The sequence below is a fragment of the Panthera leo genome, chromosome F2, assembly GCF_018350215.1.
Source record: "Panthera leo isolate Ple1 chromosome F2, P.leo_Ple1_pat1.1, whole genome shotgun sequence".
Taxonomy (NCBI): Eukaryota; Metazoa; Chordata; class Mammalia; order Carnivora; family Felidae; genus Panthera; species Panthera leo.
In genome coordinates, this window is record NC_056695.1 from 19,394,162 (window position 1) to 19,466,250 (window position 72,089).

Sequence of the window (72,089 nt, forward strand, 5' to 3'; positions counted from 1 at the left end):
TCATGTCAGGAAAAACCAAGACAGACCTGAAATGGGGGAGGGGGATGATCACTGGTATCCCTTAGAGTGTACCTTTCTAGGTTAGCTGTGCTTTGCACTGTCTCTGAACTATTTAAGACTGATCATAATGTAAATGATTCTTTTTAAAATTTTTTTAAGTTTATTTATTTTTAGAGAGAGAGTGTGTGGGAGGGGTAGAAGAGAGAGAGAAAGAGAGAGAGAAAGAATCCCAAACAGGCTCTGCACCATCAGTGTGGAGCCTGATGTGGGGCTCGAACTCACAAACCATGAGATCATGACCTGAGCTGAAATCAAGAGTTGGCCACCTAACCAACTGAGCCACCCAGGCGCCCCTGTAAATGATTCTTTTGGGAAATGCAAAGAAATTGGGTCCTAGTGGAATGCAGTTGACTAGTGTCCTATGGATAAACCAGTTTGCACTGATTTATAGGTTTTAGCATTCTTTGTTGCCTGTATTTGTGTATTTTTGAAAATTCCACTCTGAACTGACTGTAACATCTTACTGATTCCCCCATTAATGAATTTAATAAAATGTGTTCATTTTACATTTTTTGACAGCCATGCATTTTTTATCTCTTAAAATACATTATCCTTTAAGGTGCATATAACGTTAGTATTATAATTACAAACTGTTGCTCTAAATTGCAGTTTCCTGATGAGAGGGGTGTCATGGTAAGTACTCAGTAAATGTTAGATAAATACAAAGAATAAATGCACTGTTTTTGTGCTTTGCAATGTGCCTTGAAACAAGAAAAGTCAGTAACTCGGCTTTTTGCCACATTTTTGAAAGTACAGATTTCTTTTGAGAATCTGTTCTAAGTGTGGAACTTTACCAGAAAAGTACACATATGTATAGACAAATACAATACAGCACATGTGATTTTAGTGGCTTAATGGTATTTTCACACCCATTCTTCTTTTAAAAACTGCTTTAAACATTGTGCTTTGCCAGTTTTGTAAAATGAGCCATATTTTGAACCCCTCATCCTCAGTTTTCTCTCTTCATCTAAGAAAAACAGTTCAACAAAAACAAAACAGTAGCTTCTGTCTAACTTTAAAAACATCGTGCTGCAATAGTCATGACAACAATGTTCTTTAGAGCAGAGAAATTTTTCAGCAGTCCTGTCCTCACTCAGTTCCTCCACAATTGCTTAAGACCAAATGACTAGATAGGATTCAAGTACATGGATAAACATGATATATGCAGAATATGAATGTCATAAAAAGATACAGTGACAGCTTTTGGAAAGGAATCAAATGCCTCAGTGAGAAGGGACATTTGCCTTCTAAAGATGTCTCACTTTTGTAAGAAACATATTAGGGGTCCTATGGTTGTAGAAATTATATTATCTGTCAAAGAAGAAAACAAGAGCCTAGTCTCCCGGGGAACTTAGAATACAGGCTCTGTTCACTATTAGTGCCTCCACATGGTATTCTTGTGTAGAAAGGTGAATGTGCGACATGCCAGGGATAGTCTAAACCAACACAACTCCATAGTAACCACAAGGTTTAGTTCATCGTTCTCCTGATTTTCAAAAAGAATGCTAGGTCTTTTGGTATAGTGGAATCGACAAGATTCATTCCTTTTTGTTGGAAAATAATTCTATACTGTTAACTTTTTAATATGGGGTTACTTTTTATTTCCTTTGATTAAAATAGAACAAACATGTATATACTAAACATCATCCTGAGCGTGGCACTGTGGCATCATTTTCCCTTTCTGAATTAACCTTGATCGTATCTGTGGAGCTGACTAGAAACAGTTCAAGGGTAAGATAGTTTTTTGCAGTAGTTTTGCTTGGAGAAAATGTCCAGGAAACAAACACCATTTTAGAGCATTTGAAGGGATACAGGAGTGCTAATGCATAGGGGCACAGGTACCCTATTGTTTATAACAGTGCTTTCAACAATAGCCAAATTATGGAAACAGCCTAAATGTTCATAAACTGATGGATAAGGAAGATGTGGTTTATATATACAATGGAATACTACTTGGCAATGAGAAAGAATGAAATCATGCCATTTGCAGCAATGTGGGTGGAACTGGAAGGTATTATGCTGAGTGAAATAAGTCAGCCAGAGAAGGACAGATATCATATGTTTTCACTCATATGTGAATCTTGAGAAACTTAACAAAAGACCGTGGGGGAAGGGAAAGGGGAAAAAATAGTTACAAAGATGGAGGGAGGGAGGCAAACCACAAGAGACTCTTAAAATCAGAGAACAAACTGAGGGTGGACGAGGGGTGGTGGGGGAGAGGGGAAAATGGGTGATGGACATTGAGGAGGGCACTTGTTGGGATGAACACTGGGTGTTATATGTAAGCCAATTTGACAATAAATTATATTAAAAATATATAAAGCATACTATATTCTTTTAGCAAGATCTATAGCTTTAGAGCTCATTAAATCATGCATTTTTCTTAACTGAGTTTGAATCTGTCAAATCACTTACTGAGTTCTGATTTGAATTGCTATGCTTATGTCAGGGAATACATTCAATGATAGAATACAGAATTAGATAGAGACTATTCACTCCTCAGTGCCCTTTAATACCTAAGGAGCCAATGAAAAGATCTTTCCTTTCTAGATTATTTACTAAACTTTTATAACTGAAATATAAGAGTTAGTAGTACTTTTATTTATATGCATAAATCATCAGCCAATTGGAAATTTTATTTCTATTTCCCCTTCTCTCCCAAATGCTGATGAGTTCAAGCAAAATCAATGAGAGATTTTTTTTCCCCCTCTTTGGAGGTAGGTGAGGAAGGTGTTTGTTTGTTTGTTTGTTTGTTTGTTTGTTTGTTTCAGATGCATAGGATACCAGAGATATTCGGGCAATTAGCTCACACTCCAAGTTTGGATCAGAGGCCATTTTTAATAAAAGGCCTCATGAAACATATATTCTTATGATCCTTCATTCTTTGTTCTTCTGTATACATTATTCCTTATATCCATTCTTAACTACTTTTTGGGAGGCCGTCTACTAGGTTAGCATCTCTCCTCAATACTTAATTGTTGTGGTAGGCACAGTAATATGTTCTTATTAGTTTAGTAACCAACCAACCACGCAATTTGTGGCATTCTAATAGTACAGCATTTTATCATCATTCTTGCCCCTTTGATCTTCAAGTATTCTTAGATTTCTAATTTCTGGGTTTGTGTAATTTATTACATGGGATTCCCAAGTATTAGCCTTTACCTATGTTCTTTTATACTTATTCTCTTAGCAATTTCTTCCAATTTTATGTTTTCAACTGATACCTTATATTTAGGTGATTCCTAAAACCTCAGTGTTATGGACTGAATTGTGTCTCATTTTCCCCTCACTCCAACGTTGAAGTCCTGACTCCCAGAACCTGAGAGTATAATCATATTTAGAGATAAGATCTTTAAAAGGGTGGTTAAGTAAATGACCCTGTTAGGTTAGGTCTCTAATCCAATCGGACTAGTTTTTGTAAATCTAGGAAAAAACACCAGGATGCATGGTACAGAAAAAAAGTCATGTAAAGACGCAATAAGGAGGTGGCCATGTGCAAGACAAGGAAAAACACCCCTCAGAAGAAGCCAATGCTTTGCTCTGAATGTGCCCCCAACCCAGCTTCCAAATGCATGAATTAAAATCGCAACCCCAAGGCAATGATATTAGGAGGTAGGGCTTTGGGGAGGAAATTTGGTCATGAAAACAAAGTCCTCATGAATTTGATTAGTGCCCTTAAAACAGACTCCAAGGGCACCTGAGTGGCTCAGTAGGTTGGGCATCCAACTTTGGCTCAGGTCACGATCTCATGATTTGTGAGTTTGAGCCCCGCATTGGGCTCTGCACTGACAGTGTGGAAGCCTGCCTGGGATTCTCTCTCTCTCTCCCCCTCCCCAACTTGTGTGCTCTCTCGCTCTCAAAATAAATAAATAAACTTAGAGAGAGAGAGATCCCAGAGAACTTTTTTGCTCCTTCCACCATGTGAGGACAAAGCAAAAAGTCAACATTCTGCAACCCAGAATAGAATGTTTCTCAGAACCCAACTATGCTGACACCAAGATCTTGGACTTTCATTCACCAGAACTGTGAGAAACAAATTTCTATCATTTATAAGTCACCTAGTCTGTGGTATTTAGTTATAGCAGCCTGAACAGACTAAGAGAGCGCTGATACCCTGATCTTAACACTTCTTGTCTCCAGGACTATGAGAAAATAAATTCCTGTTGTTTAAGCCGCCCAGTCTATGTTATTTTTTTTTGAAGCAACTCCTAGAAAACCAATACTAATAATAAATTGTAGCTTTCTGTTTCTAGAAATCTTTTAAATATCTTCAATATCTTGGAGTGTAATTCCAGATGATTTCCATATTTTCGGTATTGTCTTTATCATTGTCTTCTTCCCGATTAGACTTAAGATTTCTGAGCAACACTCTGTCACCAACTGGTATACTGAAGTACAATTCCAATACTACCTACGTGATATAACCTGTGTCAGACTCTACAGGCTAAATGGTATGATATCCAATAAGAGTATCCTCACTTCAAACACCAGCTACATTTTAAAGGTCCCCAGGTTTCATACACTTCTTTCCAACTGCAACCCCCCCCCCCCAGGTTCAATAATTTGCTAGAAAGATTCAGAAAACTCAGGAAAGCACTATGTTTACACTTTTATTATAAATTATATAAATCAGGACCAGCCAAATGAAGACTCAAAGGGCAAGGTCTAGGAGGGTTCTGAATGCGGTCTCTGTGCTGTCTTGTGGAATCAGTTCGTGTCACTTTCCTGCAATGTGTTCACCAGCCAGGAAGCTCCACTGATCTTCAGCATCCAGAGTTTTTATTGGGATTTCATTATGTAGGCATGATTGATTGAATCATTGGCTGTGACTGAACTCACTCTCCAGTCTCAACTCTGTTTATGTGGTTGATCTTTCTGGTGACTAGCCCAAATGCTGAATCATCTCATCTCTTGGCATAAATTCAAGTGTGATCCCAGAAGCTCACAAATCACAAAGATACTCCCATTACTTGGAAAATTCCAAGGATTTAGAGTTTCCTTTCCAGGAAACAGGAATAAATGCCAATCAAATTCTTTATTATACAACAGCAACCTTTGACGTTATCCTCATTTTGTGAAACAATACTCAATTAGTTTCCGAATTACCTGATAGTTTTTAAAAAATAATCCAGTAATTCTTAGATAATGTGTATTATTTTCAAGTTACTTCCTCTATTATTCCTTGCTTAGACTACTGTAATAGCTTCCAAAATAATTATCTTTAAGTATATCACTGTCCCTAATCCAAACACCACAGATTAATATTCAAGGCAAATTTGCAACTGTTTTACTATATTTCTAAGGGTTCTCTTCATTTTAAAGATAAATCCTAGTTTTTTCAATCAAAGCTTTCTTCTCCCTGACTTTACCACACAGTTCCAGCCTTAACTTGAAAATGAACTACTACCTCATTTCTACAGCACCGTACCTACTTGCAGTCTACCTAGTGCGGTGTTACTAGAGTGACTTTAAAATCAGACAGACCATGATTCAACAAGAAAGACTAAATTTATTTACTAGTTGTCTGACTTTAAGTAACTTACCTTCTCTAGGCCTTGGTTCTCTATTTTATTAAACGGATATAGTGTTTACTCCACAGGAACACTTTAAGGATTAAATGATTAAAAATATTTATTAGAATGTCTGGCACATAGTATAATGTCAACATTTTATTTTTATTTAAATAGAATAAAATGCTCATAGAATTCTTTTTTCTTTATCCCTGAATGGAGGTTTGCTACCCATCTTGCTAGATCCAATTCAAAAACCTCCTCCTTTCTGATGTTCTTAATTTTTTCCTCCAACCAGATATGGATTAAATTGCAAAGCACTATTGGGGTGCCTGGGTGGCTCAGTTGGTTAAGTATCTGACTGTGGCTCAGGTCATGACCTTGCAGTCTGTGTGTTCAAACCTCACATGGGGCTCTGTGTTGACAGCTCAGAGCCTGGAGCCTGCTCCAGATTCTGTGTGTCTCTCTTTCTCTCAAAAATAAATAAAAACATTTAAATTTTAAAAAAAAAATAAAAACTGTAAAGCACTCTCAATCCCTCTCAGGTAGTTTTCATGATGTTGTGTTTATAATGTCTTCATTGTATAATGTCCTTATGCTGTCCTCTCACAACATTGGAACATATGGTCGTTGAGGGCAGGGTCCTTCCAGTACATCTTGAATTTCTCATGACACTCAGTGCAGTCTTCACACTTGAAGGTCATGGTTGGGTTGAGTCATCTGTAATCCAAAATTTGTGAAAATTTTTTCATATGAAATATATTAACTTAAATGTTACGACTAAAAATTCCAGGAATATCTTATTCCCTTCTCATAATCACTATTTTTCCTTTCCTTTTTTTTTTTCCCTTAATAGTACAGACAACAAGTCACAACTATTTTTTGGTGACTCTTTTGCTTTAAATGCATGTATACTCATAAACAAAAGAGCTATTTATTTTTTTTTAAAAAACCTACCAGATGGATGGCTTTATTTCTAATTTTCAAAATAATTATTTAATTTGGAGTATGGTATGTACACTTACAGATGTAAAAATAAGATTTTGAGGAGTTAAGTAAACTTTCCTAGGTTGTTCAATAAGTGAGTGGTAGAGCCAGATCCCAAATACAGCATGTCCATCTGACCCTAAAACCCTTCCCATTTTCAACATTCATTATAATGCCTCTTGGCAAAATTCCTACATGCTTTTGTATAACACATGTAAAGGAAACAGCCTTTAGGCTAAAGGCCCAGTTAAACCTCTAAAAACAAACCAGTCAGGGGAGTGAGTGACAAAATAAAAACAGAAATGCGGTAATGCTTCCCAGGGCTCACAGTGGTATTGTGTGGACAGGAAGTGATGAAATACCTGCATCCCATAAGAAAGGCTGAATTCACTGAGGGGACATAAGACTAATGTCTCGGGCTTAGCCTTGGCTGAGAGCCAGACTGCAGGAACTCTAACACAATGGATATATTGATTGAAAACCATCTCTGCATTGAAAGCACCAAGTCCAGCGACAGCATGCTGGAAGGAGACTGGTTTTCTTCGGATGGTGATTTGTTGAATGTTATTGGTATTTATAACATTTCAAGCAAGGTAGTTGAAGCTCATGACTTGCTGGGCAGATTATCACAACTATGTCTATCTCTCTGGTTATGAGCATGTTGAGCTACACAATGAAACATCTAGGATTCTTTTGGGACAGTGTTAGAGAGCCAGTGGGATATGGCATGTCTACTACCTGATAAAGTCAGTTGGAAATATTATTTATGGTTATACATGTATGAATGAATAATAGACCAATGAAGTTAAGATACCCTTGTGATGAGAACACTTAGAGAGTGGACGATAACCCTTGCCTATGAACCTTAGGTAATCCGGGGGGCTCCAAGAAGTAGGCTGAACTGATTAAGTGCATTTAAAGCCCTTCTGGGGACTGCCCATATGGGACCTCATAAGCAACTGACTCTGAACTCCTTCTGTGACAGCCACAGTCACCTAGTAGACATTTCGTTTTCCCTGACACAGCAAATACAACTCACATCCAATTCTGGTGGTCCTAATTCCAATCCAAGTAACCCCAGTGGTATTTTCTCCTGGGGTTATATGAGACATAAAGAGGTTCTCATGCAAAAGACAAACCCATTAGAAACTGCCTCTTCTACTTAACTCAAATTGAAAAGTTTGCATAGTTAGACAAGTAGTACAGACTGTACCTCTTGACTGTATGTCAAACTGTCCAGAGAATGTGTATTCAACTAATTCTTTCTAGTGAGCAAACAGAAATGTGTTTATATAAGGCACTACGCAGGTGAAGCTAAAACAAACCATTCTTATTCCACTTCACAAATATTATCTTTGGCTTGCAATATTTTCATGCAACATTATTATATGCCTGATAACTACTTTCGTGACACAATTTAAATTTACGCACTGAAAATATTCTGTAAGAATTGAATTATCTTATACTACTCTTATACCATTCAACTTAATTCTCTTATGTGTTGTACAGGCATCATTCGTCTAAATTCCTTCTTAAAATCCTTGGTTAACTCTTAAATGACTATGGGAATATATCCTCACCTTCTAAAATGTATTTGCTTTTAGAGAGATATAAAATTCTTTTTGGATTTCTACTTTTGAGGATGTGATATATACACAGTTCTACCATTTGAATATCTTAAAGACTACTCCTAAAACCAAGAGAATGGAAACACACATACACACAACATAGACAAAATTAAAGAAGTTTGTGGAGGGTTGGGGGGTGGTATAAATAAAGTTGATTCCTCACTTTATATCCAGGAATCAATCCATTAATTTAAAAGCTGGCAAATCAGGTAACTAAAGTGTCTTCTTAATGTTGTAAAGCTAAATACTACAAGAACCAAGAAAATAGCATCAACTATTGTATTGGTAGCAGTGAGAAAAAAGAAAAAAAAGAACTGAGAGGAAGTAGGTAGGATATGTTAATTTCTTGTGACCTCTTAGTGGAGAGTCAGTTGATACTATCCAAATAAATACAATATTAAATATATTATATTCAGTTACAGTTACAGAAGAAAGTGCTAAGTGTTCTAAAAACAGAAAACAACCCTCCCAAATTATAGGGTCATCATACAAACTCACAAAAGCATAAATAAAGGACACATCTAAAACAAAGCAACATAAAAGAGTGGAAAGTAAAAAAGATGAAAAAAACATTTTAGGAAATGAAGAAAAAAAACAGCAGTGGCCACAATTTCAATACTAGGCTAGTAGAATTCAGAGTGAAAATATCAGACAGGACAAATAAAAGCACATCTTATGATACTAATGGACATAATCTATCAAGATTTAGACTGACCACATTAAGATATTAAGGGCAGAAGACTTTTGCTTCTTGTTTTATAAGCCAAATGAAGATAATAGAGAAGACCTAAGTAACGCAATAAATTTTATATGCATACATATAATTCTATAATCTAAAATAGAGAATGTACCTTCTTTTCATCAACTATTAATACACATTGACCAAATATTAGTCACAAGAGATCTGAGGAAATTGGAACAACTTATGACATAGATAACATTCTCTGATTATACTTCAATTGGCTGATGGTCTCATATTAATTAAAATGTAGAAAAACAAAACCCTGTCAATTAAATAGCTCATATCAAAGATATAAACAAAATTGAAATTTCAAATATATAGAAAAAAAGCCATTATGAAAGCAAGTCGAACTATGTGTGCTCTGTAGGGAAAAGTCTTAAATAATCACATTAATAAATTAAAAAAAATTAAAAACTAATAGATCAAGCATTTAATTAAAGTGGTTTGAAACATGAAAAATAACAACCAGTGAGTATAAAGAAGACCTTAAAGAATAAGAAAACAGAAAAATGGTAGGACTGATACAATGAAGGGTCAATTCTTTGCAAAATAAGTATCCATATAATGGCAAGGTTATTAGCCAGTTTAATCAAGAAGAAGGGAACAAGTATAAAAATAAATGTAAGAATAGAAAACAGCCATAGATGCAGAAGAATTTAAAGAATTATGGATGAAATCTTTGCCTAACTCTAGGAAAATAAACTTGAAAACCATGATAAAACATATTTTTCTAAGAAAATGTAACAAATTAAAACTGACACAAGACGAGTTTTCCAGAGGAAATAATGTTTGCAAAAAAGTCTTACTCATCTCTAAGGCATCAGCATCATAGTTTGCTAAGAGGATTATGTAAAACCTTTAAATGATAAAAGAGAAACAGCTATTTAAACTGAGGCAGAAGATGGACAAGGACAGCTGTCAGTCCTTTTTATGAAACCAGTATAATGTTGACCATAAAACTCAAAAAGGTACTACATGGAAAACATTTATGGATATTAACTTAATAATCTGAAATATTAACAAGAATAATAGCGCCTGTCCAAGAGAGGTTTATATAAACATTTTACCATAGCTCAATATTAGGAAATTAATATGATCATCTCCAAAGATGTTGAAACGGCATTTTTTCCATTTTTGTATTTATACTTTATTTGGAAAAAACATCTTGGGGAGCTTGGTTGGCTTAGTCGGCTAAGCGTCCAACTCTTGGTTTCAGCTCAGGTCATGATCTCACAGTTGCAGGATGGAGCCCTGAGTCAGGCTCTGTGCTGATGCATGGAAGCTGCTTGAGACCCTCTCCCTCTCCCTCTCCCTCTCCCTCTCCCTCTCCCTCCCCCTCCCCCCTCCCCCCTCCCCCCTCCCCCCTCCCCCCTCCCTCCTCCCTCCTCCCTCCTCCTCTCCCTCTCCCTCCTCCTCTCCTCCTCTCCTCCTCTCCTCCTCTCCTCCTCTCCTCCTCCTCTGTTCACTCTCTTTCTCTCACAATAAATAAATAAACATTAAAAAAATCTCAAAGAAAAACAGGAATAGAGACAAAGTACTTTAATAAAATGTACACTTTGTCTCAACCCAAAGATACTGGAAGTCTTTCCATGATAATGAAGAATAGACAAGAATTTCACTATCACCACTACGGTGTAACATTATTTTGGAAATAGTATCTGATACAGTTCATGAGAAAGAAAAGAGAGGAAAAACTGGAAAGGAGGAGACAAGAACTACCATTGTTTGCAAATAATGCAGCATGATATCTTCAAAACTACATATCTGAAACATTATTCAAATCAGAGAATTCAATAAAGTTTGAGTATGAAATTAACATATAAATCAGTAGCTTTCTTATTTATAAATAATGTATAGTAGAAAAGATAATGCAAGAAAAATCTTATCCTTAATAGCAAGTCAATGTATAAAGTGCCTGGGAGTAAGCTTAAAAACAAATAAGGAATATTGAAATAAATTTAAACTTCCCCAAACCTTTTAAATGCATTCAATTTATACAAAGAAGATTAAATATATGAAGGGATATACAGTGCCCTGTTTTCAAACAAGAAGAACCGAAATTACTAGGAAGCAAAGTTTTTTTCTAAATTGATCTGTAAAAGTAATGCCATATCAATGAAATGAAAGGCATCGTGTATGTATATTTGTATTTTAAATCCTACAAAGTGACTTTGCAGTTCTGTGTATATATTTGAGTTTGTATAAATATATATGTATATATGTGTATATATATTTATATATTTTATACAGAGTGGGAAGACCTCTTCCCTTATGACTCAAAAAACAGAGGCATAAAATCAATAAATTTTGTCCTAACATGAAAAATCAGAACACAAATGACCAAGTCAGGAAAAATATCTGCTACACATAAAACTAAAATGACTGCTTTAAAAAAAAATGTTTATTTATTTTGAGAGAGAAGAGAAGAGTAAGAGAGCATGCACATGAGCAGGGGAAGGGCAGAGGAGAGAGAACACCAAGCAGGCTTCACGCTGTCAGCACAAAGCCCAACGTGGGGCTCAGTCTCCCCGACGGTGAGACCATGACCCTAGCCCAAATCTAGTCAGACGCTTAACTGACCGAGCCACCCAAGTGTCCCCAAAATGACCTCTTTTTGTTTATAAAAATGTTCCTTTAAAAACTAACAACTGAGTGGAGAAAAATGACAAAGAGCAAGAGAAGGTAATGAGATGAGGATGCAAACTTTGCTGCATAGTAAGTAACAAATTATATACACTTACTAAATGGCAGGATATTGTGAATATTATATAATTTACCGTACAATGAATAAAAGGAAAAACAAAACAAAACAAAAAAGCTGGGTAGGGAGTGGGGATTGCGAGGCATTAATGCCGGAGGGAAAACTTCAGTATTACAGGTTATTTAGGGTGACTTTCATTGAAGAAGTAAAATTTGAGTCAACATGTGCAGCGGGTGAGAATTAGCCAGGGAGATAGCTGGGAGAAGCAGGACAGCCAAAACAAACTTTCTAAAGCTCTCCTGGCAAGCATCGAAGACAAGGCTAGAGCGTGTGGGGGGACTGGGGGGGGAAGGCAAGGGAAGGAGCAGCCAGCGCTGAGGCCGGAAGCGGAAGTGCGCACGCGCAGAATGGAGGAGGGCTCTGGGAGTCACCTCAGGGAGGCGGCTTTCCGCTCAGTGAACCAGATACTCAGTGGGAGGTTTGCTGAAGGCCAATGTCACGTGGACTTAGGTTTACCTCGGTTGGCTCTGGCAGTGAGGTTTCAAATTGACTGTAGGGAGGGAAATGCAGGAGCAGAAAACACAAATGACTCTAAAACGCAAATTTGGAGAAATATAAACTTAATAAACCATTGTCATTCATTAGATTGGCAAACAGGTTTTTTTTTTTTTTTTTTAATGGTAAATGACCATGGTTTGTGTAAAGAAACAGACATTTTTTTTTTCTAGTGCAAGGTAAATTGATTTGACAGAAATTATACAAAAAAATACAACATAATTCTGCGTCTATGAATCTAGCCTATAGGTTTAGAAGAAAATGCCTGAAATTATACATAATTACACATAAATATATGTAGGTAATTATACACACACACACACACACCCCCCTATACAAAGATATTACCTGTGTTTAAAAACGTTAGAGTCGGGGCGCCTGGGTGGCTCAGTCGGTTGAGCGTCCGACTTCAGCTCAGGTCACGATCTCGCAGTCTGTGAGTTCAAGCCCCGCATCGGGCTCTGGGCTGATGGCTCAGAGCCTGGAGCCTGTTTCAGATTCTGTGTCTCCCTCTCTCTCTGCCCCTCCCCTGTTCATGCTCTGTCTCTCTCTGTCCCAAAAATAAATAAACGTTAAAGAAAATTTAAAAAAAAAAAAACAAAAAAAAAACAAAACAAAACAAAAAAAAAACGTTAGAGTCATTCAAGAAGTCCATGAGTATAAGACTAGTTAAATAAATTACAAAAATATATCCAATAGAATATTTTACAGTAAAAGAAATTATGACTATTGGTATATTTGCACTTATTGCCACAAATTTTGTTTGTGTGTGTGTGCATCTTCTTTTCACATTTTATTTCCTTTGCTGCTGCTTTTTCTTTTTTGTTTTTCCTCTTTTCCCTTTCTCTATTAGGTTAAGCTGATTTTCTTTATTACTTCACCCACCCCTATGAGTTTGTAGAATATCCATTCTACTTCTGTCCTTTCAGTGGTTTCCCTTAAAATTTCAATCAGATCCTAAAACTCTAGCCTCAAAGGCCTTGATAAATATCATAGATCCAATAAGTATTTGTTTTGAGATACAACGCCAGCCATAACTGAGCTACACTTTTTCCATTTTAATATTCGGTATTAATATTCAAGCTTGGGAGTCCGCAGGTGTATTCTGAAAATCCAAGAACATATAAGTTGCAAATACTGACTATGATAATTCACAATTAAAAGCCATTTTCATGGAATCCATTCTTCCTTAAGTCAGTGTTTCTGTAGCTGGAGTCTGAGAAACCTTGAGAGTAGAAGAACTGTCCTTAGATACACTCAGGGACAGGACAGAAATATTGACAAGCTTTTATGGGCTTCTTATTTTATGTTCCCTGAGAAGTTTTTTTTTTTTTTTTTTTTAATTCCAATCTTGTTGGTGCTGCAGTAGGTTGAAATGGATTTTCTCACCATCTTTTTTTGGGGTAGGAAGGGAGATCAGTGTCCCCAGGGACTGGCTGGCCTATTTACAGAAACTCTCAAGAAGGTCCTGTGCTGGGTCCAATCCAGGCCTGTGGGAATGGGGTTGGGGGGGGAGGGGGCAGCCTAGAGGCTGTCCTGCCTCAGCTTGCCTCCTCATGGCTGATGTTCTGGCAAAAAGTGCAATCCTTGTGCCCTCTTCCCTCTCCCACTAAGATCCAGCATATAAATTTTTGAGGCTCAGAGACAAGGCCAACTTTGTCAGTACTTAAGTATTTAATCTAATCTTTTATCGAAACTCTATTTTTCTTTTGCAGTCTTTCTTTCTGTCTGGTTTCCTTTTCATGTGTTGAATTATTGTGATAACTTGCCTCCGCACCCTCTTTTTTTTTAACCATAAAAATATTGATAAGAATGGGGGTGTTTGAAAGGAAATAACTAAGATAACTGAGGGTGTGGACTTATTTGTGTGGGAAAACTAAGCCAGGAAGGAGTCTTGTCACTTAATACTCTCAAAGCCCCTCAGCTCTGGAGGAGCGGGGGGGAGAGATATTTTAAAAAGCAATTTTATTTTTGTAGTTGTTTTTGAGGATTTGTAGATTTTTATACAGAGATCAAATATCTGTGATTTTCAAAATGCTATAACTTACATTTGCAATCCTTTTGTTTCTTTGTTAGTTCTTTTTCTAAGACATGAGCTTTTCTGATACATGGAAGAAATGGACACTTATGCCTACCAGTGAGTTTATGATAATGAGCATCTGTGTGGACTGTGGCCAGGAATGACGGACACACACAGGTTTGAAGACCTCCTAGCCCACAGTTTTAGTCTGTGGGCCAACTGGACTGCAGCCCCTTGCTTCTGGAGTGAATAGGGAAAACATGGCACTAGACCCAGATCCCACTGGCCTATTCAAGAGATAATCAAAATGACTTTGCCACATAAGACTCACAGCTGACAGAATGTCTAAATACAATTTCATTTAATTACCACAAAGATTATGTCATGCAGACTCTCATATGTCACATTGACTTTCATCTGAAAATAGAAGACTGAAACCTCAGGAGATATGTGCCTTAGCAGACTGTATAAGTATGTAGCAAAACTGAAACTAAACTCAAGTCTTCTAAATCCATATTCAGCTTTTAACTCCAAAGGAAAAAGAAAATGTGAATTTACTCTTATTAGAAATTCAGGCTGCTGAAGCTGATTGTAGAGTATGTGCACTGCAGAAAGGTTCTCAATTGAGGAGCCAAGTCCAGCTGAAATTGTACTACATCCTCTCCTGTCTACACCTCGCACCTTATATTGGCACAGAGGACTGCATCTATCAGAGAAAAAGGTAACTATTTCTTCTCCAAATGTGTCCTCTGATCTCCCAGCCATGTGCTCAGAATCATCGTTTTCCCAAAAGAGTTGTATTTATTTCTCATCAAAGGGGCTCCACATAGACTAGAATAAGCCCTGGTTAGAATTCTATTAAAACGTCTCTCCTGAGTGGAAATTTTGAGGGCAGGTATGGCAGCTGCCAATTTCAGTCAATGATGTGGTCATTCTACAGATTGTACTTAATGGAAGAAATTCAATACATTTGTGTGTGTGTGTGTGTGTGTGTGTGTGTGTGTGTGTGTTTAAGTGAAAGAAAATCTCTTAAGGCTGATGCTGTATCTAGATAAGGGTTCCCAGATAATGGCTATCCCACCACCCCATTTTGTGCTTCTCTTTTCTTGAGTCTACGGGGTTCCTTGGATCTTTGAATTTTCCCGCTGGTTAATACTTAACTTTCTATTCCCTTCTTGGTAATCCAAGATCTATATTGCCCTATGTACCAGGATCTACTTCCCAAATTACTAATTACATAACAAATCCATGTAAGATGTTATCATTCCCACAGTTGAATCATTTTGGATAATGCCAATTTTGAAGTACCAATTTTTGAAAGTTAGGACTTACCTAAGAAAATGAATCTCTGATGTGGGAAATATAGGTATTGTTATATGTAGGTATAGTAGGCAGACTTCTAAAATAGCACCCAGTGATCCCTGCCTCTGGTATTCTCACCATCGTGTAATCTGCCCTTGAGTATGGATTGGGCCTACTGAGTTAATTTATAAAAGATTGTGGCTTTTTCCCTCTGACTAAGCTTGGGTGCTTACCCTGATGGAAAGGACCACTTAGCAACAGTCAGTGAAGAACTGAAACCCTCAGTTAAACATCCTACAAAGAACTGAATCCAACCAACACCTCATGAGTGAACTTGGAAGCTGATCTTTCCCCCATCCACCCTTGAGATCAACTACAGACCTGTCTAACGCCCAGGCTGCAGCCTTGTGAGGGACCTTAGAGCAAAGGACTCGGCTAAGCCATGCCTGGATTCCTGACCTAACACATTGTGAGATAATAGATACATGTTACTGCTAAATTTCAGAGTAATTTGTTATGCAACAATAGATAACTGATCCAGTTGAGTGCTTAGGGAATATTTTGATAAATGGAGTTTTTCTGACATCCTATCATTTAGAAAGAAACTACCTGGATGGGGGCAGGTAGCCAAATTCTTCATTCATATAGGAAATTTCAGATAGCTCTCCTGAGGTATATTTGAAATTGGAATTTAAACTATGGCAGATTCCCAGTGATTTTTATCAAGATTAGTTGAAACAAGACTGTTACTTTAGAATTCCAAGAGTTCAGATTATGCCTCAGAGAAGGAAGATAAAATGTGTAGAGAGAACAAAGAATTAATCATGTGTTAGTGGAAAAATTACTTAACATTTTAGAAGCTTCAGTTCTCCTATGTTACAAAAGGGAGCAATTGGACTAGAAGATCTCTAAGGCTCTTCTGAGTTTAAATTCTGTGGATGAATCTTAACTGCTTCTAGAGTTACTGCCCCCAACCTCCTCAAAAAAAGAAGACAGGAAGGAAGGAAGGAAGGAAGGAAGGAAGGAAGGAAGGAAGGAAGAAAAAAGGAAGAAAGGAAGGAAGAAAGAGGGAGGCAGGGAGGAAGGAAAGAAGGAAGCTTTATACCAAAGATCTAATTTTTCTGTGTAGTATTCCCCTATGGATCATTTATTACCCTTGGAAATTGAGGCTTCCCTGGAATAACCAAATACAAAAATCCATGAATTGGATAAATGAGATATTAGATGTCCAGAACAAGATCACTCTAGAGAAGGGGTTACTTCTAACAAGACCTGGAAAAAATTACATACACGTAGGAGAAAATCCTTGTGCCCTTTGAGAGAGCCAAAAATGCTGAGACAGTATGAATGCTTAAAGAAGGAGTATGTAAGAAGCATGAATCATAAAACCAACACAAAATTGATAAATTATACCATTAAAATAAAAAAAATTGATCTTTGAAATACATTACTCATAAGTGAAAAAGCAAGCTACAGAATGGGAGATAATATTCACAGTATACATTCTGAAAAAGGACTGATAGCAGAATATAGAAAGAACTCTTACAACTCAGTCATAATGAGACTAACAACCCAATAAAAAGATCAGCAAAAGATCTTAATACTTCTCAAAAATAGATACATTAATATAAGCACATGAAAAATGCTCAATATGTAGTCATTGGGGAAACACATATAATACCCACATGAAATGTCACTTCACACTCAATGGAATGTCCAAAATGAAAAAGACTAAGAATATACCAAGTGATAATGAAGATTGGGAGCAGATGAAATCACACATTGATAGTGGGAATATAACATTATATGGCCACTTTGGGAATCTTTGGCAGATTTTCAAAAAGAAAAACATCTATTCACCCCATGAACCAGCAATCTCACTTACAGGTAGTTAACCAAGAAAAATAAACATGTCAACACAAATCTTTATTTCCAAAAGTCAAAAGCTAGACATGACTCATAAGTCCATCAGCAAGTGAATGAATAAACAAAAGCACTATATCCACACAATAGAATACTACTCAGCCATAAAAAAAAGAAAAGAAAAAAAGTATGGACATATACAAAATTAGGCGAACCTAAAACTTTAAGTTGAATGAAAGAAGATAGGCACAGAAATGTACACATTGCACGGTTCCATTAACATGAAAAACTGAAAATATAAACCAAAGTGACAAAAAAACAAATCAGTGGTTGCCCACATCCAGAGGCTGCAAAAGGGATGGCTGGTCAAGGGACATGAGAAAACTTTTTGGATAATGGATATAAATATTTTGTATTTTGATAGTAGTATATGTATGTGCCAAAGCTCTTTGAATTATACATTTTATTAAAAAGTTTTAAAGTTGGCTTTTATTTATTATTTTTAAATTTTATTTTAGAGAGAGAGAGAGAGAGAGAGAGCATGAGCTGGGGAGAGCCAGAGGGAGGAGAAAGAGAATCTTTTTTCTTTAATGTTTTTTTAAGTTTATTCATTTTTGAGAGAGAGAGACAGAGCATGAGCAGGGGAGGGGTAGAGAGAGAGAGAGGGAGACACAGAATCTGAAGCAGGCTCCAGGCTCTGAGCTGCCAGCACAGAGCCTGATGGGGGGCTCAAACTTACGAACCGCAAGATCATGACGTGAACCAAGGTCGGACGCTTAACCAAGTGAGCCACCCAGGCGCCCCAAGGAAAAAAGAGAATCTTAAGCAGGCTCCACATTCAGCATGGAGCTTACATTGGAACCCCGATGTGGGGCTGAATCCTATGACCCTAGGATCATGACTTGAGCTGCAATCAAGAGTTGGATGGTTAACCAACTGAGCCAGTCAGGCGCCCCCCGAATTATACATTTTAATTGGATGTCATTTATTGCATGTGATTATACTTCAATGAAGTTTATTTAAAAATGACCTAGGGGGTGCCTGCATGGCTCAGTTGGTTAAGCATGCAACTTCAGCTCAGGTCATGACCTCATGGCTCATGGGTTTGAGCCCTGAGCCAGGCTCTGTGCTGACAGCTCAGAGCCTGGAGCTTGTTTCATATTCCACGTCTCCTTCTCTCTCTGCCCCTCTCCTGCTCACACACACGCACACTCTCTCTCTCTAAAATATAAATAAACATTACATTTTTTTTAATGATCTAAAAGTAGGACAAGAGGGGAAAACAATCATAAGATGCAAGGTCGGTGATTGAGTGGGATTTCAGATGAAAAAGGCCTTGTTCAACAGGCAGTAAGATTGAAATGGATTTGTTTTTGAGTTTTCAAAAGTGCTACTCAACTTCCAGATTTAAGACAGGTTTTTCCTTACTTCTCAAATGTCTTTATGTGAAGCTAAATTCTATAGGTCAGGGTTACTTATTCTACCCTTTTTTTTTTTTTTAACTGATTTACTTTCTACATGAGAGCCTACTCCTGAGGGGCTTCAGACTGTTCTAGATCTGTAAATGGTTGTAGTCTCGGGTTTACTATATCTGACATTAACAGTGAGAGACATAATAAAGCCACCAGGAAAGACAGGTAATTTTCCAAGTACTTACGTTTTTCTGTTTGAGACAAGAAGACAAATTGCCAATATATCATAAAGGGGAGAGTAAGAGAAAAAAGATATTAATATCATCTCAGAGAAGAAGTCTTTTGAAACTTATCTGGAGGATTGGATCAATAAGTATATAACATTCACCAGGCAGGGTGTTTGGCACTGAATCTGGAGATGATCCAGATATAGATCGTGAGCTAACAGAAGCCTTGTTGGCATCGTCGTCACATGAGGAAACATCAATTTCCCTTTCAAGAATTCAATTCAGGGTGCTTGGGTGGCTCAGTCGGTTAAGTGCTAGACTTCAGCTCAGGTCATGATCTTGCGGTTTGTGGGTTCGAGCCCCACGTCAGGCTCTGTGCTAGCAGCTCAGAGCCTGGTGCCTGCTTCAGATTCTGTGTCTCCCTCTCTCTCTACCCCTCCCCTGCTTGTGCTCTGTCTCTGTCTCTCTCTCTCTCAAAAAATAGATAAACATTAAAAAAAAAAAGAATTCAATTCATACCAAGCATCACAACAATTGAACATTTTGAAAAGAATCAACCCTTAACCCTTAGTGTGGGGTGGGACAGGGGGAAGGAGTCTGTGCGTATTTTAGTACCAGTTTCTGTCTCATCATTTCACTGCCCTTCTCCCATCTAACATGTCTGGCCTCTTGGACAAATCTGCCTGATTTAAGACCTGATTCTATGTGAATGGTATTTAGACAGGAACCGCCCATTTCAAAGTAACGGCTTTTGTATAAATAGAGCAATAAGGACAGGTAATATTTTATCACTGCTTCTAGTTCACACTCAGTTCATAAAACTACTTGCTGAGAGAGCCAGCTTCTTAAGTCATTCAGATTCAATAGGGCTACTCACTGGGCGATCTTGAAAGAGTAGGCTTGAATTAATTAGGCAATGGAAAACCTTGCTGGGAATAATGGGGTGCCTATGTGCATTTGGATAGCTTTGATAGGCAGCCCCTTACCAGAGAACAGGAGCTCCAATGTAAGCCAAGAGGTGCAGGTCCTGGCCATACAAAGCAAGCATGAGCCTTGCTTTTCTACCCTGCAACTTTGTAACTTTTAATCAGTCCGCGGTTTAATGAGCTCTATGTTTTTAGCACTCAGTAAGAGGTTGATGCAGATTACAAAAAAATTATTATAAGATATGGTTCTATTAATGATCTTATGATTGCAATGATATGCAAGAAATACAAGCATTTTAAACTATAAACATAAATATAAGGGCATTCGTGGGTGCCCAGTGAGTATTAAGACTGTTAAAATGTTTCTGAGAGCTGAGTGAAAGTTGCCAACATTTAGCTCTTCTTCCTAGGCTAGGAAGACAGGGACCAAACTCTACTAGAGGCTTGGGGGCCACTAGAAGGTATTTTGTTCACCCTCTTTCCTTTAGGCAAAACAGGTCTCCCAGACCTATAACATATTTGTTTCCAAGTTGTAAGTGTTCCCTGGTTGGTTATAAAAAGTGCTGCCAAAACTGATTGCACCTCCAACTAAAGAAAGTAAATTATAGAATACTTTGCACAAATAGACATAGTGTGAAGCTGATCTCTTATGAAAGAAAATACTTAATGGGAAATTTGTGGATTTGTTAGAACTGTTCATGACATTTGTAAATAATTTTGACTCATGACACATGACATTTGAAAGTTTCAGGACATTTATGATAATATTGTCTTCAATATTCTTGCCATTCTGTTATCCCCTGTTGTATCTCAGAAAAATCTAGATTTTGAAAATGTGAGCCGTATTTTTTTCTTCAGAAACCACAGGATTGCTCGTGGCCTTTTATGTAAGGATTCTCTGGAAGGTGGGGCTCACACTGTTTTCTCTCTCTTCCTCCCTTTCTGAGCCCAGGTAGCCATACTTAAAAGAAAGGATCCCCTCAGCTGACCTTTCCAGGGCCTTTAAAAGCCACCCACTATGCTTCTCCATGCCTCTTTGATCCTTCCCGATGTGCAGTGAATTTTCATATCAGAATGTTTCCTGGAAAATAAAATTTTTATTACCCTATTGTCTTTTAAAAACTATCCCTTTGAAGTCCGTGCCATTGGGCTATACTCCCTCTCCCCTTTTCCCATGTCTGAGGACATTTACCTCCACTCCAACACTTTGGTCACCTTGTGTGACTCATTCTCCACATGGATGACTCATGCAGGACCCTAGATCTTTGTCCCCTTCATTTCACCACTTTAGCCGAACACTCCCAGTCACATCTGGATCTGTAACTCCTCCACAGCAAAACCTTCCGTAGAGCTTCTTGGCTTACCTGCCCTGTGACTATTTCTATGAGGATATTGACATCTTCATCTGATGGGGTGCTTGGGTGGTTCAGTCGGCCAAGCATCTGGCTTTGGCTCAGATCATCATCTCACTTGGGCTCAGGTCATGATCTCATGGTTTGTGAGTTTGAGCCCCCCGTTGGGCTCTGTGCCATCAGTACAGAGCCTGCTTGGGATCCTCTGTGCCCCCCTCTCTCTCTGCCCCTTCCCCACTCATGCACACATGCTCTTTCTCTCTCTCTCAAATAAATAAACATTTAAAAAAGTATTTATTTGTTTGAGAGAGAGAAAGAGAGGGAGGGGCAGAGAGAGAGGGAGACACAGAATCTGAAACAAGTTCCAGGCTCTGAACTGTCAGCACAGAGCCCCACACAGAGCTTGAACTCACGAACCGTGAGAGCATAACCTGAGCAGAAGTCGGATGCTCAACCAACTGAGCCTCCCAGGCACCACCCAAAATAAACATTTTTTCAACAATAAATACAAAGTCCTCATTTCTTCCAAATCCTTTAGCCTTCTCGTTTCTCCACTTCTGTCTTTCTCCAGAAAAGAACTCATAGTTCATCATTTCAGCAAACTTTCTTCAATACAGCATTCCCCCCTTACCTGTGGTTTCTGGTACCTGTGGTCAACCATGGTCTGAAAGCAGATGAGCCTCTTTCCAACACTTTGTCATGTCAGTAGCAGCCTAACGCTGCATCATAATGCCTAGGTTATTCACCTCACTTCACCTCTTCACGTAGGCATGTTGTCACCTCACATCATCACAGGAACAGTGAAGATAGTACAGTAAGATATTTTGGGAGAGACAGAGACCAAATTCATGTCACTTTTATTATAGTGTATTGTTATAATTGTTCTATTTTATTATTAGCTATTGTTTTAATCTCTTCTTACTGTGCATTATTTATGTTAAATTTTATCAGAGGTATGTATGTATAGCAAAAACATAGTGTATATGTATATATATACACACACTATATACACTATGTATATACTATATATAGTACTATATACACTATATACATATAATATATATATATATATATATATATATATATACTACACTATAGTATATATATAGTGTATATAGTGTGTGTGTGTATATATATATGTATATAGTGTATATATATAGTGTATATAGTGTGTGTGTGTGTGTATATATATAGGGTTTAGTACTACCTGTGGTTTCAGATATCCACTAGGGGTCTTAGAATGGATCCCCCACAGATAAAGGGAGGTACTATACTCCAGTCTCCTTGGTTTTCAGGCTTTTAGTCACTTACGTTTCGTTTAAGTTTGGAATTTTGTGGGTATAACTTTGTAATTTCAGTCTTCTGTACATGAAGAAAATATCGGGCTGGTAGGCTTTTGATGTACATTTGTCAACACTATTTTTCTTGACAGCAAAGAGAAATTCTAATGAGTCTGTCTCCAATATTTTCTGTTAAATGACCTTCTAACTCAGGTGGTTTTACCCTTCTATGCCGGGGAACGCTTTGGCCAGCTGGTGAAACCTACAAGTGTCTTCTCAGAAAAAGTTGCTAAATTCCCCATATAAAATACCTAGGACTACAGAATAAAACAAATTACACTGAAATGAAATTATCAGAACCATAAAAAGCACATTTGCGATATGGTAATCTATGGGCTTTTGATTAACATATTAAGTAACAAGAGGTAATGTGAGGTCAAATAATTCTTAAGTGTATTTCAAAAGATCTGCAACAGTGTATTAATAACAACAATGATGGCAATAATAATAATAACAGCAACAACAACAACAGACCATTGCTAACAGTATGATGGTTTGTTGCCTCCATGAATTTGAGTTCATAAAACTTCCTGATCCTCTACATGGACTTCCAGTGTCCCCAAGTTACAAATGCTGAGCACCTGGGTTAAGTGCCACTGTAGTAACTGAGGCTAAATTTGACCCTTCGAATCTGTAGCAGATCGAAATGACCAAAATGTAGAAATTGACAGAGAAGCAGCACAGGTCCGCAAAATCAGCCAGCCAACAATCATATGGTGCTGTGTCCAATGGATCAATTTGAGAACTTAATCTACATTTTCCCCCCAGACAGAAAACATATGGTAAGGGAACAGTGAAAGGGGCTAGCTAGCTGCTGCTGACACGTTCCATAAGGAATTCAGAGATCAGAACTGGAAGACAAAAACGTTAGTAGCCCAGATACATCTTATGCTCAGAAAATACTCATTTGGAGCTAATACGCTCTGTGTTCTGGATGCTGACCACACTACTGGGAGCTTAATTACAGCTTGACAAATGTTCATTGAATGTCAGAAACCTAATAATAAACTTATCAATAAGGCAAATTAAGATGAAAAGTAGTGAACAAATAGCCTTATGAGAAAAAGAATAAAATCTGACATCATTTGATGCAATCTAGCCATCTCATTATTCAAGAGCTTGAGAAGAATAGGAGTGGGAAGAAGTGAGATGTCCGGTAGACTACAAAACTTCCTACCATCATAATCACAGGAATTTTTAAAGATCTCTAACGATAGTTGTGTTTTCAACATCCAAGAATCAAGCTGGAAAAGCATGTGCTTGCGTATAGAATTTGTCTTAAAAGGACTATTTCAAAGTTGTGTTAAAAACTGGTTATGCTATTTCAAATAGCTGGAGACTATCCAGAGAACCTTTTAGCTAATCTCTTAGCTCATGAAAAGATTTTTGAAGTAAACCCACCTTAAGATACTTTCAGCTGATTGGCAACAGGTAAAGTACTTCTATATTTACTTCTATCTCAAGGAAAAAAGAAGACTATTTCAAAGTCAGATATTTATTTCCATTGAAATCTGAAGGTGACTTACAATTGCCTGGTTCCAAAATGATCTGCTACATGAAAGTGCTTCTGATATTTTATCTTCTGAAAGGAGATACCCATGCTGCCGTCATTCGTAAGTGCCTCAAAGACAGAGAGCATAAACACATTTAATTTCTCCATTAAAGATACTGCTTGAATGGGAATAAAATGGGATCACTTATAAACAGCCATTTCCCTTTTGGTAACAAGGTATCCAAAACCATTCCCCAGTCTTCAAATCCAAAATATTTCCTGTGTAATACTTGTCTTTGGTCAAAAATAAAATCAATCAGTCAATAAAAGAAAGTTGTCCATTACTTATCATATCATACCTGCCTCTATTCACTTATTAAATAACTTTTTTCAGTTGGGATGAGCACTGGGTGTTATATGTAAGTGATGAATAATTAATTCTATTCCTGAAATCATTATTATACTGTATGTCGACTAACTTGGATTTAAATAAAAAAAATAAAATTAAATGCGTAAAATAAAATAAAAAAGAACTTTTTTCTTATAAACCCTAATAGAAAAAATAGCCGGAGTTATAGCCATTTCTCTTGCCTATTTTCTTAACAAATCAAGAAAATTAGAGAAACTTTACTTTTACTAGCATAAACCATATCAAGAAAAAATCAGTGCAAATAAGAGAGAAAGCAGTGGAGTAATATTTCTTTTATAAAACGTTACCTACATTAGTTACCAGTCAAATGACATGTTCAACAATAGGAAAAAAAATTAACAAATTTGTAGATGTAGTGTAAGTTGTCATTCTTTTCTCAAAGTAATAGTTTTAGAATTTAATAAGAGTTCTATGCTTACTAATAGCCTCTGTGAAGGAAGGCATCATTTAGCCTAGCTAGGCTGATGTGAATTCACAACTTAAAAATTCAAACAGCTTACTTTACTGATTGTCTTTAGGGTTAATGTGTTTTCATTAGAAAGCCTCCAAGATAGAGAGCAAGGTGACTTATACACAACACATAAATATCTTCTGCTGTAGTGTTAGAGGCATTTGTTGTGGAACATTCTGAAGGATTCAGAGCAGCATTGCACATGACCCCTCAGTTCTAGTCTCTAGGATTTTCTCATGTTCCGCAATAAATTTCTTAAAAATATAGTTTATTGTCAAATTGGCTAACACACAGTGTATACAGTGTGCTCTTGGTGTTGGGGGTAGATTCCTGTGGTTCATCGCTTACCTACAACACCCAGTGCTCATCCCAAAAAGTGCCCTCCTCAATGCCCATCACCCATTTTCCCCTCCCCCGTCATCAACCCTCAGTTTATTCTCTGTATTTAAGAGTCTTTTATGGTTTGCCCCCCTCCCTCTCTGTTTGTAACTATTTTTCCCCTTCCCTTCCCCCATGGTCTTCTGTTAAGTTTCTCAAGATCCACATATGAGTGAAAACATATATTTGTCCTTCTCTGCCTGACTTATTTCACTCAGCATAATACCTTCCAGTTCCATCCACATTGCTGCAAATAGCATGATTTCATTCTTTCTCATTGCCGAGTAGTATTCCATTGTATATATGAACCACGTCTTCTTTATCCATTCATCAGTTGATGGACATTTAGGCTCTTTCCATAATTTGGCTTGCAATACGATTTTGAGCATTAGAATAGATTTAGCGATATTGAATGGCTTGCCTTGCTTTCTGAAAGTGTGTGAAGCATTACAAAGAAAAAGATACGTATGGACTATGAGTACAAATGAAGATCTATGTGCAGCATTTCCAATTATTGTAATTTCTGTAAATAGTGTTAAAAAATGTTTCCTAGAATACAAAGAGGGGAAATATCGTAAGATTTCAGTTTGTGATCTGTCTACAAATACTATAAATTTTAACTGTTAGTGGCAGCAGTGTATGTCTGTTTTACTTACACTATTTGTTTTTCTTTGAAAACATAGTGTGTGTAAAAGTATTTGGGTTGGGTTTGGCAGAGTGGAAAAACATAAATAAAACTAGAAAAAGAGCTTCCAGTGATGAATGTTACAGTGTATAAATTAAATTCCTAATGACATAACTTGGAGAGTTTTTTTGTCTTTCAACAAGCTTGCGTGATGTAAGCTTTATTCCTGTGGAAACTTAGCACATTCGGTAGTTTGCTCATTTGATTTTACCTTCCAATAACTGAGAAAAGATGAGCACTTGGATGTGGGTTTCTATTATATAAATGTCTAGGTAAAGTTAGCTAATGGCAGCTGCTGATGAAACCTGGCTGTATACAAGGAGATGTTGTTCTTTCATAGAAATATACCCTCATTTGGAGTTCTTGATAGCAATTTCTCCCACTTTTATTGTGCACATAACTATGCCTCTTAGTTTTTTCCACAAAGATATTCAGCTCTTCTAATTTTCTCTTTTTGGATCCTGTTCTGAATAGTAGTTCTCTGGGCATCAAGGATAAATGCAGTAATTCAGGCTCCAGTTTTTCTTGAAGGACAATGGCATTCTCCATAATATATTTAATAGACAATCATGTTCTCATGTCTAAAATAAATCTAAATCATCAAAGGATAAAATGGCCTACTGAATGATTTTACTCATAATTCTTCTTTCATATGATTTCTTAAGGACTTAGAAGTATCAGGTTTTAACTGCTCTGTAACTTAAAAAAAAAATCTGTGAAAATTCTTCTAGTTCTTCAAACTCCAGGCTGAGACATTTTATAAGAACTTTGTAAATGTCTATGAACTATGTTATCCAGGCCAGTTTTGTTTTATTTGGAGAAAATGATTTATCCAAATCCTATATTCACTAGCACAAAATACAAACACTCTCCTTATTGTTGTCAAACACTTCACAGAGCCCCATTCCATTGATTTGTTGAGCTCAGTCAATAGCAGATTCTATGTTCAAAGTTTGATCACTCATAGACCTTATGATTCCTACTTTTTGTGGTGTGGTCTCAAATTGTCCTATAACTCAGGCAAATTATTTGGCAACTATGTCAGGAAAGAGGGCTAAACATTTTAGATGTTCCAGCTGGATAGTATCACCACTACTAGAAGAAATAAATGCAGTATGTATCCACTGATAGGTCAGTGAATAACTTTTGCTTCACTTACATAGCCTGATATAGCATGCACATATTTATTGATACACACACTTTGCTATTCAAAAATTACTTGAAGCACTTTATATTAAACTTGGAAATATAATAAGCTTTAATTCATATATAAAGAACAATGCTTAATTAATTTTATCTTCTTTCCACTAATAGAAAAAATTACCTAAAGAAAACTATCGCACTACGTATAAAATTTAATTGTAAACTTTTTGCAAGCTAAAACAAAACAGAAAATTCACAATGTTGCATGAAGTTCATTGCATCAAAAAAGTAAGAATGAGTTTAATTAATGTCTCTGTCAATGCCACTATGGACTCACTGTTTAAGTACACTGTAGGTAGAAAAGCTTAATATATATGAAAATATGTCCATAAATTAAATAGGCTTCCTTACCTTATTTTTTTTTCAAAATAATTTTAAAAGTTCATTCTATGAAACAATTTCAAAGGATATTATTCCAAGAAGCACACACCTTGTTGGGATGGAGTTTCCACTTTCAGATACTACATGTATCTACTCAGAATGATCTTACAATTTACCACTGAAAACTTTCAAAAGTATCAGAGATCATAGATAATTTAAATGACTGGTTGTTTTTGCAAATAACATGCTTGGAATAGTTTTTTTTTTCATGGTGTCACTAGAATGCTTCACTTATTCTGATGTCATTTCAAAAATAGCATATATTTCTATAATAAAGTATTATTCATATTTGCATATATATAATGTATAAAAATATATGTATATATGTGTATTTTTCATAATACTATCTGACATTTTATCATTTAAAATAGGGCATACTTCAAAAATATGTAAGGCTGACTATAAACTTGGAAAAATGATAATTTCAACAAAAATTAAAGTAAATATAATAATAGTTGCACTTTAAAAATAAGGGCTTATGATATTCCACTTACACATACTTATTGATTCAACCTTCACAAAAATGCTATGAAATCTTACTATATTTTAATTTTTATTTTGTATTCTGATTTTTTTTCTAAATAAAAAAAAACTGGAAGCTCAGAATGACCAGGTAACTTATTCAAGGTCATGTAACCAGTGGATCTAGAATTTGAATCCAAGTCTGTCTGATCCTAAGTCTCATGTCCTTCCCACTATGCTTTACTGTCTCACCATACTTTCAATGAAGTGCCTGGAAAATAATGCAACACTTTCACACTGACTACTTGACCTGCATTGCAAATTTGCCTGACATTAATACAGTTTTCCTACTTGTTAATGCATTTGGTTTGAATTTATAAGCTGACTACCTGACTCTTAACTTCCTCAACTTTTCTGCTTTTGTTATGGGAAAACAACAATGACAACAACAAAAACTAATGGTGGTTCATGTGCGCTATACCTGCTGGATGAGAAGAGATGCTGTAACCAGGGAAGTAGTGCCTTAGAATGTTGCCCCCAAGCCAATGGAGCAGATAGGCAAGTAAGGAAGAACATAGGCAACCTCATACACAATAGAGTCTCTCTAGACACTCCATTCTACTGAGCAGGCTAAAAACACACCCTCTTTGAAGCTAGGGCAGGTATTTTTGTGATGTCATAGACGAGGTGTATGGAACACCTCTTCTCAGAAAGCCTTCTTCTATAACTACTTTTGGGCTAGATGGAATACCAACATCCAACGTGGTCTTGCCTAATTCTTATTCTTTGATATCTACTCTCTGATCAAGCAATATATTCTGCTACATTTCTTTCTTGATATTTAAATATCTTAATCTTATGTGAGCTTCCTAAATTTCAGCCTACATCACCTATGGGGGGCTTAAGTGGGCAGGACAGCATTAGTGCCTAAATTATTCTGCATCTGTTGCTTCATTTGGAATCCCAGTAGGTGATTTATAGACCCCTTAGTTGTTCATGTACTCCAAACCCCATAGTCACGAGTGATCAAAATGGCACCCAAAGTCAACTCAGCAATGAAATTAAACCCCATAGTCTTTACTGAGTTGTAATAAAATATCACATAATAATCTGTATCCCGTTTTATTATAGTGATTTGTCAAACTACAAACAATACCTGAATTAATATATTAGAAATAAAAAGTGTGATATTTATTTAACACAGAACTTTGTTAATAGTTATTAATACTTCCTTCTATTAGGCTTTGCACATTATAATAAAATAATTGATTATGTAGTCATCCTTTTAGTCTTGGCATTTCTAAATATTTTCCATTTTCACCAGATATCATGTCCAAGTCTACTTTTATCAGCCATGGATTCTAGGCAAGATCCCAATTATCTCTTAACGATCTTTCTTATATAAAATATAAAAAGTTAATTTGACAGCTAACTTGAAGAGGATTATCTGCAGTCCCAAGTAGATTTGGAATATAAAAATCTCATTAAATGTTTCTGTTTCTAGTTACTCTATATTATATATCAATGCAGTTTAATAGAACAGTCACTTTTTCTTTGTGGAATACAGACTTTGTTCTTTGTGAGTATTAGCTCTGAAGTGTTGGAAACATAAACCAGCATTCTCACTGCGCTGCTTTTGCTCAATTGTGACATTATTCTAAGATTTGCCAAAGAAAAATGTGTAGTAATCATAGGAAAATTGAGGATGCTTGTCTGGTTCCCAGCTATCTAGGGTAAATCTCAGGATGTCTGTGAGACTGCATCTGTATCAAAACTTTTTTTTTTTTTTTGGCTGGACAGTCCTTAACTTCCACTCAGACTGTTCCTAATAAGAAGGAGGGACCCAATTATCTTGTATGTCCATACAGCTATATTTAGGATTTGTCCCTGCTTCAGAGGGATCTGTCGAACCTGTAAGATTGTTTTGAAGGATTCTAAGTTCATTTTGAGAATTTGGATATCACTTGAACGGTAACATAGCTCAAACTTCCACCCACCTTGGTAACCCTGTAATGACAGGAATGCCACCCTCTTCTCGTTATCACCAACACATCACAAAGTTTTCCATTTTTATGCACTCAGTATACTATGTGTTGCACAAAGGAGGAAGGTTGCTTTGAATGGAGAAGGAATCTAGTCAGTCTGCTCAATCTTTTGTTCAAAAACATCTCTTACATACATTCTATAGGATAGGCTCTAGGCTAGACACAGGACATACAATGCTGGATAAAACAAATATGATAATGTCCTTCATGTTGCTTTTCCAAAGGACCCTGAAGAGTTCTACTTAAAATCGAGAGTCTCCCTTTGATTTCCCAGGCTAGCCAGAAACAGTTATCCTTACTCTCAATGGGGTCTGGGTTCCCCTCTGCCCATTGCTCAGACTGAAATATAACCCAGATGTTGTTTGGTGTTGTAAATTTTGAAGGGGAAATAAAGCTTCGCAGAGAATCCGGGAACATTTGTGCTGTACTATAGAATGTTCTGGAAGCTATTGTGGCAAAATAAGACCTCTGTAAGATTCTGTTTGTAAGTTGCATCATCCTAGCTCCAGTACCAAGGGCAGGGCATGACCAGTTTAGCATGCTTTCAAGTAAGGGTTCATAGAACCAATTTTTCAGACACTCTAGCTCTGGCCAATGTCTCCTTTGTGCTTCTTATTTGGCTCTAACCTATTGACTTCAGAATATCCTGATATCAAGCTTCATGCATCTTCATTCTCTGGAACATTATTTATGACCCTCAATTCAACTGCTCCATCTGGTTTGTGGACTAAAAATAAGAAAAAAAGGACATCAGGAATTCATTAAGATCTTTTTTTTTTTTTTTTTTTTTGCAACTGGAAATACTGTAAATGCTGTGGGCATTTTATCTGTTTGAAAAGTGTCAAGATTTGGTTAAGTGAGTTCATTTGTATTCTCCAGCCTTCCTTTGCTCTCTGTAACTGCTGCTTTACTATGAGCACCCATAATTTGACCAAACACTGCCAATTTCCTGACACTACTTTAATATAAGTAAATGTTCAGCTTAGCCTACATAAAAAATACAAAATCACAGGAGTAAATAAGTTCCAAAGATACATTTTTAAATCTTCCAAAATGAGGTTGTAAATATAAAAACATAAGCAACAACAACACAGACTAAGGTAAGTATTTTTATGTAGTAATTTTAAATTACCAGAAGCAAAAACTTAAACTTGATCTTAAAATTAAGAATTAAATAATAAAGATGGATAGGTACTAAAATTCTTAAGGAAAATTGTTTTTAAAATGTGAATAAAGAAAAAAAGAAAGAAAATAGGTGTAACAAGGAGCAGCATTGATGAAATCCAACTAACATCCATAGTGATTTGATAAGCCATATATGATCACAATTAGCCATTGTTAACAGCCTGAGAAAAATGAAAAGAGCCTGAATAAAGACATTGGTTTTCTTCCTGAAGTGATCACCTGCTGATTACATCATTGTAAAAAAAATGAGTAAAAAAAAAATCAGTTTTGAGTGAATATGTTGAGGGTAGGGGGGAGAACAAGTCATAAAGGCTAATTGAGAGTATGAATCAATGCTTAGGGAAGAAAATCTCCCCAAATTCCCTGAAATTTTATTAATATCCAAGCCCAGATCAAGGCCTTTTTTTAATGCAATAAGAAGTACATTTCAAATAGATTAGTTTATCTATTTCTCTACCTCAATTTAATTTACAATTGGAAATTATAAGCATTTCATTAATCAGTTAACAAGGCATATTTAAGGCATATTAGTTCATAAGTTACAAGAGCAAACTGACTTATTTTAAAGGCAACCCTGGTGTTTTAGCAAGGAAAGACTAATGCTGTTTATTCCAGGGGTCAATCTTGTTTTTGTTTTTGGTTTTGGGTTTTTTTTTTATGTTTTATTTATTTTTGAGAGCAAGAGAGACAGAACATGAGCAGGGAGGGGCAGAGAGAGAGAGAGAGAGAGAGAGAACTCGATGCAGGCTCCAGGGTCCGAACTGTCAGTGCAGAGCCTGATGCTGGGCTTGAACTCACAAACTGCAAGATCATGACCTGAGCTGAAGTCAGACGCTTAACTGACTGACCCACCCAGGCGCCCCTATTTTTTTATTTTAAAAAAAATAAATCTTCTTGGGATTTTATGGGATACTGTGTTTTGCGATGGCCACAGGTGAAACACAATGAAGGTAATACCTCTTTGAAACAATACTGTAAGGAAACAATGAAGAATATGGGTATAAAAGTAATAAATTGAGAACCAAAATCTTATTTGTGTTCCTGTTGATAGAAAAGCCACAGGTCCCATGTTGATATTATTTGTCATTTAAGAATATGCAAATGGATCATATGAAAATGATCCTTGCTATGAGAACTTGCTAATAAGGGCAAGGACTCTGTGGCAATGACCTCTGTCATGGGGGGCAGACTACCTGGGCTCTTGATGTCTAAAGTTTCTTGACTTTTCTGGCTTGTACCTTTCCCTTTTCCAAAACTTATTTTCCGGTTCACTACTTCTTAATACATTGTCATGTTTTCCAATGATGGAGAAATGGGATTAAATAAAGTTGGTAGATAAGAAAGAAAAAAGTGGCATCCTAAGAGAAAAAAAATGGTATGAACAGTGATAAAATGGTAATTTGAGAACTGTCTATAAGTAGGCACTGAATATCAATTCACTATGTTTCTGTGTCTGTTCTATTACAAATGCTTTGGAAAAATTCTAATTAAAAGTATGTAGAAATAGAGAAGCCAGAAATAAGCCCTTAGATTTATTGATTTTTTTTTTGGCAAGGGTGCAAAGACAATCCAATGGCAAAAGAATAGTTTTTTTCAAGAAATGGTGCTAAGACAATTGAATACTCATATGCAAAAAAAAAAAAAAAGAAAAGGAAAAATCATTTAGATGCATACCTCACACCATATACAAATATTAATTCCAAATGTATTATAAATCTAAATATAAGAGCTAAAATATAAAACTAAAAATGAGAAAATATGGTAACCTTAGATTTGCCAAAGATGTCTCAGTTATGTCCTCCAAAGCAAATTTCATAAAACAAAAAAATGGATAAATTAGATTTCATCTAAATGAAAAACTTCATCTTTCAAAAGACATGATTAGGAAAATGAAAAGATAAGACATACACTTGGCTAAGATATTTATAAGTCATATGTCTGATAAAGGACTATACACAGAGGAACTTTTACAATTCAATAAGAAGATAATTAAAAATTGATCAAAATATGTTAATGTCTATTGGTATATTCTTAGTCCAAAGAATAAATAGGAAAGACTAATAATAACCATCTGAGAAAATGCTTAATATCATTAGTCACTAGGGAAATGCAAATTAAAACTAAGATGCCACTTTTTACACTCAGCAGAGTGGCTATAATCCTTAACATTGAAAATACCAACTGTTGGTGATAATGTAAAGAATCTAGGAACATCTAGGAACATAGAATCTAGAATACATTCCTTCTAGTGGGAATACAAAATGGTATAACTACTTTGGAAAACACTTTGGCAATTTCTGAAAAGTTAAACATGTACGTACCATATGACTCAGCAATTCCTGTTCTAGTTATCTACCTGAGTTATGTATATGGATTTTCCTAGCATCATTATTTGCAGTAACCCCAATCTGAAACCAATCTTGATGTTTATCAACTAGTGAATGAATATATAAAGTGTGATATATTCATACAATGGAATTTTATTTACTAGTAAAGAGGAATGGACTCCTTTTACACACAGCAACATGGATGAACCTCAAAAACATGCTAAGTGAAAGAAGCCAGACACAAAGTAAAACACAGTGTATGTTTTTGTTTATATGAAATTTCTAGAAAAGGTAGATTCATGGAGACATAAAGGAGGTCAGCAGTTGCCTGAAGCTGGTAATAGGAGCAAGACTGATAGCAAATGGGAGTAAAAGAAACTTTTGGGTGGTGGAAATGTTCTAAAATTGTATTATGGGGGTGGCTGCACATTTATATAAGTTTAATAAGAATCTTCAACTTTTATACTTACAATTGGTGAATTTTATGTTGCATAAATTATACCTTAATAAAGATACTACAATTTTTAAAGGTATGTGAAAGGCAAATCTCCACTAACATACCTATTTTTTCATACTGTTAAGAATAAGCAAACCATTGAGCCTACAAGGAATATAATGTTATAAAGAAAAAGTGAGTGATTTACTTCTACCTGTAAAAGTTATTTCAAAGTTTAAGGTTGTCATTGTTTCCTCAGTAGACTATTTTCACAGAAACTAAGTCCAAGGAACATTGTCCTTACCTTGGGTTTTCTGTAAATACACACCGTAAATCCAGGGACTTAATAAGATGAATGAGGTTTTTCCCCTCTTATTGGGTACCAAGGACTACTTGGCATCTGTCAATGTTACTGAAGTGCTACATGCAAATTACCTGCACATCAATTGCTGAAGAATCTTGAATAAAGACTAGAGAAGACCAAGGATTATAAATAAAGTCTTAATAAAGCTTAAGCAGAGAAAGAATTTTTTTTTCCTCCTCAGATTTACATTCTTTTTGACTCATTACGGCAGAGGAGCTATCAAGGAAGATGTGAAGAAGGGAAGGAAATGAGAGATGGGGGCTATACTTTGGATAATGTTCAACAATAAAGAATGCAACTTATTTTAATATCCATTACTGATTCCTCGACATGTTGCTTTACTTAGTTGTCTTAATTCAGTAAAACAAACTATATCCATTTTCAAATATCAGGCTATTTGTCATACCCATCATCAAATGATCCTTTCACTATCTTTTATTTGGTTTTAACTAGCCAAGGTCCATTGAAATTCAGTTCAACTCTGTGTTAGTGGAGATTGCAAGACAGTGTTTATGGCAGAGAAGACAGGGTGTGTTATTCTATGTTTAATGTAGATCCTGCTCCAGTTAAGAAAAAAACTGTATTAGTACGAAGAAATTTGCCAGCCTGGAATCCACTAAAAAAGGAAGAAGAAAGAAAGAAAGAAAGAAAGAAAGAAAGAAAGAAAGAAAGAAAGAAAGAAAAGAAAAGAAAAGAGAAAGAGAACTTTTTATGATAGTGTTTCAGTTTTGACATATAACCTGATGGGAGTTATAGGAATAATAGAAAAAGTAAGGGAGAATCATTTATAGAGTCTATGGCTAAAGTTTCAGAGTAGGGAATGTTCACATTTGAAGGCTATGTCCTAAATTAGCAGCGGTATTTGGAGGCTTTGGAAAATATGGACTTTGTCACAGGTTCAATCCCTAGACTGGAAGAAACTAGGATATTGCCTCCATAGGAATGTACATAACTGGGGGATGAAAGCTTAGAAGTACAATCCTGTGGGTTTTTTTTAATATGACCAGCCTTAGTATTTCTATAATTGTGTTTAAAATTGACACAAGATTTTGTTTGTAAAGTTATTCTTTATTTCTCTAGAGACTATTGGGGAAGTGATGATTGCCTTGATCTAAGTCATTTTCCTTTTGATTATATTTTCAATGAAAATTTATGGTGGAATATGAACTTACTGTTGAAGCGGTCATCACAATTACATTATTATCATGTGGTTAGAAATGTATGTCTGATATAAACTTATTAAGTAATTAAATCTATTAACTGTTAATAATGACTTCACTATTTAAATTCCATATTGCTTTTTAGATTCCTAAAATGAGTTTCCTACATCCTAGTATCTCATGTAGTTAAAGAGCAGAGTATGGACAAAAGAGTTTCCAAGTTGTCAAAGACATCTCTATACCTCTCCTCATTTTTTTACTAAATCAAATTAATTGGCTTTTACTCTCCTAACATATGAGGAATTATATTTTTTTATTCTTTTTTTACATTTATTTATTTTTGAGAGACAGAGACAGAGCACAAGTGGGGGAGGGGCAGAGAGAGAAGGAGACACAGAATCTGAGGCAGGCTCCAGGCTCTGAGCTGTCAGCACAGAGCCCGCCGAGGGGCTCCAACAAGCGAACTTCAAGATCATGACCTGAGCCAAAGTCGGACACTTAACTGACTGAGCCACCCAGGCGCCCCCATATGAGGAATTATATTAAACATAAAACTTGAGAGAAGCTTTGTCTGGTATTCATAATTTAAACTCTTTAATCTGTTTTAGATTTTTCTATTGCATTCTTCTACCTGGTTCTTATAAATCAGCCTGCAAAAGAACATATTCCTTATTAACTTGCACATTAACAAATCCAAAGTTACAAACTACAGGTAGGCTAGCCCACGTTGTACAGGAGCAATTTTAAATAGAGTTAAGAAAACATTTTCATTCCATGCCAGAACTGTTCCCAAACATTCATTAGTAGATCGAAATGTGCCTTCTAGACCCTATGTGACTGATCAGGGTTCATGATGTCTGAAGAAAAACAAGAAAACTCACGGAAGCATAAACACCATTTTGAGAAAATACTGTTCCTTTTATTTTCAAAAGCATCTGCTGTGCATTGTAGAGGATTTTGTGACTCATTAAGTGAAGATGCAATAATTAGGATCAAAGTATATATTTTGTATTGAGATTAATTACATTTTGAAAACTGGCTTATGGACAATAAACATTTTCTTACATGAAACACAGAAAGGATCTGAAAGGTCCAAAACTGAATTTTACTCCACAGCAGTTGGGAAATCATTCAGTAAAAGGGAAATGGTAAGGTAATGCAGGATATCATAAAGGTTTTCTGGCTCCATATAAACTTTCTCCTTGGTCTCAAAAACATTAACCAACGCAGAGCTGACTGCGGCTGAGCTGGGTGTTCTTCCTCAATGCTTTATTACCTTCTTGAAGCTGACAGCAAAATGCTTCGGCAGTTGATTCAACATTAGACTCTAACGGTCTTAAGTCTAAGGGAAGCTGGTAACTGCTTTGCAAATATTAAAGATGGAAATGGCATTTTCAAAATCTAGATTTTGTTCTTTCTGGTTTTTATGTGTTTTGCCCAGAGGTAGATTTTTTAAGAAATATGAAAGTTGTATTTTGTAATTTTGCCAGGAATGTATTCATGAACGTAAATAGAAAGAGACGGGATGATAGGTCTGTGTTTGTATTTTAGGAGAGTATAAAATGAAAGTATGTGGTGTCTGTTTTCTTCGGGATACAATATGTCATCTAGTGAACAATTTTTATATATGTTTTGCCATCTATCATCCTCATCCTACTTAAGAATAAAATTAGAGTTGGCTGTATCCCAGTGTTGTTTTAAACACACAGATTCACAAAGGATACTGTCTTCTTGGACGTGACCTAGGCAGATGTTGTTCATGAAAAGAAATTAGAAATAGAGAGATGGGTGTTAGAATTGAAAGGAAGGTGTTTTATTTGGTCCATCCAGTCAGGACAGACTAGATTATGCTTTGGTGATTAAAAACACCACCTCAAATTTTATCATGTCAGAAGTTTCTTTCTCATGCACATTACCCATCTAATATGGACCAGCAGGGAGGTGGACCCATTGTGGTTACTTAGACATAGGATGACAAAAGCTTCATCCTGAAGCAATTCCACTTGACAATAAAAAAGGTTTGAGGCAAATCTCAGCCTGGCCTTTAAAACATCTGCTTAGATTTCATTGGCCAAAGCAAGTTACTTGGCCAAGTATAACTTCAAAGAAGATCGAGAAGCACAGTTTTATCGCATGCCCCAAAAGAGAGAGCCAGAAATATATAGTGAACAGCACAGAGGACTTAAACAGTATTATAAATAATATTCAGGGAATGATTTGTTGGAGACTGAATTGATCACAACTTAGACAATCAGTTTTACCCACAGTGACTTACTTCAGTTTCTTCAACTAACCTATTTATTGGTAAAACAAACACTGTTAAATTTGAGAAGTCCCCTCTGGTATATACCATTTCCGTGTGGTCTTCTTGTCATCAAGAACTATTTTGATTTCTATTTGAAGAAAAGAAAGTGATTTTCAAAGATATTGGTCTTGCCCTAAATAATATTTTCATAAAATTTTCTGAAATAAGTCCAAGGCACATATTTCAGTAGGCATGAGAAGGCTCTAGAACATTTTGCTCTGCACAGATAACGCTTATAGAATATAAATTATTCTCATTATGTTAGGAGTGGTGACCTGCGGCCAGGTCTTGATACTTGAAACTAAACAAAATTATAATTAACATAACAATTATACTCTTATCAGTTGTATCTGTTTATTAAATATCACATATCATATCCCTATTATGGATCATTGAACACAACCTATAGGAAATTATTGCTTCACAGCCACATACTTGCACCATGCTCTAAAACATGGTTACTAGAGGTCAAGGTTTTGAGGTATGGATATTTTGACACTAACTAAAGCTACCATATTTTTCACCCCAATTGTTAGAATACTTTTTTTGGTGCCACTTTTATGCATAGAAAGTAGTCTATAAAACAGAATTTGGATGTTAAGAACACAGTAGTTCCTCAATAGAGATATGAAAATAAATATAAGAAGGCTTAATTTTCTGAAACATTTTCTTTACTGGAGAAAGCTGTACTTGAAAGTATGTGATTATCTCCAAAGTACATGACAAATACATGTTGCAACATCCACCTGTCAGCATTGCTAGCAAAGTAAAATGTAAAGAACATATTTTATTTTGTTAATGGGTCAGTATTAAAAAGAAATCTGAAGTCATTTCTTCCATACCTTTTCACAATAGTTCCCTAGCATCAAGATAGGATGCACTAATTTACCTCAGTTGCTTTAATGTAGGAAGTACTTTAAAAAAAAAACAAAAAACGAAAACGCTTCAGACATTGAAGAGAAAGAACATACCCTCAAATAATTAAAAGAAAAAAACCAGACATCTAGGGGCACCTATATGGCTCAGTCGGTTGAGTGGCTGCCTCTTGATTTTGACTCAGGTCATGATCCCAGGGTCATGGGATGGAGCCCTGCATGGGACTCCACATTAAGCATGGAGACTGCTTAAGATTTCTCTCTCTCTTTATCTCTCCCTTGGCCCCTCCCTTTTGCTCTGCTCACACACTCCTCCTCACATTCTCTCTCCTTTTTCCTTTCAAATAAATCAATACATCAATACATCAATAAACAAACAGAAAAAGAAAAACCAGAGCTCTAGTCAGGAATAAACAGGACATCATTTAGTGATATAGGATGGCAGGGTAATTCACTGTTTTTATAGTAGAGTTTTTAAAATCACAAGGCCCCCTATATTGGACTAGAAACTGAATAGGAAACACAAATTTCTTTTGATTTGGGAGTCAAAGGAGTCCTAAGGCTGAGATTTTAAACTCCCCAACAGATTTTTGGTTTTACAGTAGTTGGCAAAGTTATTTGCATATGCCCCCTGAATTAATAGTAGTATGCTTCATTTGAAAAATAGAGAAAAATAAACATAATAGAAAGTATGAATCACTCATAGACTTAAAAATTTGTGTAGACTCTGAGGTGCCTGGGTGGCTCAGTCAGTTGAGCATTTGACTTCAGCTCAAGTCATGATCTCCCAGCTTGTGGGTTCGAGCCCTGCATCGGGCTCTATGCTGACAGCTCAGAGCCTGGAGCTTGCTTTGGATTCTGTGTCTTCCTCTCTCTCTGCCTCTAACCCACTTGCATTCTGTCTCTGTCTCTCTCAAAAATAAATAAACATTACAAAAAATTTTTTTAAATTTATGTAGACTCTGAAGTAAAAGTCCCTTTGTCTTCTTCAACCTAGTATTTTTTTCTCTGTGTTTATGCATACACGTGACTCATAGCTGTGTAACTTTTAAAAAGAGGAAAGGGCTATTAAACACATTGATTTTTAAGTTTTTTTAATAGAGCATATCATGTACACTTTTAGTCCATACATCTCAAGTTACCTAGTGAGATAACTATTTAGTATATCATTGTACTATTTTTCCCTGATTTACTCAGTCATTCTCCTACTGATGGACATTTTTGTGGTTTCTAATTTCATATTATTCCAAATAAAGCTGGAGTAAGTGTTTTAAATATTGTGAATACTTTTTAAATGTCTTAAGTATAAGAATCAAAATATCTTAGCTAAAAGAAAATGTATTAATTACAAGAGTCATGGGATCAATAGGAAGAAAACAGAAACACAAAAGATGGTTAACAAAGAATCTCTGTTGATTAACAATCAGCTGGAGAACTCAGAACATATTGCTTCTCTATGGACTCATTTTCAGAAAGTCTGTATGTGATATTTTTGATGCATTGCGATATTACTGAGGTAATGCATCTAACATCATGCCACTGATTCTCTGGGATCCTAATAAGTGTCCTAATTCAAATTTCAATGAGCACTTTCAAGTACCACATGACCTGGGAATGAATGTAACAGTGGGAGTTGTTGATTAGGTGAGTTACCCTAATGACAGAGAGTCAAGGCTATTTACTGTCACACTCTAAGATTTGTTTGGTTGTAAACCCAATGAAGAAAACTGACTCATGTCCAGATGCTACTGGAGAGAACATAAACTTTATATTTTAGTGTCTGACGTGTAAACCCAGATGATATGTACTTCACTGTTAATCACCTAAGGTTTATATTGGAGAGACTTAGTTAATTTACATGGTATAATTATTTTCTATATTTTCCATGAAGTTTTCTTTTCCAGTAATTTGCAAAAACAAAATGAAAAATCAAAACTCAAACTGAAACTTTGTTGCAGAATAGAGATAACTCTTTATACATTCAAATGGATTTCATGATCAAACTTGGAAAAGATTGAAAGTTATTTTTAAAAATTACCTATGGGGCGCCTGGGTGGCTCAGTCAGTTAAGCGGCCAACTTCGGCTCAGGTCATGATCTCACAGTCCGTGAGTTCGAGCCCCGCGTCAGGCTCTGTGCTGACAGCTCAGAGCCTGGAGCCTGTTTCAGATTCTGTGTCTCCCTCTCTCTGACCCTCCCCCGTTCATGCTCTGTCTCTCTCTGTCTCAAAAATAAATAAACGTTAAAAAAAATTAAAAAAAAAATTACCTATAGAGTTAGGCTTTGCCAAAATCCATATTTTATTGTAAACGGATTCTGGAACATTTTAAATTATCTCAAGTTCACCTAATCTTAATCACGGTGACTGTGATGTGTATGATACCTCTTACTTTTACACGTATCTTCTACCATTAATTTTATTGTTTAGATCAGATTTCAGGTGGTTGTGATTTTTCCCCAAATACTTAACCACTTTACATTCAGAAATTGAGAGATTAGTTTATTTCAAGGTCATTGGCTCTGTGCTATCAGTGCAGAACCCCACATGGGGCCTGATCTCATGAACCATGAGCTAATGACCTGAGCCGAAATCAAGAATTGAACATGTAAACAAATGAGCTACCCAGGCACCTCCTGCTTTATTATTTTAATGATAGATCTTGCAATGTATTGAACTCATTGAATCTGCTGATTAAAAATGTGCCTTCTTTGTCATCTTATTCAACAACATTTAATAATTCTAATAACTTTATAACTTCTAGTACCTTTCTGAGACTTAGTCCCAATTTGACATTACTAACTATGCATATCCTACTCTTACCTCTGAAACTAAATGCTTAGTTTAAGAGCTTATAAAAAGCAATTTCTTTTTTATGACCTGATTTCTAAAATGCTTCTTAAAATGTAATTCATCTTTGTATAGTGAAACATAAATGCCAATATGTTCTTATTCAAAAAGGTTGTTTTGAATTTATTAAATAATGCAGTAAAAATTAGGTGACAATTTTAATTTAATAAGAATAATATTTCTATAAATATATTGGAAGCATGATGTGTAAATGAGCATTGAAAACCAGGAGGACATTGTATATAAATTTGAGACACAGATTGCTATGTAATTTTAACAGAATCAATTCTGAAACATGAATTGGAATTTCTATTACAACTTTATAATGCTTAATCAAATTATATGATTGTTGTAGCTTAAGACTTAAAATATTTATCAATATGTCTGCCCTACATACTGTTGAGAGGACCTGATTATTGGCCAATACATGTATAGTGATTTATTATCTGTATTAGTGTTCTCTTATGTTTGGTAACTTAAATCACTTAGCAAGAGTGGGAATAGGTGCTTCAGAAAATAATCCTAAAAGATTTTGTATTGCTCTAATGAGGTTCTTTGCTTTAAATAGGGCAGAATTTGTTCTAATTTAAAAAGAAGATAAATAAGGATGATGTAGGAAATTCTCTTCTGATGCCCTTTTATATACATCAGTATCCTTGTCAACCTACATTAAATAGCAACATTTAAATAAATAACAACCATATCAACAAGAGAAGTTATTTACTATTATTAGGAGACAATTCTCCATGAGTCTTTCACATTTCTATACTTCTTACAACCACTCTGATGAACAGTACACAACTGCCTTTGTTCTCAGCTATATTTTCAAGGAAGTTTATACAGCAAAGAGCCTTGGAAGACTGAGCAAAGGGCAAGTTTGTCTACTGTTTGATAAATAAAAGTCTTCCTTAAGGGCAAAGTTCCGACAAGTTTACTGTCCATTATAAAAGATTTGGTTTCCCTAAGCTCAGGGCTCCCTTCCTGTAATATGACCCTTTACATGCACAGGCATCACCTGGTCCTTTTAGCATCATTCTGTGGAATTGGGACTCAAGGAAACAATACAAATTGTTGATACTCTGGATACTGCAATTACTGTGAGCCATAAACTGTCTTTTGTATTTGTCTCAGGACTCTCATGCCTTTTTCCAGCATCCTGGAAACTGGCAGGACTATCTTGTTAGCTTGCAAGTAGAGTAAAAACTCTTTGAAACAACAAAACTAAGATGCTTGATTTTTTAACTTATGATCGATGCTTTATTAAAAAAATCCCTTAGTTCTTCATTGAAAGCATATTATGTGGAATGTTCTGTGCTAGATGCTATAAATGGAAAGAAAATTGTTTCTACCCTCAGATAAATGAATGTCTAGTGAAGAGATAGATGTAATATAAATTTTTAAGTATAAAAGGAGCTTTGGACCATTGAATACCTAATTCTGCTTGGGTTGAAAAAGTTTCACAAGGAAGGCTTCTTAAGGAAGGGAAGGCAAAGAAAAGACATGGAATATGGAAATACATCTTTTAGAAAGTTACAAGCAGGAAAAGTTCCCAGGCACTGAAACCAGAATAATGACAGAATTTATTTGTAAGGCTGAAGCTATCCACCCAGAGAAAAAGCCAACTAGGTCTGCTAGCATTGTGTGCCAAGGAAAAGAATTTTGATTTTATTTGGAAGGCAATGGAGAGTCATTGAAGGATTTTGATAAGCAGAAGAAATGCTTAAGTATCCCTCTTTATTTTTTCACATCATTTATCACAACTTGACATATTATGTATTTCTTTTATTGTCTTATCTTTTAAAAAAATTTAAATGTTTATTCGTTTTTGAGGGACAGAGAGAGAGCATGAGTGGGGGAGGGGCAGAGAAAAGGAGACACAGAATCCAAAGCAGGCTCCAGGCTCCAAGCTGTGAGCACAGAGCCTGACATGGGGCTCAAACTCATGAACTGTGAGATCAGGACCTGAACCTAAGTTGGACTCCTAACTGACTAAGCCACCCACTCACCCCTTATTGTCTTATCTTAAAATATACATTCCATTAGAGCAGGAGCATTTTGTTGTCACTGTTTATTGAGGTCCTCAATGCCTAAAATGATACCCAACAGATAGTTCATAATCTCTTAGTACTTCTTGAATGAATAAATAGGAGCCACGTGGAATATGGATTACAGATAAAGAAGCATGAGAGCAGAGGCATGGTATGCAATAGTGACTATTATAGTACCCGGATGTGAGATTATAATGGCTTGAAAAAACACATTCTTTGAGATAGGTATATAGAAACAGGTCTGGAGGAGATAGTAAATTTATCTTAGCACATATCAATTTTGAGATACAGCAAGACATCTATGTGGAGATAGCCAGTAGGCAGTTGGATATATGGCTCTTACACTGTGGTTAGAAATCTTGGCTCGATGTAAACATTAGAAAGTCATAAGTAAGTAGGTGTTATTTAAAGCTATGTGCAAGGCTAAGATCACCTACAGAGAGGCCAACTGAGAAGCAAAGAATACATTCCTTTAAAACAACAACATCTAAAGGGCAGGCAGAAAAATAACCTGAGGATAAGGAACTAGGGAGGCAGAGAAGTAGGAGGAGAAATTGCCAGGAAAATAAGTAATTTTTCAGGTATGTATATTTTATACAAAGCAGAGAATATCTAAATAAGTAATCTTTCATTTATGAGGGAAAACCTTCTGGAAAAAAATTTATGATGTGTTTCACCCTTTGAAAATGAAAAAGAAGAAATCGTTCTATTTGGGATCTTGGGAGAACATGTGATCTGGTTATGTTAGATTAGCTATAAAAGAAGCACATTTAGAAGATTCAGCTAGAATCCAAAGAACCAAATCTCACTTGAGAAAACTTGAGTTCCTGAGTGAAACTGACAGTGAAGCAATCACTTCATGAGTCTTAATTAAAACATGAATTATTCTCCTTCATTGTTGTTAGTAAAATTCTATCCTATTATTTACTGTGTACTTAAATACCAGAGAGTAACAACCATTCTCTTAGCTTGATATTCAGAACAGGCTAATCATGAGAGGCTCACTCAAGTTAGAAGCACTAAGCAAATGAAAATAGAGGGTAGAGGAATCAGAGATGTTTCAGGTCAGTTGGTCAAGCTCAATTACTAGATCAAAGAATCTAAGGAGTTTCATGAAGATGACTTACCAAGGTCTGCCTATATCAGGAGCTCTAGGCAAGACTCCACTTGAAGGGAGGGAAAGTCATTCTTGTTGAGACTGATATCTGGATACTGTCATTTTAGAAATCCCATGAAGGTTTTCTGTATCTGTATTTTATTTTATAATAAACAGTTGAAAAAATCCCATGAAATCTTTCTGGTGAACCCGTGAAATGCCTTATTTGCAAATCCTTTCTTATCAAAGTTGACCCGTCTATTTTCCTGCTGGCTTTGTCTTGTACTTTCATATTTGATTAATATACCATTTACTGGTTTGGGACCTAACATTTTGTTAAAGTGCAATTACTTTTGTTTTCCTGTTTTTCTTGGTCTCTCCACCTCCCTTACATTTTGTCTAAGTATCTGTTCACTGGCAGTCATTTAAGATTAGACCTCCATCGAGGTAATTTTGGCAAGTGTATTTCAAAGACAGTTCTACATAAAAAGTGGTAGACATGTAAAATTATTCTTGGCTCTTTGCCATGAGAAAAATATACAGAGTTGTCCACAAATACCAACTCAGACCTCATAATATTTCTGTCAAATGAGGTGTGAAGCAGTCACAGATATACATCAACTAACAGAGAGTGACTTTGAGTATTTTGTTTTACCAGAAACATAAGAATACTTATGGCTTAAATCATGAAATGTTTGAGTCCTTGTATTAATGATGTCCTTTTTACAAATTGCAAAAGAAGTTTCAAGGTTAATAGTGGATTTGCGTTACTAATAAAGAATTAACAACACATTAACATTTTTACAACTGGAATATAATACTCATAATTTTAGTGCCTTAGAAGATGGGAATTGAAAATTGTCCCAATTGTCTGAAACAGACTAAGCTATTTTTGATTATACATCATAAGTCATCTTTCATAAAAACTACACATGGCAGTGTTTTTCTTTTTTTTTTCTTTTTTTTCTCCCCAGCTTTATGAAGTATAAATGACAAATAAAATTGCGTATATTTAAAGCATACAACATGATGGTTTGAAACACTGAAATGATTACCACAATCAGGTTAATTAACACATCTATCACCTCACATAATTACCTTTTATTTTTTTTCTTTTCTTTTCTTTTCTTTTCTTTTCTTTTCTTTTCTTTTCTTTTTTTGTGTGGTGAGAATGCTTAAGTTCTAATCTCTCAGCAAATTTCAATTATACAATACAGTATTATTAACTATAGTCACCATGCTCTTCGTTAGATCTGTAGAACTTACTCATCTTATAATTGAAGGTTTGCCCCTTTTGACCAACATCTCTCCATTTCCCCCACCTCCCAGCCCCTAGTCACCACCATTCTATCCTGTTTCTATGAGTGTGACTTTTGAAAACACTTTAAGATTCCACATACACGTGAGATCATACAGTATTTATCTTTTTCTGTCTCACTTATTCTGCCTTACTTAATGCCCTCCAGGTTCACTCATGTTGCCTCAGTGGAAGATTTCTCTCTTTCTTGTGGCTGATTAGTAATATTCTATTTGTCCACTCATATCTTCTTTGTCCTCTCATCTGTCAATGGAGAGATAGGTTGTTTCCATATATTTGCTATTGTAAAATAGGCTATTTTGAATTGAAAAATATTTAATAATTTCAGAAGTATGTCATTGGCGTTGGATTTTTTGTGTTGCTGAAGTACTCTCATTTTTCTCCCTAATGTTTATGTACTTGTCTATAAAAGGTTCTATTATTATTATTATTATTATTATTATTATTATTATTATTCATGGGTATTTGTATTTAAATGTTTGTCTTCTTTTCTTCTCTTTTATTTTATTTTATTTTAATTTTTTAAAATTTCAATCCAAATCAGTTAGCATATAGTGCAACAATGATTTCAGGAGTAGATTCCTTAGTGCCCCTTACCCATTTAGCCCATCCCCCCTCCCACAACCCCTCCAGTAACCCTCAGTTTGTTCTCCATGAGTCTCTTCTGTTTTGTCCCCCTCCCTGTTTTTATATTATTTTTGTTTCCATTCCCTTATGTTCATCTGTTTGGTCTCTTAAAGTCCTTATATGAATGAAGTCATATGATTTTTGTCTTTCTCTGACTAATTTCACTTAGCATAATACCCTTCAGTTCCATCCACGTAGTTGCAAGTGGCAAGATTTCATTCTGTTTGATTGCCGAGTAATACTCCATTGTGTGTGTGTGTGTGTGTGTGTGTGTGTGTGTGTGTGTATATATATATATATATATATACACATATATATACACACCACATTTTGTTTATCCACTCATCCATCGATGGACATTTGGGCTCTTCCCGTACTTTGGCTATTGTTGATAGTGCTGCTATAAACATGGGGGTGCATGTGTCCCTTCGAAAGAACACACCTGTATCCCATGGATAAATGCCTAGTAGTGCAATTGCTGGGTCATAGGGTAGTTCTATTTTTAGTTTTTTGAGGAACCTCCATACTGTTTTCCAGAGTGGCTGCACCAGCTTGAATTCCCACCAACAATGCAAAAGAGATCCTCTTTCTCCACATCCTCGCCAACATCTGTTGTTGCCTGAGTCGTTAATGTTAGCCATTCTGACAGGTGTAAGGTGGTATCTCATTGTGGTTTTGATTTGTATTTCCCAGATGATGAGTGATGTTGAGCATTTCTTCATGTGTCAGTTAGCCATCTGGATGTCTTCTTTGGAGAAGTGTCTATTCATGTCTTTTGCCCATTTCTTCACTGGGTTATTTGTTTTTTGGGTGTTGAGTTTGATCAGTTCTTTATAGATTTTGGATACTAACCCTTTATCTGATATGTCATTTGCAAGTATCTTCTCTCATTCTGTAGGTTGCCTTTTAGTTTTGCTGATTATTTCCTTTGCTGTGCAGAAGCTTTTTATTTTGATGAGGTCCAAGTAGTTCATTTTTGCTTTTGTTTCCCTTGCCTCTGGAGATGTGTTGAGTAAGAAGTTGTTGCGGGCAAGATCAAAGAGGTTTTTGTCTGCTTTATTCTCGAGGATTTTGGTGGCTTCCTGTCTTACATTGAGGTCTTCCATCCATTTTGAGTTTATTTTTGTGTATGGTGTAAGAAAGTGGTCCAGGTTCATTCTTCTGCATGTCGCTGTCCAGTTTTCCCAGCACCACTTGCTGAAGAGACTGTCTTTATTCCACTGGGTATTCTTTCCTGCTATGTCAAAGATTAGTTGGCCATAAGTTTCTGGGTCCATTTCTGGGTTCGCTATTCTGTTCCATTGATCTGAGTGTCTGTTCTTGTGCCAGTACCATACTGTCTTGATGATTACAGCTTTGTAGTATAGCTTGAAGTCTGGGATTGTGATGCCTCCTGCTTTGGTTTTCTTCTTCAAGATTGCTTTGGCTATTTGTGGTCTTTTATGTTTCCATACAAATTTTAGGATTATTTGTTCTAGCTATTCTGTGAAGAATGCTGGTGTTATTTTGATAGTGATTGCATTGAATATGTAGATTGCTTTGGGTAGTTTAGACATTTTAACAATATTTGTTCTTCCTATCCAGGAGCATGGAATGTTTTTCCATTTTTTTGTGTCTTCTTCAATTTCTTTCATAAGGTTTCTATAGTTTTCAGTGTATAGATTAGAGATTTTTCAACAAAAATTTTAGTTTATCCTGGCCCTATGAAATAGATATAATTCATTTGTAATTACCATATCAATATCTGGCATTTACAAGATATGCGCTTGACATATAATACTTTAAAACTGCTTATTCATATGATTTGATGATACTAATTTTTAATTACACTCTGGGATATCTACTCTGGATGCCCAGGATTTTTTCTCTTGTGTTAGTTTAAGAAGGAACTGAGCATGAAGATTCTTAGAAGATTCTCACAGACCAGGCCAGCTCTGGAAGTGATTGATTGTGGGTAGTGGAAGATTTTTTAATGAGTTCTACCATTAGAGGTTGATAAGGTTCAGGTAGGTGGGTAAAGCTCATGATCTTTAAGGAGCCAGTATGATTCTCTGAGTTCCTGAAGAGGCCCTGTAACAAAGCCAGTAGAGTCGAGACTTTCAGGCCCCTATAGAGTGACCTGAGGGGCCATGGTGACTGCTGGATAGTCAAAATCTCCAACTCAATAGTTGTCTCTAGACATTACATAGCACTATGTTTCCTTATTTTGAATCTCTCAACTGCCTCCCTCTTCCTTAGATTTCTACCTTTAGACCATTTTAAGTCCATTTCAAATGTCATTTTCCTAAGAAACATGAAGAAAATTATTTATCAACATTGTCAAGATTTTAACTTATACTTCAAGTTCACCAAAGTTTCAGAATACCATTTGTGTAGTTTTCTAAATTTTTTTTTAACTTTTATTTATTTTTGAGACAGAGAGAGACAGAGCATGAACGGGGGAGGGTCAGAGAGAGGGAGACACAGAATCTGAAACAGGCTCCAGGCTCTGAGCTGTCAGCACAGAGCCTGACGCGGGGCTCGAACTCACAGACCGCAAGATCATGACCTGAGCCGAAGTCGGACGCTTAACCGACTGAGCCACCCAGGCGCCCCTGTGCAGTTTTCTAATGACACCATATAGATTAGAGAGATCTCTTTGAAATATTTAAATAGGTGCAATGAATATATATTTTATGTGTCGCTTCTGATTCTACTTGATATATTTCCCAACATCTGTCACATGTTGGCCCTGGTTATATTTGTTGAATGAATGTAATGTTGGTTATTTATCTGAATAATGCAATGAACACATTGCTGAAATGTGAAAGGAGGCAAAAGTTAGAGCTTTTAATTTTTAAATGCAATGAATTCTATGCTATGTGTAGGCAGGTGAAGTTGTAAAGAATGTAATTAAGGCTTCCTCATTTCTGACAAATCACTGAATCAGTTGTGAGAATGACAATGTCTTCTTCAATGCCAATGAAAATGACAAAAATTTTAAAATATCGTATTTTTATCTAAGTGTTGTTTTTTTCCAAAGGCAATAAAAACTGAGAAATTGAGGAATGACTGCATCTAATATGACATGCTGTCTTTTTTTTTCAATTCAGAATCCTCAATAACAATAGTTTTAATTTTTTTTACTATCTATGACTTAATAGTAAATGATATCAAGGTTTATCTGGTCAAAATGGATCTGAATGCCAAGGAGTAATGCCAGGTAAATGCGAACAATATGATCAACTCTGTAAATGTTGACTGGATGATGAACAGCTTCAGATTCTTATAAGTGCTGCAAAGTAACAGCTATTTTAGGGCCCACATCCAACTAAAGTGTTACTCCTATACTTCTGCTATGTTCCGAAAACAGAAACGAATGGAATGCAAACACCTAAACACAGAACCTATAGGGCCTTTGATACTGAGCCCAGGGACTGCTACAGTTAAGAGTTCAGGCTACTGGCATTTGGGTAAGATACATCCAAATTTAGCCAAGAGATTTGGAGCCTTTGTGGATCTGAAACAAATGACCCTAAACATTCACACATGGGCTAATTTAAGCAAAGGTTTGTTTGTGTTGTGTTGAGAGACAGGAATCCGAGAAGAGAGGAAGTTTCAGGTCAAATGGTAGAAGCACTTGGGAGTTTCAAAGCTCCAGGATATTGACAAATATATAATGCTTCTCTGAGGGGTCTTGTTGGGGCTCAGGAAGTAAATGTGAGGGTTGACAGGGTGGTGATAACAAATGCACAAGTGTACACGGCAATCTGCTTGGCTTTTTGAAGTTGAGACTTGGTTGGGAAGAGATGCAATCTAAAGTTGAATCTACACCTTTGCCTATTAGATCTGATTGTAGAATTACATCTAAAAGTGTTTGAAGAATTATCACATTTTTCCAGAATGATATAATTTTTTGCAATGACCTTCAGTTTTGAGAGACTGATACCATTCCTTACCCAGTGTAAATATAGGACACAAAATGCATTAAGCTAATTGCAAATGAAGATGAACACAACTTGCAGTGTTGTGTATGTGAGTGTGCAGATGGAATGAAAATATACTTCAACAGATGGATGATGAAACAAAGGGGCACTTGGTCTGCAATGCTCAGGTTTTGAGAATTCCTGAAAGTTATAGCTCTGACTTTTCCACCTCCCTATAGTGATGAAATGAACCCTTTAGGGGTATGAGACAAGGTGGACCGAGTGTCCTGACTGCCTACACATGACCCATTTCAAGTTCTCAAAAACTCAAATGCAGACTCTCCTGTTGGGACTTGGAATAGAAGGAAAGGGTCCGCTTCCATTCTTGCAAATGGAATCCATGGCTTTCTTCTTGTTCCTCCAACTAACTCATTTCAAGCTAAGAAAAATATTCTTAAATATGTATTATGTGATGAAGGATAAGGGATGGTACCCCTTACAAACTCAGATGGAAAAGGAATAAATGCTGAATGGAAAAGAAATCACTGTGATCATTGAACTTGGATAAAAATAGTCTTATTGCAGCTTCAAGAGCTGACATGATACTCTAGAACCTAACAAATAGGAAATAGGAGTTTTTTTTTAAAGAAGGGATACAATTTTTAAAGTTTATTTATTTTAAGATAGAAAGAGAGAGAGGAAATGAGCAGGAGAGGGGCACAGAGAGAGAGAGAGAGAGAGAGAGAGAGAGAGAGAGAGAGAATCAGAGAGAGAGAGAATCTCAAGCAGGCTCCACATGCAGTGCAGAGCCTGATGTGGAGCTGGACTCCACAACCGTGAGATCGTGACCTGAGCTGATGCTTAACTGACTGAGTCACCCAGGCACCCAGAAGATGTTTGAAAATAATTAGAAAGTGATGAATTTTGTATGTCTAATACCTTTGTTTTTGGTATAGAATATATTTACTTATAAGGATTTTTTGATATGCAAAAAGATGTACATAATTAGTGGACAACAAGTTGATGCATTTGGAGATAAATATACATCCACGAAACTATCACCAAAATCTATACCATAAACCCATCCATCTCCTCCCAAAATTTCCTCCCTCCTTCTTACTTTTTTACTGTTTCTTATTGTTATTTTATTCTGTGGTAAGAACACTGAACTATCCTCAGCAAATTTTCAATAGTTATAACCTTTTATATTTCATCTTTGTCATGGCTGTGCTTAAGAACTAGCTTGCAAAATTCCTGAGGGCTGAGGCACCAGCTCTCTGAAGCCAGTAAGCCCCTGCTTCAGTATGTCCCTACTTTTACCTCCCCCTGGTGTAGATGAGACAGGTTCAAACTCTGAGACTGCATGGAAAGAACCAAGATCCGTCTGGAGAAAGGAAAATCGCCGAAGTGGGAACTTGTTTGTTCAGTCACATAAGCCTCACTTTCAAGGGAGACCAAAATACCTTCGTCGCTTCTGATTGCCATGACTTCTCCACCAACCGTAAGCAAGACGCCGATCATATGAACCACATTCAAGGAAAAACGCTTTACAAAATTATGTGAATTGTGGAAATAAGACATATAGTGCTCTAAGTTGGTTTGAACTCACTTGAACAAATTATGGAAATGAGTAAAAAGTACTTTTATTTGTGGTGGAAATTATGTTTTAAAATGACAAATCCCTGACTGCTGCTGGATCCTGCTCTTCAGTCTGAAAATGAATTCCTATAAATAGCTGAAATCTGAGAACAGAATCAATTTGAGTGTTTATGTATGTGTTATACTTATCTCTGTGTGTTTCCCTATAATCTTTCAGTGTCTAGACACATTTATTTCAGTAAATTAGAATATAAGTTGACTTTTATTTGTGAAACATATGAAATGATATGAATTAGACGAAAAACATGTTATCAATTAAAATTTCATTCATGAAATCCTATACACGTTCATGACATAAATAACTGCTTGTCTTAATTTTCTCAAGCTAACCTAAATTAAAATGAATCACAGTAAAACTGAAGCTATAAAATATTTTATCATGTATTTTATGCCGATACTAGATGCACTAAAATGAACAGAACTTTAAATATTTTTCAGGCAGCATCTGTTACCCAGATATTTATAAAGATTCTGCATCAATACTGTGCACAGTATAATTTAAGAGGAAGTTCTTTGATGCTGTCACTGTTGATTCATGTAATCCCATTTATCTTTCTCTGCCTTTGTTTATTTCTAGTTCACAGTGTTCTCTTTCCTCTTTTGCCTTCAGCCTATTTGCTGAATTTTCCATAACATCCATGCTATAGTCAGAGATTTTCTTAATATCACCAAATAAAAGTCAGTTCATTCAAATATCATATGTGATTTTTAGTGATTTTAGTAAAAGTATACTTACTTCTGGAAGAAAATTGGGTTAATGATGGCTGCCTCTTTGGCACAAATCGATAGTGCTAGTTTTGTGAGGCAGATTATGTTAGTGTTCCAAGGGCCTCTTCAAGGGCATTCACATCTGAAGGTGGAGACTACTTCTGACGGTGAACAGATCCTAAAGGTCCAAGAGAATCAGCTATAATGGTGGACTGATAGGCAGTATTGGTGTATTGATTAGGCTTCTAATTTGCTAACGGAGCCATAGTGATGACCACTCGAATGAAACAACATGATAGTCACCTGCTCTTCCTATAAATGGGGTCATACTTGACTAAAATCCAGTTCTGGGACCACTGAGCTGAATTGGCTACAATACAGTGAGGAGTGACATAGGGGAAGGCTATAAAACACATTAACAGAGGTTGGCCTGTGTGTCCTTTCACATAATCTTTTGAAATTGCTCTTTCCTGGATGTGAAACAAATATTTAGAATATTTTTCATTAGTCATCAACATACTTTTAAAATGACCTATGTTGCAATGACTATGTTCTCATGGTTGATGTTAAAATAAAGGTCTGGAAGGCTGACTGGACAAGGAGCATTGGTCAGGTCTGATTGGTTGAATTCATATGTGGTCTCCTTCCTCCAGACAATAATCACTGATGTACTTGCACAAGATTGCTTTTGTGGTCACTACTTCTGTAATAAAGTTTTTTTTTGTATGAATTTATATATTTTATATGGCACATGTTTATTTGTTCTAGGAAATTTCTGAGATGTCAAGTTCAAAGAATTCTGCAGATATCCTTCAAATAGCATCTCCCCATGAAGACCAAATGGTGTGGAAGATAGAAGATAGTAATGTGTGACAATTAACTATTTCTTTTGCTGCCGTGTCACTGAGGAAGATTTTTACATCCATTAATGAGCCCCTTGCAATACTGAGAAGCAGTTCATGCCCACAAAGTAGAGCATGGGTCACTGCTCTTCTGAAACAGGTGGCAATGAGATGTTTGATTCAATTCTAAAGCAGTGAGGCAGTAGTCCTCAGAATGCCATCCCCTCACCAGCGGCATTATCATCACCTAACAGCATGTTAGGAACACAAATTATTTCCTGGCCCCATCCCAGACCTACTGAATCAGGGGCCTCTGGGGCTGAGAGCCTGCCATCTTCAGTTTAACAAGGTCTCCAGGTGATTCTAGTAGACATCAGAGTTTGATACTGCCCTAGAGTACCCCTTGCCATCGGGAAATGGCTAGGAGGCAGTTCATTGGCAGCCGAGTATGCGCTGGAGACGATGAGACAGCATTGACCTAATGCAGGTATAGACTATAGTTTGAAAGCCACCATATCTTTGATGGTTCAGACCTGGTGTATTTTCATTCTCTCCATGGTTGTCTCATAAATTGAGAATTTATTATAGCTTAGGCCTCCCCATGGCCCCGAAGAGGCCAAGCCTTGATTTGCGCCCCAGTTCCTGCCATCTTGTCTAATCCTGATCCTAGCTTGCAGACATTCTTATTTTGTACCAGCTCTGCTGAAATCCCGGTAAATAGAACTTCAGTCTCAATCCCTTTGTAGTGTCCCCCTGCTCTATTACCACAAGTGCACCAATATTGCTGGGCACACGGTTTGCAAGGGTAACTAGCGGACCCTTGGCTGGAGGATCTAAGAAGGCAGAAATCCTGTCAATTTTACTTACCCCTCCAGCCAGTGATATGCTAGCAAATGTTTAACAACTGACTCTAAACAAACAAGCCCTGATTTATAGTGTTGCTGATTGTGGTGGTGTCAATACGCTCACTCAGGCTAATTTCAAGTGACCAGCGTGACGAATTGGGAAGAGACGTGCACAACTGGATCTCACACATCTATAGGAGCTGGCTCGAGGACACCACAGCCTCTCTCCTCAGTTCCTACCTGGATGCCTGGTAAACAGCAAGTGCTTAATAAATAAATATTTAATAAATGAAAGAAAGTGATAGGTCAGTGTGGACCTTTCTTCACCACCACTGGAAAAGCAAGTCAACCTGCACGTACCAGTGGTGAGGAAACACAACATCTGTATATGTGGGTGGTACATTTTTGGCTTTATGTTCTTATCCAGCCTTGGAGAATGAACAGTTGATGTCAAATTGCATAAACATTTGTCACATATTCAAAAACAGTGATGTTCTTGTAAACAGGTATAACTCAGCTATTCTAACTCATCCCCAGATAATTCAGACAGGTAAATTGATAGGAGTATATAATTTCAAAGCAGGAGTGGTCTATATTTTAACATGTTCAAGTGTTTGAACTTGTCATTGAAGTAGGATAATTAAATTGGTGACATTGACACTTGTAGACATGACTTTCTTTACCTTTTTAGCTCTGATGAAGGATACGTGCCGTGATATGAAATTCACTGTTTAATAAAGCCATAGTGTACTTCCTTTAACATTACCAAGTGCGGTGTGCAAAGAAGTCCTATTTAAAATTGCAGTGCACCTGTTGGGATGAGCACTGGGTGTTGTATGGAAACCAATCTGACAATAAATTTCATATTAATAATACATAAATAAAATTGCAGTAATATCATTTGATAAGGATTTTCCCCCTGAGCTGTTTATTAAGGGGCAGAGTATTTGTCAAATGTTTTCAGAACAACTGTCTGTTATTTAGTACGGATTTATAACCCTATCTGAAAGAGGAGTTGTGCCTTCTTTTTCTGTGGTAGAGCTGATTTTTGTGACTTCAAAACATGGATTTTGACTACAGAGCTTTTGTTAACGTCTCTGCCATTAGATAATAGAAATCACTGCTGTTCTTCATTTCCCTGCTCTGTTCTTCACTTTCTAAATGCTCCCCGTGGGTGTTCATGTTCACTGGTATTTTCTTTCAACAATTCCTGTAAGTTACCCTTTCTTTGCGGATAAGTAAGAGTTTGCAAAACTTTACACCCTTATTCTTCAATTAAATCCTGACATGGAGCAGCGGCGTGGTGCATGCTAATCACCAGGACCTCCCTGTGGGAATCTGTGCTGGTTCACATTGAAGGCAGACAGCGCTGTTGACACTGGCTGTCAAAAAGGCCTCATGTCTTTGAAAGGAAATCTTAATCTTCTTTATTCATGTGTGAACAGGTCCAGGCCCCCATCCCCGGGACTCAGATGCATTGGCTGGTTAAACGCCAGGTTGCTAGGTTTTGGGGTAGAGTCTGTTTGCCGTGTCTAGTTTCCCCGAATGGATGAGGATTGAAAATTAAAATCTGTCTGACACAGACCATGGTTTTCCGTCTCTGTTTGAAGAGACATGGCAACCTAGGGCGAAATGAAAAGGAATTTTATTGAGCGCAAAACCACTCAATGTTTAAATGTTGGACGGGGAGCCGAATGGTGATTTGGGGCAACCGGTAGATTGTTTATAGACAGTGGGATGGCTGTCAATCAAGGCACAATGGCAAAACTTGTGTCAGGGGAAAAAAAAGCGCTTTTCTAGTGGCTGAACTCCCGTTTCCTGTTGAAATGCTCAGTGCCACGAATAAAAAGCTTTTTTTCTTAGGTTTCCAAGAGCAAAAATTTCCGAATAACAGAGATGCCTATACTGTTAAACATCGTTTGATCTGGGTGGCACAGCACTTATTAACAGTTTAAAGCTAAATTCTATCCCAAAGATCTCCCATACAGATTGTCTGCTGCATTTGAAATTTCTTCCTCTTGGTTTTATCTCTTCTTGCCACATTTTTCACAAATAGAAAACAGAAGAAACAAAAATGTAACTGCCGATTGGAAATCATCAAAGATATTTGGGAACAATATGTACAGCAAATTTTAGAACCCTAATACAAAAAAGATCTTAAGCATACATTTGATTCGCTTTTGGAAACCTGTTTCTTTCTAGAAATCCGAAATTTTCCTGAGTGTTCTTTTAGATCATTCATGATGCATTTTTATTGCTGGTAGCATTTGAAAAAAACATATAACAAAGAAAAAAAACCTGCCAGTTAGCAATGCAAACTAGCTTTTCAAAATAAGTTTTGACTCTATGTTCCCAGAGAAATCTTAGGGCATGCAAGCAATAAATGTTATATTAGCCTAGTGTCTTAGTCAAATGAGTTTCTTCATTTAATTTTTTAAAAATCAAGATTTGAGAACTTAGTAGATAATAATAATAGATTCCAATATAGCTTCTAATTCTCTGAGTATGTCTTAGAGTTCTGTGTATCTGTAATAAGCTTATCCTATGTATATATATATATATGGAGACATTAGAGCTGAATTATCAGAAAGGAGATATCCATCCGTTGGTGCTGTGCTAGGAGTGAGGACAGTAAATTTGCTGTGTTGCGTCATTGGCATTTCAACCCAGCTCCCCTTTGGATTCATGTCACGTATTTGTAAAATGACTACCCAGGAATATGGGTCCAGCCTTGACAAGGGAAAGGAGCAGACCTACAGGAAAGAAGGCCAGCAAAAACATTCTGTTGTCATTTTTGGTTTTGGGGATTGTTGATTCATCGTACTTCTTATTCCCAAACACCTCTGAATGGTTCTAGAAATAGTCTCTGGACTATTTATTTAATCCTGTGATTAGAAATTTGACCGGGCCGATGTAGAGAACATATTTGTTCCCAAGTCTCAATCACGCTTGTCATTACTTCCTTTGAGAGCACTTCCCTGAGTAGATTAAAATGTCGGTAAAATGTTATCCTTGACAGCCCTGAGTAGGCACAGCAGGTAAGGAAAATTAGAGTTGCCTAATCACAAGAAATTTTATCAGATGAGGTTGAACATGAGGCTGGGGGAGTGGAGGAGATCGCACATCCTAGGAATATCTGGGTTGTCCTGACTGCCATCAGAATCACTGCAAAATAGAATGGATATTTACCAATCTGGTCATTTTTACTCCTCATAAAAATAACAGTGGGAGAGTTGGAGCCATGTGAGGGGGTCTGACAGTCCCCACTTGGAAAGGACCTGACCCCCAGATTCCCTGACTGCTGCCTGCTGCCCTTCCCACCCCCTCAAGCATCTCTGTCAGCCAGCTGGTGGGAAGAGGTAAGAACACTACCTTGTCTCACCACAAAGTAGAGAATTATTGGCTCCGGGACTCAGGCAGTTCTCTGAGACTATGAAAGTGAAAGTAGGTTTCTATACATAATCTCAATGTTGATCAGAACTGCAACACGTGGCCTATAAATATTGCTAGAACCAGAACGATAAAGGATAGAAAGATCCTTGCAATTTTCCGTAGTCCCTCCAAACTTCAAGAGTAACGAAAATTTAAATGGTGTATGCATACATATTCACTCAGGAACTGGGAACAGCAAGCTATCATGTCTTTATGTTGGCATTTGGGATTATTAGCTTTGGCCAATTTAAAGTTACAAAATCACCTGGAGCTTCAAGGAGCCCCCCCCCCAAAAAATAATTGTGAATGTAAATAATGTTAATACAGTAATAATAATGTGGATGCCTTGGGGATTAGGAGGAAATACTTGAAATTCCACAGCACAAAAAGGTTTTTGAAACATATATTTGTCTTTAGGGTGAGGGGTGGGAGGGGATGGTGTTTAACCAAACTGTCTTCTGCCATTTAATTTCCTTGTTCCAAGGCTATCACTGCATCCTTCAGGTGCTTCCCTGCACTCCTTGAACCCCTGAAATTAAGATTCACTGTGTCATTACAAAGGACTGGGAGAGGTGTACAGTCTTGGACAAGAAAAACACTCTGCTCTATTTTCTGGAACTATTATATCTGCCATTTCTGGGCCCGTGTCATCTGGGCCTCATGGCATGGAAAATGTTTGAGTGATGTGATGACTATAATTTCCTGGGCTTTTCCAGATTTCAGCCTTTGATTGTAAATCAACCTTAAAAAAATTAACCCAGCATTTGAAATTGTCTATGTCATTACTATTGATCCCCCCTCACTTTACAAAGGTTCTTTTTTCCCCCATTGTAGACATTCCAAAGACCTTCTGAGTAGCCACATCAGGGACTGAAATGAAAATAAAAATAAACTACCCTAAATTGAAAATGCTAGAAGGGAAAAATTATATTAGATTTTCCATGCTTCAAATAAAATGCAATAAATTTGTCTTAAAAATAAAAACTGGAAATGAACTTCTCTGTATTTGAAAATTATAAAATATAGTAGTCAAATATTTTTTAAAATAAAATGATAGCTCTAAACTAAATACATACGTGTATGGGAAAATAATCCTGACCTCCCTCCCACCCCTGTCCCCAACACACACACCCCCAGCCAGAATCCCCTGAACAAGAAAGAAAGAACAGAGCATTTTGTCTTTTTTTAAAGTTTATATATTTATTTATTTACTTTTAGTTTTTTAAAATGTTTATTTAGAGAGCAATCATAAGCATGAGTTGGGGAAGGGGCAGAGAGAGAGAGAGAGAGAGAGAGGGAGAGAGAGAATCCCAAGCAGGCTCCGTGGTGACAGTACAGAGCCCAATGTAGGGCTCAGTTCCACAAACTGTGAGATCATGACCTGAGCCGAAATCAAGAGTCAGACGCTTAACTGACTTAGCCATCCGGGTGCCCCATTTGTTTGTTTGTTCGTTCATTCGTTCATTCATTCATTCATTTATTTTTAGTAATCTGTACACCCAATACGGGGCTTGAGCTCACAACCCAAGATCAAGAGTCACATACTTTTTCGACTGAGGCAGTCAAGTGCCCTAGAATTTTGTCTTTGACAAAACCATCATATTGGTTTATTTAGCTGGTTACCTATTTTTTCTCTTGACCTTTGGTATCTGTTTTTTATCATGGCTTCCATCAATACTTTCCCAGTACTTCTGGTGTCTCTATTTTCTCACAAGGGAATTTCCTTAACGTTTTATCCAATAATACGCTGATTTTGATGCAGCCATACATCAGGCCTTGATATGGTTATGTTTTACTTGCTTTGGTGAGACAATAACATCATTCCACAGATGTCTAGTTAGTTCTTAAGGAAGTCTTGTTGCATACCGAACTGAGGACAAACATCCTCCCTCTGTATTCAAAGGAAAAAGGAATGAGTAAGTAATTCTGGTATAAGGTCTACTTCCTAGTGATCACACTTTTCCATAGATAAAATTTCAGGCAGTTTCTTGGCTTTTCTGGTTCAGTCGCAAGAACAGTCTCATGTCAGTGATTAAAGTCTCCTCCTAAGATTGCATTTCAGGTTTTATCTGATAGTGAGTTAGCTTCCTTCCCCAGTTCATGGTCACTGTACGCTTGAAAAGTTGCAATGAGTGAGGGGAGTGGTCGGTCAGTGGTTGGCATCCTCATTCTTCCTGGCTCCATGCTCTCTATTCCATGTGGCTGCTGTTGTTTTGGGGTTGGTGGGGACGTGTGAGGGAGGGGTTAGTTTAAATTTAGGGTGCTGGCTCTCACTTGATGGGCCATTCTCATAGATGCATTGGCAATTCATGTAGGAAGCTCTTGACTACAGTGCTTTTGTTCCAACTGTGCTTTCTTAGGCTCTCATTTCCCTGGTCCTTTAGCATCTAGACTTCTAGATGCACATGCTCACTCAGACCCAAAAATTCACAACCTCCATAGGTAGGACCCAGGTGTGGAGGTGTTTTATAAGCTCCCAGGTGGTATAAATCCATAGATTGCCATCATACTTGTGATCCATGAATTTATACTCAGGAAACTTTTCTTATTTCCACCCTCTCCTCTCTACCCCTGCATGCTACAATGCAAAATCTTACCTCAGGGAAATGTTTCCCTCTCCAGCTACATACAATGATTTTCTTTTTTTTTCTTTCAATATATGAAATTTATTGTCAAATTGGTTTCCATACAACACCCAGTGCTCATCCCAAAATGTGCCCTCCTCGATACTCATCACCCACCCTCCCCTCCCTCCCACCCCCCATCAACCCTCAGTTTGTTCTCAGTTTTTAAGAGTCTCTTATGCTTTGGCTCTCTCCCACTCTAACCTCTTATTTTTTTTTCCTTCCCCTCCTCCATGGGTTTCTGTTAAGTTTCTCAGGATCCACATAAGAGTGAAACCATATGGTATCTGTCTTTCTCTGTATGGCTTATTTCACTTAGCATAACACTCCTCCAGTTCTATCCACGTTTCTACAAAGGGCCATATTTCATTCTTTCTCATTGCCACGTAGTATTCCATTGTGTATATAAACCACAATTTCTTTATCCATTCATCAGTTGATGGACATTTAGGCTCTTTCCATAATTTGGCTATTGTTGAGAGTGCTGCTATAAACATTGGGGTACAAGTGCCCCTATGCATCAGTACTCCTGTATCCCTTGGGTCAATTCCTAGCAGTGCTATTGCTGGGTCATAGGGTAGGTCTATTTTTAATTTTCTGAGGAACCTCCACACTGTTTTCCAGAGTGGCTGCACCAATTTGCATTCCCACCAACAGTGCAAGAGGGTTCCCGTTTCTCCACATCCTCTCCAGCATCTATAGTCTCCTGATTTGTTCATTTTGGCCACTCTGACTGGCATGAGGTGATATCTGAGTGTGGTTTTGAATAATTTTCATTACCAAAGAGAACAGTAAACATCTCATTCTAAAACATCTGCATTCAGGTCAATGGTGATCCTCTGTCCTCCATAATAAAAGTGCTTTAAGGGGCATTAGAGTGGCTCAATCACTTAAGTGTCCAACTCTTGGTTTCGGCTCAGGTCATGATCTCGAGGTTCAGGAGATCAAACCTCCCATCAGGCTCTAGGCTGATGGCACAGCGCCTGCTTGGGATTCTCTCTCTCCTCTCCTCTTCCCCCATTACCCCACTTGCTCACACTTGCTGTCTCTCTCAAAAAAACATTAATTTTTTTTTTTTAAAAGATGCTTTAAAAAAATCTTTATTTGAATATTTAACCTGCTGGGTTGAATAACTTTCTCAAAACAAATGAACAGTCTTTTTTAGGGAAAGCAAATTTTAACCCCTCTTCCAACTTTCATCCCTCCAGTTGATAAAGTTTCAAAAAATTACAAGACCTGACTTCAGTGAGGGCACTCCAAAACAACTTATGGCTGGTGCTGCAAACACCGAAGTTCTGTCAATTACCAAGAGATGACCCTGCCTCCATTTTTCCTTCTGTAAAGCTACAAAAGAAAAGTCATTAGTTTGATGGCTGAAAGTCACAGAAACAACATATCTGATCAAGGGGCAATGTCTATATAGATGTTGATTTGACTACTAAAAATGAACATTGGATGAGCTATGGCTCATCTACACCAGATATTCTTATAAATGATCTCCTTAACTGATAAAGGTAATTAAGAGTAATTGATTAGGAATGCCAAGGGAACCTCACAAGGGAATCTCATAACCTTTCTGGAAATGCCAAATGACCATAAACCTAGTTTCATTTAATAGTGTCCTTTAAATTTTTTTTTACTGTTTATTTTATTTTTGAGAGAGAGACAGAGTGCAAGCAGAAGAAGGACAGAGAGAGAGGGAGATACAGAATTCTGAAGCAGGCTCAAGGCTCTGAGCTATCAGCACACAGCCCGTGCAGGACTCGATCCCAGGAACCGTCAGATTATGACCTGAGCTGAAGTCGGATGCTTAACTGCCTGAGCCACCCTGGCCCCCCTAATAGTATCCTTTAAAAGACATTTTTAATGTGAGAGGAAGTACCGTGTCAAAGACAGCATCAATACTGTTTATTTTCCCAAATATGAGTTTGCAGTAAGCATTGAAAGTACCTTAAACAAAGGCAAAAGATAGAATATTCCCGTACACACACATAGCTCTTTCCATATGGTCCCAGGCTAAACATGATTTTAAAAGCATGTAAATTGCTGGCTGGCTTTAAAGTGGATTGATCATAACTTTGTAGACAGCTGAACTGTACAGTTCAAATGCTCTCTTTTTGGTCAAAACTTCAAATGAGAATTCATGATTTGTCAAATTGAGATAATCCTGGAAAAGAAAATACAATAAGAGATCCACCGAATTCAAAACGAAATGGAAACTGTGGTTCCTGGCAAGGAGAGCTCAAGCCGGATACATTTTATAGAGCAAATCGAGATCTGGCTTCTGGTTAAGATGACATCAACATAAGAAGAAAAAATGTAGGTCATGGGATGTCTGGGAAGGAGATCTCAAAAGAATGCAGGCCGTGGAACCCTGGCCATCTGTTGTGCTCAGAGCAGCCAAGTAAGATGCCACCTCTTTCCCAAACTGCCCTTCCTCTTCTGTCTTCTCACAACACTCTTTCGCCCAGAGACATCTGGTTTTGTGCAAGAATAAAATTTGCTGTTTTTTTTTTTTTTTTCAGAGTGGTTGGGTTTAAGCCAAAAGTCAAGCCTGACCCAGGACGCACTTCCTCAGAGCAAAAAGATACTTTTTCTGGGCAAATCAGACTACTCATTAATACACAAAGAAGCCAATCCTCAAGTATTTCATAACATTTTTAAAAATGCTATACTTTACCAGGTGCTTTTACAGGAACAAGGACCTACATAATGAACTAATCTCTCTGAAACCATGAACCTTTCGAGCCAGCATAATCCGTGGTGGCAACCTGTGCCTCTTGGACAAAGGTTGATTGTTCTTTCTTTATGATCATGGGCATCTTGCTATTTGATATGGTGATACTCTCTGATAGCTGTTATAATTCTCTAACTATATACACTGAAACTGCTTAGTTCTGAGGATGAAGAGAGTTGAATTGTCTCAGATGCCCCGCCCCAACTTCAAGAATGAGGAAAAATTGGGTGAATTCCTCTGTAAGGCACTCAAAGTGAACATGCCTCCCTGATTCTCCTTTTCAGGGTGTTGAGTTGAATTTTTCATGGCTTTTCACAGATACAGTGTTCAGTTCCTCCAGCAGCACACAAAGCATTGATGTGTAAAAAATCACCTCCCTGCTAAGTAATCAGAGGTAAAACTAAGGAAAAATGGGAAATTGATTTTAAGTGAAAAAGATGCACATATTAAATAGAGAATAATTCCATGCATTGACTCTATTTTTTGGCCAGTGCCAAGCACAATCTTGTAAGTGTTTGAATGCATTTCTTTCAGTGACTAAAATACTGAGGAGATTTACTTTCCATACCCTAGAGGTGAAAGAGATGAGGTATGCGAGAGAGTTAACTTGTCCAGGGTCAGATGTCAGGGAGGGAGACAGCCCTGACTTGAATCCAGAGTTGACTCATATAAATGATGCCCAAAGCTGGTTGTTAATTGTGAAATAACTCATGCAGAGGTTTCTACAAATATAAACTTTAGCTTAGTCTTAAAACAAGGAGAAAGAGTAGGTCTGTCATATAGGTTAGTTGTGAGAATAAAACAAGATGAAGCATAATTATTGGCTTAATAAAGAGTAGCTACCAGCATTTTGGAAGAAATAAGACAATTATCCTCACAACGGGTAAAAGTAACATTCTCATCTAGATTGTTGATATTGGAAAGCTTCGATTCTTCATTTATTTATAGATGTATAGGGACGCCTGGGGGCTCAGTCGGTTAAGGGTCGGACTTTGGCTCAGGTCATGATCTCGGGGCCCGTGAGTTTGAGCCCCGCATCGGGCTCTGTGCTGACAGCTCAGAGCCTGGAGCCTGCGTCGGATTCTGTGTCTCCCTCTCTCTCTACCCTACCCCACTCACACTCTGTCTCTCTATCTCTCTCAAAAATAAATAAACATTTAAAAAATTTTAAGCATGTACAGCTCTGTAGAGAGTAGTTCTGCAAAAATGAATGAAACAGACACAACTCAAGGAAGAGATTAGAGGGGAAAACTAACAAAAGTGTGCGTTTAATTACAGAATGCTCAGAAAGACACAAATTGGCTGAGGTGAGCAATCTAGTGCTTCTGTGAGACACAATACCTTCTTGGAGCAAAGGGCATCCCCCTGCAGGTTCAGCTGGTGTAACCTGGCACCAATGATCTGCAAGGGTCCCCGTGCATGTGCTTGATGCGTAAGAGAGTGATTACAACAAAGGACAAATCACATTATTGTGTTTTCCTTCTTACTTAATGTGGTTAGGGACTTTGTCATTTGATCTTTCTGTACAAACTAGAATCAACCTGTGAACCCTGCTTAACCTTCTTCTGATAGTCATAGAGTTAAGGTTCCTTTCCCCCTCTAACTGTCATTGACATCTCAGAAATCTTATTCTCTATCAGAAGAAGTTGGAAATTTGTATTTTGAGTCCAAGGGTATATTTGGCTGTCCATTAAAATGTAGAGGTTGTGAATCCATTATTCTCCCAATATTTCCTAGAGGATTTCCTTTAGGTTTTCTGATAATCGTGCCTGGACCGGAAAACTAACCACATGTAGCAACATATACGCTGGTCCTGTAGATGCTTATATTCTCTTTCTCATTAAATTTAGAAACGAACTGTAGTAATAGATGGTTCATAGATTCTAATAGATGTAAGAAATACACATCAAATCCGTGCACTGGACTTTCTACTAAGAAAATAAATAGTAGTCTCTGAAAAATTACTTTCCTGGTTTGTTTTTGTTTTTCAAACACCCCTCATTAAATTAGAATAAGTTGATTGATTTGATGCTGTAGTAATAAAAGTTTTAAACTAGCCAGTATCAGTATCCAGTAGAGGGTCCAATTTTATCATACACCAGAATGTTTTATTCCCTAAGATACAGTCTTAATGCCAAATCAAGGACCGATGATTGTTCCAGAGATTCTATGCCAGTTGAAAGCAGTTCTTTAGGGACTGCAACTGGATGGCAGGGGATCTTGGGACTTTTCTTAAAGATGGATTAATAGTCACACCATTTTCAAGTAAATATTTGTTCAGGGTAGATAATGGATGTTATGGATAACGGAGATTAATAGTAGTAGATTAATAAATATAGATCATGGAAAATGGAGATTATGCTAACTAAATTCACCATCCAGCCCAAATCATTCCACAAAACTGCAACTGTCCAAGGCCAGGTGTGTGGCAGAAACCAGAGATGAGAGGTTGCAGAGGATGTAATCACACCCCTGTGAGGCTGATGCTCTCAGGTGATGTCTGAGTATGGAGTATGGGGTATGGAGTATGGGGTATGGAGTATGGAGTATGGGGTATGGGGTATGGAGTATGGGGTATAGGGTATGGAGTATGGGGTATGGAGTATGGAGTATGGGGTATGGGGTATGGGGTATGGGGTATGGAGTATGGAGTATGGGGTATGGTGTATGGAGTATGGGGTATGGAGTATGGGGTATGGAGTATGGGGTATGGAGTATGGAGTATGGGGTATGGGGTATGGAGTATGGAGCATGAGGTATGGAGTATGGAGTATGGGGTATGGTGTATGGAGTATGGGGTATGGGGTATGGAGTATGGGGTATGGAGTATGGAGTATGGGGTATGGGGTATGGAGTATGGGGTATGGAGTATGGAGTATGGGGTATGGGGTATGGAGTATGGGGTATGGAGTATGGAGTATGGGGTATGGGGTATGGAGTATGGAGCATGAGGTATGGAGTATGGAGTATGGGGTATGGTGTATGGAGTATGGAGCATGAGGTATGGAGTATGGGGTATGGAGTATGGAGTAGTGCTGGGGTTATGTGAGGAAAAGTGCTGCCAGCCCTAGAAAGCTTGTGAAGACAAAATCAAAAAATTGGGACAGAGCTGAAGTCTTGCCAGAAGCACTGAAACTGATTTTCTCAGACTTTGCCAGACCTGTCAAGTGTAGTATGTTGCTCTTTTTCAGCAATAGATCTCTATTTCTTTTCTAAATGAGTTATTTGGAGTTTTTTGGCCCTGTTATATGGAAAAGCAAAGCATACTTTACTGAGTGTATCCATGATCCTATGACTGTAGTTGTGATGAAAATAATGCTGCTGAGAATGAGACCATGCAAGGCCCCAGCACATGTTCTGAGTGTCACAGTCTTGGGCTGAGTCTGTGATTTAACAGAGCCTATCTGTGCTGTCAGCTATGTCTAGTGGCACAGGGGGCTAACACCTTGAACGCCCTGACGCTCTTGGGCAAACGGTTTGATCATGCCAAATTTAGTACATTCGTCAATTAAATAGGGTTCACAACATGCAGGGATGTGATGGAGCCAGTTCACACTGAATCTTGAGGGTGAGGGTTACATTTTCAGGAATTTTGTGAGTTCGGTGATGTCACTATGGCAGCTCTCAATGGGCTGTGGTGGGAACAGTTACATCATAGAAATCAGCAATGCTCAAATCAGGGATGCCTCCCCACCCCACATCCCTAGAGTCAGGGGTGAAATTTACCTGCACACGGGTGGTAAGATCAGTCTTATGGAACTGCTGTGAGAATTGAATGGTATAATCTGTGTAAACCGTCTGATCATAGGAAGTTCTCCGACAATGACAATCATTTTACTAGCGATATTATTTTTCAACATAAGCTGCATGACAGACTGTTTTTGTTTTCCTACTTTCTTTTGTTTTCCTGGTTACCCATTCCTACTGTGTTCATTTCTTAGGGCTGCCATAACAAAGTACGACAAGCTGGGTGACTTAAGACAACAGAAATGTATTGTCTCATAGTTACAGAGGCCAGAAATCAAAGTGTCAACGGATATATTCTCTCTCTGAAACACGTGGGAGAATCTCGCCTCTTCCTAGCTTTCTGTGATTTTTGCTTTCAGCTATGGAACTCCCGTCTCTGCCCCTGTTGTCACAGGCCATTCTGCACCTGTGTCTCCATCTTCATGTGGCTGTCTTCTGATAAGGGCACAGGTCATATTGCATTAGGGGCCCACCCTACTCCATTACAACCTCATTTTAACTAATTACATCTACAATGACCTGATTTCCAAATAAGGTCACATTCTGAAGTCCCAGGGCAGGCAGGACTTCAACATATCTTTTCAGAGAGGACACAATTTAGCCCATAACTTCTATCTAACACCACTCGAAGTTGGCTTTCAGTGTGTGCCCCTACAGCATTGTTCAGCTCATTTCCACTTGCAGTCAGTCTGTTTCAGTTTGCTCTGAGTGTTCATCTGTAGCCTGATAAAGTTGCAAGACATATTTTAATGTTGAACAAAACATTACTTTGGGTCACTACTGGGGTAGTTCACACTGAAGGAACAAAAATACATTTAGGAAGCATTAAATATCAGGCATTGTTCTATATGTACAAATTAGAGATGTATGAAAGATAGATTAGCCTTCAAGGAACTGAGGAGGGGAAATAGATGTACAAAAACCTCATCTACACAATATGCTATGGTAGGCCACATGCATGTGCATGTGCCTTAGAAACATATGAGGCACCAGGCCTATATGGGCAAGTGGGGAGGGGAGGCCGGAAAAGCTTCTCTGGGAGGATTTAAAATGGTCAAGAAGAGGGAGAGCAACGGTTAAGTATTCACATCCCTTAGCTTCCAACACATAAACAGATCTTTTAAAAGCCATTCTTTGCTACTTTTTTTCCATAGCCCTTTGGGAGGAGTCATGCTGTCCAAGTAGTAGACACAGGTGGCACTTACCTTTTGAACCCATGAAAAATGTACTTGATCAAGCTTCTTCATGCAGGCTGGGCATCCTGAGTCATGGGTTCACTGGGTTTTGCTCTAAGGAAGATTTTTCGGGTTTTCCATGTATTTATCAGATGCATAACCCACAATTATTGGCTTCTCTATACAATCTCAAGATCTTTAATAATTTTCATAGTGTATTGAGTTAAATAGCCAAGAATGTCAGAAGTGTTAACAATCAGCTTGTAGGAAACCTGTATCCATGTCTATGAATTGGAAAAATAAATTGGATAGCACATATATTATAGGCAATCATGGAAAAGTCAGTAATAGTATAATAAAGGAGAAGGGCCTTTAGAGTCAGAGAGATCAGATGTTGAATTCTGGCTCTGTCTTTTATGAGCTGTGTGACCTTTTAATAATGTTATATCATATGGTTATTGTAAAAATCGAATTAAATGACAGAGAGAGACAGAGTGGGCACTAGAATCAGAGTAAAACTCAGATTTGATTTGTTAAGTTCAATTTCTATATCAACAAAATGAAGATAAAGTAATGTACATTATAGAGAAATAGGTACGTGCTGATATAATCCATTCTCACATGACAACCTCACCTTGACCATGAGGTCTCTGTCACAACTCCTCAGCTCTCCTGTTATAGCAAGAAAGCAGCATAGACAATATGTAAATAAAACACATTTATGTAAACATGTCTATGTTCCACAAAAAACTTATGAGCATTAAAACTTAAATTGCATATAATTTTAATGTGGAATGAAATATTATTTTTTCCAACCATTTAAAAATGTAAAATCTTTCTTACCTATAATTTGCCAAATTGTGATCTATACCATTATGGAACAACCCTTGGATCTATGGATTTGATTTTTGGTTGGTGTGGATAATGGCTACTTTTTGTTGGAGTTTTTGTTCATTCTAAAAATAATGTTCCTGGAGTATCTGTCATATTTCAGATCCTATGATAATACTTACATTATCTTATTTAGCTTTCCTAAGAACACCAGAAGGTAGGCAGTCCTTCCTCTTAGTCGGTGAATAAATTAAGGTTGTAATGGCTATGTAAATCTTTATTCATTAGTAGATTCCAGGAAATTCTTGGTAGGGTGCAAAAGTTGGCCATATAAACAAGGTTACTGCCCTCAAAGAACTTACATTCTGGACAGGAGAAATACAATGAACAGATAAAAAATCAAAGTATAAGATCCTTACAGGTTATAACAAATTTTATGAAGGAAACAGGAAGATGATACAATAGAGTAGACTAGAGAAAACTAGATAAATCCAGATAAATACTTCAGATAGAGTATTCATGAAAGTTCTCCGCAGTGGTGACATTGGAGCAGAGATCCAGAGACTAAGAATTAACCAGCCATGGGAAGAGTCAGGGCAAGCCTCCAAGGATGGCACGGGCTTGAAACAAACAGGTCAGTGTGACAAAGTAAAATGCAGAAAAAGAGTGGGAAGAGATGAGGTTGGAAAAGTAGGTGGGGGCAATTTATGTAGGGCCAATAAGCCATACCAATGAATTTGCTTTTTTATTACAAACATAGCAGGAAGTTATTAACATGGTTTAGAAGCAGAGTGCTGGTGTGCAGTGAATGATTTACACAAGGTCCAGTGAAAAGGCTATCATAGCACTCCTAAAAGGGGATGATGGTGGTTTTGACAAGGAGGTGAGATCAGAAACAGCACGGGTAAGTGGATTTAAGACAGAGTTTGACATTGAACTGATAGAACTTGCTGACAAAGTAACTTGTAAAAAAAATGAGGGAGGGGAAGGAATGAAGGATGAGCTATAGGCTTGTGGTTTACACACCTGGGTCGATTGTGCTATATATATCAATGGATCAGGTTGGGGTGGAAAGTCAAGACTTTTATTTCAACAGTGGTATTAAAGATGCCAATTATATATTTGTGTGGCTATTCCAAGACAACAGTTGACTATATGATTCTGGATTAAAAAGAGAGGTTAGAACTGGAGATATAAATCTGAGATTCATCTGCTAATGGGTGATGTCAAAGCCCTTTGATCACATGATATCAGCCAGGGAAAATATAAATGGAGGTCCAGAGAAAAGGCTTGGGACATTTCAAATTAAGCTTTTGAGAAGAGAGGATTGGCCAATGTGGTAGAAGCATATAGTGTTCCAGTATCCACATGCAGAAAGTGTTTCAAAGGGAAAGAGTTCATTACTTGGTTAGCTCTGAAATGAAACATACTCAACATAGGTATCAGTAAGAGGCCAAGCTATGTCTTTGAATCACACTCCCTCTCCTTCTACATCCTATGGGCCTTCTACAGTGCCTTTTTTCTGGATTAACTAACAGATTTCCCAACTTGATGGTGTATTCAGGTTCTATATTTCAAATTCTGGTAGTCTTCTTAATGCTCATCATTGCCTGTCAATAAAGTTAATAATGTTTTATTTTAGTTAAAGATTCTAAGTTATTCAGGATACTGTTGATTTTAGGTCACCTCTCTACCTTTGAATTTGGGGCTGATTTATTTATACTCAAATATTAACGGATCATCTGAAATCATTCACTCATTTCTCTAGTTTTTTTTTTTTAATTTCATGATAGGACAAAAATATTTTTATATGCCTTTTCCAACTGCATAGTTTTATTCCACTTGAATATTTAAAATAAGAAATATGGAGACCCTCTGGGACGCCTGGGTGGCTCAGTCGGTTAAGCGTCCAACTTCAGCTCAGGTCATGATCTCACGGTTCGTGGGTTCAAGCCTCACTTTGGGCTCTGTGCTGGCAGCTCAGAGCCTGGAGCCTGCTTCGGATTCTGTGTCTCCCTCTCTCTCTGCCCCTCCCCCACTCACACTCTGTCTCTCAAAATAAAAAAATGTAAAAAAAGAAATATGGAATTGCTTCTTATTAATCAAAAGCAATTATAATTATTTTAGGAATACAAAAAAAGGAGAACTCTGATGTTGTCCTTTAAGACTATGGTATATATTTTATAGTACTCACCTATAATTACAAATTATGTATCTTGGTTTTGTAATTAAACTGACACTGTGATTTTGTGATTTATGATTTGTGATTATATGAGTTATGTGAGTTAAATACTCCAATTCAATATAACGGTTATATACTTATAAGTAGATTCATAATTGGAAAGTAAAGCTAATTGTATATAAGACAAGACAGAAAGAAGAAAATTATGAGATGCTATAATAATGACTTAATGGGCTATTGTAAATCTAGTAGGATAATGATGTAACACAACACTTCAGACTTAAAATGCCATTAAGAGATTCTAGTGATCCAACTCATGAGCAAAATAGATTTAAACTACCAGTAAATTACTATTTTAGTTCGAAATGTTCTGAAACATACATTAAAATATTAACAGTTAAGAATTTAGAAAATTCACAGTAAACAGATGAAATAACTGGGTTAAAAATGTAATATATTTTTTAAAAGGATGTGTAAAAAAAGTCACACACACACACACACACACACACACACACACACACACACAACCCTTCAAACCCCCCTAATACAAGTTCATTTGTTTAAATCACTAACATTGATCAACCAGGAAAAATACTTAAGAACTTACACTCATCCCCCACCACTTATGCATGTTTGTATGTGTGTGTGTGTGTATGTATTGT

General features: G+C 36.9%; 2 long non-coding RNA genes across 3 annotated transcripts; one reads left to right on the forward strand and one right to left on the reverse strand.

The window, feature by feature from the left end:
- Positions 1-20,670: 20,670 nt before the first annotated feature.
- Positions 20,671-21,959, reverse strand: LOC122210746. Its single transcript, XR_006198214.1, has 2 exons — positions 21,917-21,959; positions 20,671-21,014 (listed from the first exon to the last, which is right to left on the reverse strand). It is a non-coding gene; the product is annotated as an uncharacterized LOC122210746 (long non-coding RNA).
- On the forward strand, positions 21,953-34,749 carry LOC122210747. 2 transcript variants are annotated; one of them, XR_006198216.1, is made up of 3 exons: positions 21,953-22,099; positions 24,090-24,238; positions 34,646-34,749. It is a non-coding gene; the product is annotated as an uncharacterized LOC122210747 (long non-coding RNA). The 2 variants fall into 2 exon arrangements; XR_006198215.1 differs by having other exon boundaries at positions 22,084-22,238.
- Positions 34,750-72,089: the final 37,340 nt, after the last annotated feature.